General features: G+C 41.5%; 1 non-coding gene across 1 annotated transcript; it reads right to left on the bottom strand.

Moving 5' to 3' along the window:
• Positions 1 to 27,077: 27,077 nt before the first annotated feature.
• Positions 27,078 to 27,152, bottom strand: Trnat-ugu. The gene has a single exon. It is a non-coding gene; the product is annotated as a tRNA-Thr (tRNA).
• Between the last annotated feature and the right edge of the window lie 44,937 nt (positions 27,153 to 72,089).

Below are 72,089 nucleotides of genomic sequence, written 5' to 3'. Positions count from 1 at the left end.
AATTTGCAGTAGTGTTTTTTGGACCATATCATCAACTGCACTGCACTTAAAAAGGGAAGCTATTGACATTTTTACTGTCATTGTCAGGAGAGCCAGATCTAATTCATCTCTTCTGTGATCAAATGTGTTTTACTCAATGTATTGTCATTTATAACTACAGAATATTACTGTCTGATTTCAAAATCCACTTCATTTTTCTGAAATATTAAGTTCAAATGTAACAACGATGATTTTAACAGCAGCCGCTGCAGCTATAGTGTTTTCTTAACTTTAAGGATCTGTAATAGTATTCGTTTTGGATGGATCGCTCTGCTACTTATTTGAGTAAAATTTATTTGCATAAACTCATTTTTGTAATGTTTCAGGAATATACTTTCTTTATTGAAATGAGCAGTATTAACTTTACTAGAACTGTGGAAAGCCTTGAAGTACTGAAAGGTTATCAATAAATATCTTGTCAATCTCATTCTGGTCACTAAAGCTACTTTTAAGAGTTTGAAAAACTGAGTTGAATGACTGTTGCAAGTTGAATGAACAGATTTAACTTCCAAAATTCGTTCGTTCAGAACATCCGACCGTATGTTGTAAGAAGAAGCACTAAGTTCGAGAGGAATTTCTCAAGGTGAATTTGGTCAGAGTTCCCGTTCGTGTGGTGGATATTTAGTGTGCATCAGAAGAAGGTCGATAGCCAAATTATATTCCGATCATGTACACACGCTGTCATGATTAGTTATAGGATGTATTTTAGTGACCTATAGCGTTTAAAATGTAAATATTTTTGTTATATCGTTCGTCTTTAGGTTTTTAGACCCTACGTTAGACAGACAAAACTATAGCAAGGTAGCGCTGTCTCACAGATGCGAACTATCTCTCTAAAACACTAACGTGAAGAGAACACTAAATTTTGGTATGGAAAATAGGAGTATGGGGTAATTATAAAGTGACTGACGTAGTGTTTCAGCTGAGAATGAGTATCAGCGAAACTGTTTGGTAGATACTTAAAACAGATCGATGTCTGGGATACTTATATTGCCGGGAGACTTTAGGCTATGGGGATGGGATGATTTTCGCCAAATCTGAACACAGTGTGGCCCTTTGGAAAGCACGGTTTACACTTTTCTGGAGCTGACCCTTGTTCCGTGCACAGTTTCTATCACCTTACTGCGAATTTTCTGGGCTTGTTATACCAATTTCTCTTAAAGGATTTTTTTCCAGGTGGCGGTACTTATTGGGGTACTGATTAACTGTTTCTTCCCATACAGTGATACAGATAGAACACGTAGCCGATGCCCTGCCTGATGAAGTCGTAGACCCTTAGGTTGTCGAACGCGGTAAGGAAGTAATTGCATGACTTCTCTGAGTTAAGAGGTGTCTTGTAAGTTTGGGAACACAAATATGAACACACAAGTAACGCTATGTAGGGCCAAATTCTGCATCCAGACCAGCCGAAGCGACTCATTTATATCATGAATTGGGATCATTTGGATACTAAACAACTTTTCAGAATCAAAAGTGCCCAAGTCTTTGTGAGATGCAACAGGAGGGTAATAATCTCTCATTTGTGATTACACTATAGACCTAAATGAGTAGTTAATACTCGAACTTGGCAATTTAGGAAGTCAACGGAGACTTGTGACTTCTTGCTCATGCTTATCACATAAATCTTGGACATCTACATCTATGCTGTTTAGTGGCATTTTCTTGTTACATGATACAATCGGCAATGTCTGCGGCATTGTGGCTAGAATGTCTGCTACATGGACCTTGTTAGTTACCTTTGTCCATTATAAATGGCTGGTGAAAGCCTGAGACTCTACAATCTACAAAAAATGATCTTCTTTGTTACAAAATAAAGTTTACTGCTTCCAGTCACGATTTTCGTATATTTTGTTTCCTGCACGATGCGGTTCGGGAAATAACTCCGATTACAAAGTACATTTCTTGTGTGTTATGGAATTTATAAGTGATGTTTTCTATGTGCGAATTATTCATCCTGCTCGTCAAAGAGCAGAAAAAAATGAAAAACGTAACGGCGAAAAAATGTGCTTGTGCGGGAGAAGTAGGCAAGTGCTTCATTGTTTACTAGCGAGAAATGACCACAAATATAATTTTTTTAAAGACAAGTGTTAAAAAATTAAGTTATTCGGAGGTACCTAACGTGCAAGAGAGTATTTAATTATAGGTAGAATTTGGTAAGTCATGTTCCAGAGGTGGACAGCAGCACTAACAAAGGGACTTGTGGATAGGTACGGCCATGATACTAGATAAGAAAGTCCATATACTGTGATTATAACTTTTTGCGTTATGTGTAATACTAGGTGCTAGAGTGCGAGCACTGATGAATTATTTACATCATGTGGTAGTCACTTAAGTTGTCTTATAGCAGTCGTCCTACCTGGGCATCAAATTTCAAGGAAAACTGTTTGAAATCCACAATGCCACTGTTTGTCTTCATGAGTAAATTTGTCCTGTGACTGTGAACTGCGTTAAAGGAGACTCGTCAGACAATAAATCTTGTTTTCATTTTCTAGCAATCCTTTTTTTGTGGTCCTTGCAGCGCTATTGTGTTTTTTAAGGATTCTTCTGGTTTTCCAAGATGTTACAAAATTTAAACCGTATTACATTTTTACTCTTTGTGCAATTCCGAGTGCAATGTTGTATTGACAAGACGCATATTATGCTAAAATGTACTAGAAATGTCAGTCTATATTTCTGCATTAATACGAGGGTTGGTCGGAAAGTAAGGAACGATAGGTCGCGAAATGGAAACCACATTTAACTAAACCTTCCAGGTACTTCTCTACATAGTCGCCTATCCGACTTTGACATTTGTTGGAGCGTTATACCAAATTTCTAACTCCATCGTGATAGAAGGCAGCCGCCTGTGCTTTCCGATAATTTTGTACGCTGGTCTATAGCGCATAACCTGCGCCCAAGTGTTGTCTTCGTATTCAGTGTTTCATGTAAACAGAGATGATACTCAGGACGATCCAATTAGGGCTGTGTTGTGGGTGATCGAACACTTCCCTTCGTAAAGGCTGCAGGAGCGTCTCCACTGCCCCTGCAGAGTGCTTCTGAGAACTGCCATGAAGAAGGAAGTGCGTGGCAATTACGTTGGATGGGTGCATTCATTAAGGCGAAGCCTCTCAAAGGGCCCTCCCACTTAGCGGGAGACATCGTTGTTCTAGGAACCTTTATTCGCTTACAGTGCGCCCACAACTGAAAAGAGCGTTTTGATGCGATCGACGGGCATACTAGAGACACTGCCCAAAACGTCTGTCAAAAGCCTGGTCGGATATCAACAGTGGTTTCCATTTTGCGGCCGATCGTTCCTCACTTTCCGAGTAGCCCTCGTAAGTCAGACAGTGCGTTTGGTTCCCTTTCCTTATTGTGTCTACGAAGTAAAACTTCACGTTTAGATGTATATGCTGTCATGACAAATGATACAGAAGCATTAGGCAGTCCTAGTAGATTTTCCTCTGTTTCTATGGGTGAAGCAAAAACATGGGCACCAGAAATTTTCTCTCTTTGAAAATCTGAAAGATTGGAATAATTATCATCTTCTCATACATTCGTAGGAGACACAGGAATACATGCTATTTCATGGAATTTACTGATATCCTATCCTGCAATGTACTGAACATTTTCGCAACGACGAATATACACAATAGCGTTTATATAGGAACTAAACCGTGACACCAGTTGTTGTTAGATTAAAACAATTACATTCATTAATAATGAAACAATCTAGCTTCAACAATATCATCTGGCACAACTGTAAATCAGTGAAAGTGACGAGTGACGTGAGAAACAGCGTAACGATAGCTTCGAAGCGTTCCGCCTGCAACACACACATTGCACACTGTCTGGACATACAGAGAAAGACTTGCAAGTCCTACACAAGACTTAGCAACTAGAGGCGTAATACCATCTCACAATCTAATTACATCCTAAACGTAAAGAAAGATAATCAATGAAGTGAAATAAAAAGCAGGAAACGTTCTTCATTAGTTCATGTATGTGATATTAAGGCTCATGTACATGATCTAGATATCCTCATTAAGTTTTTACATGATTTTTCGAAATTGGCTGGTTGGTTGGTTTTTGGGGGAAGGGGCCAAACAGCGAGGTTATCAGTCCCATCGGATTAGGGGAGGATGGGGAACCATCCCGGCATTTGCCTGACGCGATTTAGGGAAATCACGGAAAACCTAAATCAGGGTGGCCGGGCACGGATTTTAACCGCCATCCTCCCTAATACGAGTCCAGTGTGCTAACCAATGCACCATCCCGTTCCATATTTTTCGAAATAATTCTAGACAAAACCCGCTATGGTTCCCGTTAATATTCCATGATCGACGATTCCTCCTTATCTTGTATTAGTAATATTTGCAAAAACTAATACATCAATTACATTGTTTTAGTTTTGTGAGGAATGTTAGAGTGTAGCGTACATTTGAAAAATAGGTCAGTAGAGATAGAGAACATTGGGACGATGATAAAGGAAATAAGGCATTTACTTTCACAAAACCACCTAAGTATTTGCTATAAGCGATTTTGGTAAACCTAGGAAACTCTAATTCTGGGTGACAGGAAATGAGCTGCCTTTCAGTCAACTTCGAATTCGGTGCCTTAACCATACGTCACTTTATTTTTCGGTGTTAGAATTTCGTCATTCAACACGTTGCTACATTTAGCTTTCCTTTTAAAATCAGTTTTATTAAGATATCTTAAGTTCTGCTTCCCTGAGATAGTAATCCAAAACTACTCGTGGTGCGATGGTAACAACCCTTTGCAAGAGAGACGAACTGTTGTGTATACTTATGTAATTATGTTTTGCGTATTTATGTTTTGTGTTTCTTTATTCCTATCCTGTTCCTTCATTCTTTGAATGATGGGTAGAATGCATAATCCTGTGGATGTTTTGAATTCTAAGCGAACCTGTAGATTGGGGTAACATGTTGGTCTATAGATTTCGAAACTCTCTTTGTCAGTAGTGGGTAACAGACTGTGTGCATACACAATCAGTTACCCACTACTGAGAAACAGGTACAGGTACAGGAATATATTCCTGTACATTTGGCTATCACTCAGAATGTTCATATAACATGTGATTCGAAGAAATGTTTTAAACTCAGGAGAGAAGCTCACGGTTACTTCGATAGACTGGAAGATGGAAATGAAGTCCCATTATTCTTGATAGAGCGTAGGGGAACGATGTGGGAGACCCGCACCGCCGTATTAAACAAGGTCCTAATGGAGGTGGTTTGCCGTTGCCTACCTCCGACCGCGATGGGGATGAATGATGATGATGATGAAGACGACACAACAACACCAAGTCATCGCAGGTCAGATGAAAACCCTGCCCCCGCCGGGAGTCAAACCCAGGACCCCGTGCTCGGAAAGCAACAACGCTACCACGAGACCACGAGTTGCAAACTTCGATGGATTAGTAGCGGAAAACACGTTTAATTTACTAATTCCCAAACCAAGAGAAATCACTGACACACGTTGGTAATAATCAAAATGATAAGATCACGTACTGTGTAAAGAAATAACTTGTTCATGCATTAAGTACGGATCAACAGTATGTTGTTGGTCTGATGAGCTGAGGCTTGACACGTGGAAGAAAAACAACTCACGTAATTTACAGAAATTAGGTCACGGAAGAAAAGTATGTTCTTGCGAAATGAATATAGAATGTACTAGAATGGAACCTTCATCGTGAGAGCTGAAGTCTAAGGCACAATCATGGGAAGACAAGGGAAACTACTGAACAAAGCCACGAATTCAACAAGCACTACAGATCAGTAAAATAAAATAAATACAGAGTGTCCAAGAAAAACAGTCGAATACTTTGAGAGGTGGCAGTACTCATCGAAATAGGAAATATAAGTCCAGTGAACATGGGTCCGGAAATGGATACATTCTGAGATAAGTTCAATAGACTTGGGTCCGGAAATGCATACTTTCAGCAATATACACATAATTACAGGAAGTGTTCAACGTGGCGTTCATTTGTGCCAATGCAATCCTTTGCCTTCCGGCATAAGGAATGACGCTCCGTTTGAAGTATACGCAGTTGTTGTTGTATCGCCTGGCACGCAACGAAGACGCGATCCTGTAGTGTCCGCACATCGTTGATTGTCCTGGTGCAGACCTATTTCCTCAAATGTCCCCATAACCAAGAGTCTAGGGGAATGTTGTCTGGAGAACGAGCAGGTCATGGTGTGGGGATCGTCCGATCAATCCAACGGTCCTGAAATGTCTGCGGCAGATGTTCGTGCACATTGTGACGAAAGTGTGCTGGTGCACCATCATGCATTAACCACATTTGAATTCGTTTCTGCAGTGACACAGCCTAAACCAACGTAGCCAATATGTTAATGAGGAAGTCCAGACAATGTGCCCTCGTTAACCTTTGTGGTAGCACGTATGGCCCTATTAATCTATCGCAAAGTACGCCTGCCCACACCGTGATTGAGAATTGGTATTGATTCCATCTTTGCTGTATTGCTTGGGGATTTACATCTGCCCATACATGTTGATAAGGAGGCTCACAATACCATCTATTGTCAACCCTACTTCATCGGTAAATAAGATCTTGGATGTGAACAGTGGATCTGCGGCGCATTTCTGCAACAGCCGTTGACAGAACCTTGTCTTCCATAATGATCCTGTGGCCTTAGGGCCTGAACATGCTTAGATGATATGGGTAAAGCTTTAGTTTATGAAGTATCCCTTCCTCCCCCCCCCCCCCCCTCCTCCCAAGATAAGAGAGTGAGACACTCATTCTGCTGCTGCTAATCGTCACATGCTGGTCCCAGGAGTGTCTTCCACTGAACGTAGCACAGGCTCCTCCATGTCAGGTGTGCGGACTATGTGGGACCTTCCAGTGTCAGTCTTCCGAGGTGCAAGGGTGCCTGCGTCCCTCAGACGCTGGAAAAGTCTGTGGATGTTTTTCAGCGCAGAGGGCACGGGCTCGTAAGCTACGTCCATTTGTTGAACCATATCGGAATATCAAACCCGCCACTTCGCTTGTCGAGTAACAGGCTCCCATTGTTAACAAGTGGTGGAAGAAAGAAAATGTAATTGTACTACACCATTTCTATGTACAAAGAGCGCAATAACAGTAAATATATAATTGAATCCGCGTTTGGAAGAAGGTGAAACACCATGATTCGTACGCAAGGTTGACAGTAGTGTATAATAAGCCACACAAATACGACGAAAACTAGCGTAGCCTACAACACGACTCGAACCACGCAACTGAACATAATACTCTGTGGACACATTTGACGGAGCGCCAATGCAACAACTCTGCTAATATCCGTAACCAGGGGTCGCGTAACTCTTTCTATAAACACGTGTTAGCCTCGGAACATACGTATCCGGACTCATGTTTACTAGACTTATTTTTCTTTTTCGATGAGTACTACCACCTTTCAAAGCATTCGACGCTTTTTTTGAACATCCTGTGGAAGTGACTCCACGTATACTATTAGCGTTAAACATCAAAGTGAAAGGTAACACTCACACTGAGATCCATTGAATACTGATTCCTTAAGACAAAGATCCAGTGTGTTACAGTCTCTCGTCGTAGCAGTTCGTTATGAAACAAAGCACCTTCCATGGAAAACGTGATAACGTACCTCCTTTTCTGTTTTCATCTGAATGGTTTGATGCCGCCCGCAACGAATTCCTTTCCTGTGTCAACCTCTTCGCAGAGTAGCACTTGCAACCTAGGTCCTAAATTATTTTCTGGATGTATTCCAATCTCTGTCTTCCTCTACAGTTAATTTCTACACGTGATTAATTACTTGGTAGATTACCACAAAACATTTGGAAACCAGAAAAGTTTGGAAATACACAAAGCTGAAATGAAAATATTACAATATCGCTTCTGTGAACTTAAGCACAATTCCAGTACCTGAATCCAACTTCTTAACCATACATATGCTATTACCAACAATCCGCAAAAACTAGCTGCACCAATATCACGCAAGCGTACGCTCAGTTAATATGGACCACATAGTAGGATTTCCTTCTGTTTCGTACACATAAAGATTTGTTTGCATTTCATGAAGTTAATCTCCATTTGCATTTTGTATGTGCTTCCCATGACCATTTTTCGTGCCATTTTCTATCACCGAGAAACCTCTGGGCAGCATATGTACATTTTTTCCTTTGGGTCTCCTCATTTGTAAGAGCTACAATCATATGAATTATTCTTGTATATAATAATATTTCGAGAGCATCTACCTCCGAGTCAATGTTTTGAGCAAGGTTAACAGCTTTAGGAATATTGCAATGTTTCTACTTGGAATTTACCTATTTTAGGCGGTATTTTAGACCATAAAAATCCATTCTTACCCTTGATTGTGTTTGCTGATGATACCTCCTCATCATCACCATCTTCTGACGTCGTAGCTTCAGACTCAGAACTATCTTCAGATTGTACTTCCAAATTATATTCCTCTCTTGAAAATAAGTCATTTTCACTGCAATAGTCGTTGTCTTCCTCCAAAACACTTCTCACAAAGTCCTCAAACCTTCGATCATTCACAGTTACGAATTCTATACTATAAAAGCTTATGTAATCTAGCTGATATATTTCACCTACGAAATAGTAACAGGGGTGATATATAACCCCCAGAACTATTCGATCTCAAGTAGCAGGTGAACACAGCTGACCAGCAGCACGACTAACCAGTGACAGATTTATACAAGAATGACGAAAGAATACACAAGTCTGCCGGAAAAAATAACATTGTTGCGAACTTCACAGAAGAAAGAAACTATCACTGGGATGACGCATCATTCCTGTTACCGTTGGAGGATTAATATTCTTCTTATTCTTTGATGAAAACCCAGTTACATTAGTGAAACAGAAGTAGCAATCATCAATATGATTTTGAGGCACTCGAAAGATCATTGGTATGCCAAATGGTAAGTGCTCTTCTTTCCCTTTCAGCCATTGTGTTAGTTTAGATTTGCACCTAGTGCATCTTATGCACGGTGCCCAATCTTTATCCTGATCTTCCACTTGGCATTTGAAATATAAATGATACGACGTCTTCAGTAAATTAGAAATTAGTCGTCTTTGTTTCCTTGTCTTGAATTGACCATATACATAACAAAATGAATCGGGATGGTTTGTAAATCCCCGTTTTGATTTCTGCATGTTCCGTTTTCAATCTCTGCAAAACACTTTTCTGTCGAATGAACTTAGTCAGATCAATCGCTGAAAAACAAAAGAAAAATTTAGACTTGAGATAATATAGAAGGAAGAGTAACCAAATGTATGTGATTTCAGGGTTTAAATACACAATATAAAGTACACCAATGTTACATATTACATTTAAAAAGTAGTTCACATTAAAGTTAAGCACAGAAAAGGCCACTGCACTAACATTTATCACACTCCTATCGAACACAAAAAATTATACAATAAATTCAACTATGTTACATAACTTCCAGGTCATAACTTTTCATCCTGACTTGATGGACACTTTCTGATTTCACATTTTATGTCACATTACAATAAAGAATTAAGTTTTATATGTACTTTGCCTGTACCAAAACCGCTGTTGACCAGTGTTATTAAAGGTGAAATACTAAATAAGTGCCTAGACATGCAACATTTAATAGTATGTTTCTTCAGTTTTCCGCTGTAAATTTTGATATCACAGTTTTGAGCCACATTAAATAAGTGATTGGATGCTTAATAATTCCATAATATATTGTCTAAGGTTGAAAAGAAATCTATAGTATGATATACCTGTGAAACAGATTTATTTCAAATAAGAGACTTTCGATAAAATAGTTGAAATGGCAAATTTTTTCGTTTGTTAGCTTGTTGCTATGTGTGTATTGATAAGGAAATGTTATAAAGAGAATTTTTAATGGCCTAATAGTGAAAAAAATGAGATTAAGACGTATTTAAGAATGCTGCAATCAATGTTAGATTACGTTTTATGTATATTCCGCCTTAACTACCAATATAACGTTTTTAGGGACACTTCTTTCTAACATCACGCTGGAGTTCATCTGGTAAAATGGCAACACACATAAGATGAAGTTTCCAGTAGCAAAAACGTATAATTTCAAATAAGTCTATATTACAGGCTTTTTATACATTTTTATTACTAACAGTATACATTTTCTAATATCTATTCTTGCTTTGTGCAGGGTCTATGGCTTCGCTGAAGAAAGATGATATCGTTGAGAATGCCATCTACTCACACTTTCTATGTTTTAACATTTAACTTTAATTTTTATTTATTTGATTAACTTGGATCAGAATCTTGAGGCCTTCTCTTACATCAGTACGGGGGTTCACGCTTGCAAAAGATTTTATTACAGTTTAATTAAATAATGATTCTGATTGTTATAAATGATTAGTTGTAATTACACGTGTGAGTAAAATCAGCTGTGTTTCCTGAGATAAGAACATTTATATTTTATATTGACTATTTCAATCTTGACAAGAACCAAATACTGTCACTAACTTGGGAATAATAGTAACTGAAAGGATGATTAAAGGGAAAACTAATCCAAATGATTCCATCGACCATGAAATAGTTAATGTCAGTTCAAGTACTACCTGGCCAATAATAGTAATGGAAACGCTACTACTACTAATAATAACATTAACAATAATAATAATAATAACAATAATGAAAAAATTAGGCAGTGGAACACAGTTATGAAAGTCACATGCCAGCGAAACTGTTACTCTTCACATTTAAGGAGACAGCTTTCTAACAGAGGGGTACAAAATAATAAGACAGATTCTGGGCCCAAACAGAATGGACGATAACTACAGACTAAAATTTACCCCATGGAGGACCGGGAAAAGAATAGGCCTCCGGTGTGTTCTGCCAGTTGTACAAGGCGACGAAAAGAAAAAACCACTAATAGGGCTAACCCCCCCTTTAGTGTAATTACTTGGTTCAGGACAGAACTAAAGAAGCCTCGGACAAGCGCCGTCATGGTCGGGGACGACGTTTGAACCCTGTGCCCGTCCACAATGGTAACGACACTGCTAGCCAACTGGAAAATGATTTAAAACCAAATAGAGGTGTTTTGCAGGATATGCTTCCTGCAACCACCCTAGAAGAAAAACAAAGACAGAAGTTAATCGACACCTCATGTTCTGTGATTGGAAATGGAAATGAAGTCCCATGCTTCTTTACAGAGCGTAGGGGAATGATGCGGGACACCCGCACCGCTTTACTAGGCAAGGTCCTAATAGAGGTGGTTTGCCGTCGCCTTCCTCCGAGCGTTCTGTTATTACCAAGCAACAAACCTAGGAACCAACACAACTGGATACAGATCACAAGTATACACAACATTTATTACCAGATACCCAGAATTAAAATTTTTAACAGTACAACGACTAGCTGATCAGATCCGTGTAATAATAAAAAATAACAGGATACCCCAGTCAGAATTAGAAAACATCAGACAACAAGTACAACAAATACTGGAACAAAATAATGTGCAATCAGAAGAAGACGCAAATACAGTAATGCACTCAAACATCCCAGAGCAAACAAACAAAGACCAACGCGCATCAATTAAACAATCAGAGGAAAACGAAATCGTAAGACACCCACCAGAACAAGCACAAATAGAACACGAAGTGACACACATGTTAGATATAGAAGAAAAATTTCAGCTGACATATATAGAATACAAAGACACAAATACAGACATTAGACCATTCTTGCACAGACCGCCAAATAACCCACAAGTCGAAACAACAATAAAAACTATCAACACAGTCATACACAACAAAATAAATGAAAACACAACTATGGAAGAGTTACAACTACTGGTTTATATAGGAGCACTCACTACACTAAATATACATACTAGGCAGAGATCAGAACCAACCAACACACAGAAGAAACCCACAAAACCAGCATGGCAACACAGGCTACAGATCAGAATAGAAAAACTGAGAAAAGACATTGGACAGCTAACACAATTTATAAGAAATGAAATGTTAGAAAAAAAAAGAAAAATGTTAGGCAAAATCTCACAACAAGAAGCGATGGAGCAATTAGATGAAAAGAAGCAGAAATTACAAGCATTGGCCAAACGACTTAGAAGATACAAAAAAAGTGAAAATGGAAGGAAACAAAACCAAACATTCAACACAAACCAAAAGAAATTTTACCAGACAATAGATAACACACACATTAAAATAGACAATCCACGAAGCATAACAGACATGGAACACTTCTGGAGAAACATATGGTCAAACCCGGTACAACATAACAGGCATGCACGATGGATACGAGCAGAAACAGACACATACAAGATGATACCAAAAATGCCTGAAATGATAATTTTGCAACATGACGTCACCCAAGCAATTAATTGTACTCACAGTTGGAAAGCCCCTGGAAAAGATAAAATAGCAAATTTCTGGCTAAAGAAGTTCACCTCAACACATTCACATCCAACTAAATGATTTAACAGTTACATTGCAGACCCATACACATTCCCTGATACACTTACACATGGAATAACTTATCTGAAACCTAAAGATCAATCAGTCACAGCAAACCCAGCAAAATATCGCCCCATAACATGCCTACCAACAATATACAAAATATTAACTTCAGTCATTACACAGAAATTAATGACACATACAACACAGAACAAAATTATAAATGAAGAACAAAAAGCCTGTTGCAAAGGAGCATGGGGATGTAATGAGCAACTGATAATAGATGCAGAGGTGAAATATCAAGCTAAAACTAAACAAAGGTCACTACACTACGCATACATTGATTACCAAAAAGCTTTTGATAGTGTACCCCACTCATGGTTACTACAAATATTGGAAATATACAAAGTAGATCCTAAATTGATACAGTTCCTAAACATAGTAATGAAAAACTGGAAAACCACACTTAATATCCAAACAAATTCTAATAATATCACATCACAGCCAATACAGATTAAGCGTGGAATATAATAAGGAGACTCATTAAGTCCTTTCTGGTTCTGCCTTGCTCTGAACCCACTATCCAACATGCTAAATAATACAAATTATGGATACAATATTACTGGAACATACCCACACAAAATCACACATTTGCTATACATGGATGATCTAAAACTACTGGCAGCAACAAATCAACAACTCAACCAATTACTAAAGATAACAGAAGTATTCAGCAATGATATAAATATGGCTTTTGGAACATACAAATGTAAGAAAAATGGCATAGTCAAGGGAAAACACACTAAACAAGAAGATTACATATTGGATAACCACAGCGACTGCATAGAAGCGATGGAAAAAACAGATGCCTATAAATATCTAGGATACAGACAAAAAATAGGAATAGATAATACAAATATTAAAGAAGAACTAAAAGAAAAATATAGACAAAGACTAACAAAAATACAGAAAACAGAATTGACAGCAAGAAACAAGACAAAATCTATAAATACTTATGCTACAGTAAGATTGGCCTACTCATTTGGAGTAGTGAAATGGAGTAACACAGACCTAGAAGCACTCAATACACTTACACGACCACAATGCCACAAATATAGAATACATCACATACATTCAGCAACAGAAAGATTCACATTAAGCAGAAAGGAAGGAGGAAGGGGATTTATCGACATAAAAAACCTACATTATGGACAGGTAGACAATTTAAGAAAATTCTTTCTAGAACGAGCAGAAACTAGCAAAATACACAAAGCAATCACTCATATAAATACATCGGCTACACCACTGCAATTTCATAACCACTTCTACAACCTTCTAGATCACATAACATCAACAGATACGAAGAAAGTAAATTGGAAAAAGAAAACACTACATGGCAAGCACCTATATCATGTAACACAGCCACACATCGATCAAGACGCATCCAACACATGGCTAAGAAAAGGCAATACACAAAGCAATCACTCATATAAATACATCGGCTACACCACTGCAATTTCATAACCACTTCTACAACCTTCTAGATCACATAACATCAACAGATACGAAGAAAGTAAATTGGAAAAAGAAAACACTACATGGCAAGCACCCATATCATGTAACACAGCCACACATCGATCAAGACGCATCCAACACATGGCTAAGAAAAGGCAATATATACAGCGAGACGGAAGGATTCATGATTGCAATACAGGATCAAACAATAAACACCAGATATTACAGCAAGCATATTATTAAAGATCCCAATACCACAACAGATAAATGCAGACTTCGCAAACAACAAATAGAAACAGTAGATCACATCACAAGGGGATGTACAATATTAGCAAATACAGAATACCCCAGAAGACATGACAATGTAGCAAAAATAATACATCAACAGCTTGCCTTACAACATAAACTTATAAAAGAACACGTTCCCACATACAAGTATGCACCACAAAATGTACTGGAGAATGATGAATACAAATTATACTGGAACAGAACCATTAAAATAGATAAAACAACACCACATAACAAACCTGACATCATACTCACCAATAAAAAGAAGAAATTAACACAGCTAATCGAAATATCCATACCCAATACAACAAATATAGAAAAGAAAACAGGAGAAAAAATTGAAAAATACATCCAACTGGCTGAGGAAGTCAAGGACATGTGGCATCAGGATAAAGTTGACATTATACTAATTATACTATCAACTACAGGAGTCATACCACACAATATCCACCAGTACATCAATGCAATACAGCTACATCCGAACTTATACATACAACTACAGAAATCCGTAATTATTGATACATGTTAAATCACTCGAAAGTTCCTAAATGCAATATAACATATACCGTACAGCTAAAAGGAAGTCACGCTTGATCAAGGTCCGCGTCACTTCCATTTTTGACAAGACATAACGTCTGAGAAATGAAAGAAATAATAATGAAAAAATTAGGCAGTGCAACACAGTTATGAAAGGCACATGCCAGCGAAACTCTTACACTTCACATTTAAGGAGACAGCTTTCTAACAGAGGGGTACAAAATAAGACAGATTCTGGGCACAAACAGAATGGACGATAACTACAGACTAAAATTTCGGAAAAAACAGAAAAAAGTATCCAACTGTGGTGTCACCGCCAGACACCACACTTGCTAGGTGGTAGCCTTTAAATCGGCCGCGGTCCGGTAGTATACGTCGGACCCGCGTGTCGCCACTATCAGTGATTGCAGACCGAGCGCCGCCACACGGAAGGTCTAGAGAGACTTCCTAGCACTCGCCCCAGTTGTACAGCCGACTTTGCTAGCGATGGTTCACTGACAAATTACGCTCTCAATTGCCGAGACTTTAGTTAGCATAGCCTTCAGCTACGTCATTTGCTACGACCTAGCAAGGCGCCATTATCATTTGCTATTTATCTTGTGATGCATGTACCGTCAGACCGACGTTCACCAATTATGGATTAAAGTTAAGTATTCCAGAAGCTACGTACCTTTTTGGCTAGTATAATTACTTTACCTGTTCCAGACCTCACGCCAGCCTGCGTGAGCTTAAACGCGTGCCTTTCGGCTACCTCCTAGTGACTTGGCTCTCTTGCCAAGTCACAACACCAACATCGCCCCAGACTACCGAAAAACATTATTAAAATTTCACGGAATTAACTACAGACTCCCAGCAACAAAACGTAAGCACAAAATTTTAACATACACGGAACGACTGAAAACTTTATCCTCGAATCAACTAGTCAAAAAATATCTAGAATCTGTCCAAGTAATTTCCTTGCAATTTTTAGACATAAACTGACACAGATAAAAAATTTACAGGCAGAAACTAAAGTCAGGAACGAAACTATTAAGTAAACAGGAACAAAATGGACAGAAAAAGGAAATAGATTTCTCATTAAAAAAACTAAGACTTACAAGAAAACAAGAAAATGAATCACAAACCGAAAATAAATTCTTCATTTCTGTGGTCACAGTGGCCATTGTTGCTTTATAATTCTTAAGGGTATTATTGTTCTGTCGTTGCAACTGCAAAAATGCGAGATTTTTTTTCACCAGACCCGTTTCGCTTTATTGAGGTAAATCATCGTAAGTGGTCTGCAATTAAGTTATTTGGATTTTGTTTTGCCTTTGGATTGAAAAACAGTTCGTTAAGAATAAGTTGATTTGTACTTACGGTGATTCTCGGTTGATTTGTCGCTTACATTGGGAAATGCCGTCTGCTACCACGTCGTTGTTTTCCCGTTTTAGACATTAATAATTTTGGTCTCATTTTTAGATGTTCTGCAGCATATGCATTTCTTATGCTTTTCACAACACACCTTTATGCACACCGCTGTATTCTGTTTATTTTCTGTACTTCTGAGTGTGTATTGTGGTTTGTGTTCCCAACATAACCATCCCTCTTCTTTGCTTTAGACCAACAACTGGTTTTTAATTAGATTATTGTATGACTGTAATTCTATTTAATTATGTTTCTGTGTATTTATGTTCTGTGTAAGAGTAGAGAAGGAATAGCGATTGAGGAATTTTTTTTTGTGTAGGGGAGGGAGAAACCATAACGAATAGACATAAGTATATAGTAGTGTGATGGAGTGTGAGTTAGAGGGGAAGGTGAAGAGCGAGAAGTGAAATGAAACTGTGAGTGGGATTGGGGGGGGAGGGGGCTGTGGTAGAGTAGGAGGGGGTGAACGCTGGAAAAGGCTGTTCTTTTTCGTGTAATTTCATCAATTATTCTATTTTCCAAGAAAACTTCCACATACAAAAAGCATTAACACAAAATAAACAGTTGCTCAATGGCCAAATAAATATTGGAAACCAAACTCTAAATAGAATATTTGACGAAATTATACTAAAAAGAAATGAGCTTTCTCCATCCTTCACCCCTCCCACTCTCCCAAAAACCCCTCACCCCCCCCCCCCCCCCCACTCACAGATTCATTTCACTTCTCGCTCCTCACCTTCTCCTCCTCCTCACACTCCATCACACTGCTGTATAATTATGTCCACTCATCGTTGTTTCTCCCTCCCCTACACCAAAACAAAAAAATTCCCTCCATCGCTATTCCTTTTCTACTTTTACACAGTGCATAAATACACACAAGCATCATTAAATAGAATTACACACATACAATAATCTAATTAAAAAGAACTTGTAGGCCAAAGATAAAGTAGTAGAAAGGTTATTTTGGCAACACAAACCACGACACACACTTAGAGGTACAAAAACAAACAGAATACGGTGGTGGGCATAAATGTGTGTTGTGAAGAACATAAGAAATGCATAGTGCTGCAGAACATCTAAAAGTTAGACCAAAACTATCAGTGTCTAACGCAGAAAAACAACGATGAGCTAGCAGACGGCATTTCCCGATGTAAGCGAGAAATCAACAGAAAATCACCGTAAGTACAAGTCAACTTGGTTTTAACGAACTGTTTTTCGATCTAAAAGCAAATCAGAATGTAAATAACTTAATTACAGATAAGCTAATGCAAATATGAGGAGAGGTACAAATGTGAGAGATTTTGGAACATTGCGAAAGGAAACTGCACGTATACTGACTCATCTGTAAGTTCTTCTGATGTACGAAACACTTAAGGAAAGAGAAGTGTAATCACTTGTAATGCCATTTACAGTCCGTTCAGATTCAAGTTCAAGTCCCATTATATTTTAGGAGACAAGTCATTAGTCGCTTTTTCGTGCTACAAGTGCGATGCAGTTTTCAGATATTGTGACAGAGATCGTTTCAGAGTCGGATTCCAGATGTAGAACAGGATTTAGAGAAATCAGCCGTATGATGAGGTGTAGAACAACACTTTATTGTTATTAATATTGCAATATGAATTTATTAACCATAACCACACTTCTTCATCCTCGTATTTAACTACCTCTTCCGCTCTCTCGTAAAGAGCAAGTTTGCACCTCAGTTGATGAGTCCTCATGGAATTGTATCGAATCAAAGTAATTAAGATTAAAGGTTATTGGGTGATATATAAGATAAGTAAAATTAATTTATATACCTTCGCATGTTGCGTCAATCATTGAAACAGATCAGCTCGTTTTCCTTCTCTTTCGTGGGAAGTATATATATATATATATATATATATATATATATATATATATATATAGTAGGTGTAGGATAGAGCCTCAACATAAAATCTAATTTGTCTTCGATACATAATTTTAGCATTTTATTCACCGTTATAGTTTGTGAACATATCAATATATACTGCGTAATATGTAGCACATAAATAAAGACTTCTAATATGGTTCCTACATTCGTAAAAAGGAAGACAGAAAATTAACGTTAAAATACCGTCGATTAGACTGTTAGAGACGGAGCACAATCTTGGTTTGGACGAGCATGGAGACAGAGATGAGTCTTTCGTAACAACCACTTAGGGAAATCCTAGAAAACCTATATATAGCCGTATAGTGGGGTAAACCGCATTACTCCTGAAATCTAGTCTTAGTTCCCAGAAATCGATTTTAATTTTGCCGTAGTTATCTAAACAATTTTAATGCTTAATTGTTTACCTAATTAGATGCATACATTTTGCAAACCTAACGAGAAACAGATTGCAAATGACGCAAAGCTTGTCATCGTGTGTATGTTCTGACGAAAAAGAATAGGATAAGGGAAGTCTTGCTTTATTCGCACGATGCGGTAGTTATTTTGGTTCAATTTGTTATGTAGCAGGGATAGAGTTGTAAAACTACTGTAGGCTACTGTGAGTTACTATAAGTAAGCGTAGATTTCGGCATTTTTCCTAGTAGCTTTGGTCAGTTAAGATCGTACCCGCGTTACCAGTACGTTGGTTATATTGCATACTATCGGGCGTTACCTCGTAACGAGCGCTTTCTTTAGGTATGCGGTCTGTTTTTTACTACTTTCCCTAAAAACCGGAAGAGGTGAACCGTCTGGAAACAGAGTGATAACGTAACCTACGGGACATTTTTGTTCTACATCGTTATCCTGCTGTCTCTTACCTACGAATAAACAGTATTTATAGCAAAACTGGAAATGTCAGTATTTAATTCAGGTTTCATTCAAAATTGTTGATTTTTAACCTGAAACAATGATATGTTGCTGGAAAAATAAAGAAAACAATACAAATTTATCACATAGAGCTAGAAAACACAATTTCGTCATCAAAAACGTAAAGTTAAAAAAAACACAAATATATCAAACAATGCTTTAATATTTGTCAATAGTATATAAAAAATATTTTGTATTTTATACATTTCATATTTATCACTAATAACGAGAAACTCTTCCCTTTGATCATGATGAAGGACGTTCTGTTGAGTACAAAATAACAACAAAAATTATGTTTTCTATGTTTGTGCATGTAGACTGCACTTGCATCACAAGTAATTACTTTAGTTATATAAAGGCGCAGAAGTTACGCGATCTACTAATTTTTGTTACTTATAAAATACAATTTAAATTGTGTAAGGACATAAAATACACAATGGACTAACACTGAATGGTGCGTGATTTTAAATGTGTGCGAAGCAAACAACCAAACGAACTGAAAAAGGAAAAGAAATTGTAGGCTCTCAATTTGTCTCTTACACATTCATTTATATTTCTTTTCCTACCAAATCTACTAATACTACAAGTAATCCTACCACTTCGTAAATCATTTATGTAGTGCTCCAAAACTGCCGAAGCGTATAGATTTGTAGAGTGAAATTCTAATTAAATGTTTTGTTCATAGGAAAATTTCTTGAACGAACGATTTACTTCAGAAATGTTTCCTGTATCTCGTAAAAAGTCAACAAATTCTGATACAGCCATCGCAAAACTGGGGTGGAAAGCTAGGCTACAAATACTCGTCGAAACAGATAAATAGATGAGGCTGTGTTAGTTGGAAAAATTTGGGGATTGGAGGCGTCTGGTAGCTGTTTACGGTTTCATCCTAACAATAACTTGAAGCAGTTTATGGAACCCACGGGAAGTCTAAATCAGCACGACCGGGTAGTTACCTGAACCACGCCCACATCGAATATCAATCCGCTGAAACTCGTGATAAGTTCTTAACTCTTACCTGAAGTAGGAGGCTGCGGCAATATTTGCGGCAGGGGAGGGACATCGTTAGAAACAAATCGTTTTACAAGATGAACTTCCAAAAAATTACATCGAGGCCTTATGTTCAGTCTCTGAAAATTTTCTCAGTCGCTTCACAATGACATACGGAAAAAGTGAGTTCATATAGAAAATTGATCTAAAGTTGTACGGATATTAATACCAATATTAGAGGTGGTCGAAGTCTCTCTTCTCCGAGACTACGTAACTTTGGCATGTCATCTAGGTGCCTTTTCCCAATATTTGTGGGGAATACGGACCGCACTGTAGAGCTTCGCAAATTAATTACTCGATGGTAGAGTTCTGCGGAGCCGGTATTCTTCGGTCGTCCGATCGATGGCCCGTCGGTTCCATCAAAGCGCGCTATTCAGCGCCACAGATTGGTTCTGCACTCGTAAACAGGCAGGCGCACTTTCACAACCGAATAGCTCTCTGCACCGTGAACACAGAATTTTCACTTTCTCTTGACCATTGCTTGTACTGATGCACTTTACCGCAGCAAAATGCTGGTTTGTACGCACGTGCACTTTAACTACTTTTTCAAACGTTGCTTGTGAGAACTAAAGTAGTAAATTCGAGACAGTTATCCGAGAGGTAATTTATTAGAACATCATGGTCTGAAACAGTATTAGGAAAAAAATTCTTGTAATTACAATATTATAAAAAATATCAGTTTACACACATTCATCTAGAACTATCATTGCAGTATTACAATAGAGAGTCAAATCTTTCATCAGAATCGTCAGATTACGGTCTTTGAGGTTTACTGTTTTACACTAAATTCCATAACTGATAGTCAAAGCTGAACGCCTAGTCAGTTGGTATTGATAAATAGTTACTGTATTTACATAAAATGCTTCGAACTGAAACTATTATAGTAATACTTGTTCCTGCCTCCTGCTATTTCACATAAACTCAGGTAAACCTAAGCGAACCCAAACATCATTGACTTTAAACACTCAAAAAATATTTTCAGTTGTTTGAAGTATTTTTATTCTTTTATCGATTATTTTCTACTTAGTGGGCTGTACAGCCTAAATAAATCTGAATAAGGGCATTATTTCACCAGGATGTGCTGTAAATATTTTATTGGCACTACTAGTTTCGGTCAATCATGCACATGTTACAGAAACATGAAAAAATATATGTACTGTGATATGTGGTAAATATTGCAAGATGACGATCGTTGAGAACCGTTCTGTCCACAAACACGCTAGGCATGCAATTTTTTAATGTAACGACAACTATTTATCCACGTTTGTTTCTACAGATGCACTTGAGGATGTTCAATGTCTGAAAATAGTAGAGCTAGTAAAATCCTTTAAACATATCCTGTGGAGTACCGTCCTTCTTTAAATTCTTTATTTTCATACTGGCTTGTCACACCAATTTTAATAACACTCGCCTGGGTCCATGGAGTATAGGTCGTCATAATCAACTGTCATATGAAGGACGTGAGTTCGGAAATTGTTACCTCAGTAGGATGAAAACTGGTCCATTTAGACTCGTGAGGGCAACTTAAGAGCTAGTTGAAAGGGAAGCAACGCTTCTGGTTATTAAAGTCGCTACTAGCACTCGGTAGAAAGGCGTCATGACCTCATAGCTCTCTAGCAGTGCTATTCAATGATTCCATGGACGGAGAATACAGCGCTGCGTTGCTGCGAGCGCGAGGGAAAATGGGAGTTACGTAACTGCCTCAAACATGCTAGGTGTAAAAGTGTAGTGGAGCGATGTAGTGTAGCTGGATTTGTCTCCTATAGCCTGTCACCGAAAATGAGCGTATGAGCATGCAGCAGTTCTGCGTATTTTATCCGACTGTCCCTGATGATGCTATCTGCATCTAGATATGATGGTTCATATGGCTCTGAGCACCGTAGCGGTCGCGCGGTTCCACACTGTAGCGCCTAGAACCGCTCGGCCACTCTAGCCGGCTCTAGATAAGAGCTCGAAGCTGTCGGAATTGCGAGAATTTTCATGTAGCTGTGATGTAAATAAACAAATTTTATTCCCTGACCAGCTCCCTTCCACGTCGTCCTGTTTGCAGTTATATTGTAATCACACACTTGTGTAGCACTCGTTAGTTATTACTGCGCTTCTCTGTACTCATTGCCTTCCTGCCCTTGTCGCTATGCAACACTGCACTTTATCCGCAACCATGGAGGGTGAAAGCATTGGTTAAAAAAGAAAGCCATCCTACTAGGATGGGAGTAGCTACGGAAGTTGGTTTAGCTTTACGTCTGTATGACAATGTCTAAGTACTGACAGTTCAATCGCGGTATTTACTTTAACTTGTAGTCCAACTTAAAGTAGTTGGCATTCGACAGCTACAGAACGGAACTGCTTTAGCCACCAGTACTCTAATGGGAGACTAACGTTGTTGGTTCCCACCGTTTCGTCGCTTTCGCTGCACATGTCAGTTCTCAGATAGATTTGAAAATAAAACGGAGCTTTGGACCTATTACAACTTAAAAAGTGATTATTACTATACTTACAAGGGAACCGCCTCATTGCACCCCCATCAGATTTAGTTATAAGTTGGCACAGTGGATAAGCCTTGATAAACTGAACACAGATCAATTGAGAAAACAGGAAGAAGTTGTGTGGAACTGTGAAAAAATAAGCAAAATATACAAACTGAGTAGTCCATGGGCCATATAGGCAACATCATGGAGACCAGCCGGTTGGGGGCGCCGTGGTCCCGTGGTAGCGTGAGCAACTGCTGAAGGAGAGGTCCTTGGTTCAAGTCTTCCCTCGAGTGAAAATTCTACTTTCTTTATTTTTGCATAGTTATTATCTGTCCCTTCGTTCATTGACGTCTCTGTTCACTGTAATAAGTTTAGTGTCTGTGTTTTGTGACCGCATCGCAAAACCGTGCAATTAGTACACGAAAGGACGTGCCTCTCCAATGGGAACCGAAAACATTTGATCGCAAGGTCATAGGTCAAACGATTCCTCCACAGGAAAACACATCTGATATATTCTATACGACACTGGTGACGGCATGTGCGTCACATGACAGGAATATGTTGTCGACCCACCTAACTTGTACACTTGGCGCATGGGTAAAAAGATTCTTCTACCTTGCCCGATTTAGGTTTTCTTGTGAATGTGATAATCACTCCCAAAAAAGTGATGAAAAAATAAGAGTTTGTCACATAAACTGAAAATAAAAAATTAAACTTTTCACTCGATGGAAGATTTGAACCAAGGACCTTATGTTCCACAGCTGCTCGCAGCCGCTCACGTTACCACGAGACCACGGCGCTCCTGCGCGTCTAGTGTCCTTGATGTTGCCTATCTTCCCATGAACTACTCAATTTGTATATTTTGATTATTTTTTCACAGTTCCACACAACTTCTTCCTGTTTTCTCAATTGATCTGTGTTCAGTTTTTCAAGGCGTATCCACTGTGCCAACTTATAACTAAATCTGAGGGGGGTGCGATGGGGAGGTTCCCTGTAAGTATCGCCAAGCTGCCTTTGAGACCCGAAGATGGCATGATGTTGCACCGAAATTGATTGTCTTCAATACAAAATATTGACATAGCTTTCTATTTTGCTCTAATTAAAATTTAGAACAGAATTTTGATATTCTTAGTAATAACATTGAGATACATACCATATGTGAAATTCCGATTTTTATATCCTTTTTGCAGGAGAGAGACACTTTAAAGAGATTTTCTATCGCTGCAGTGCACTTTAGGCTGCCTGCAGACAGTACATATAACTATAGCCCGACACTTTTAGCCCTTAAACAGCTGACACCAACTAATTCAAATCTGACGAAAGTTCCGTTTATTTATTTTGGGAATAATTAAGATCCATCAGATTTCAGTAATGCAGCTGACCTTCCCACTCGAAAAATAGCTGGAAGCTATATGGCAGAAACATCAGTGTGAGAAATGGAATTTCGATGGCTGTACCCCCATAAAATTAATGCAATTGAAATGTGATAGTTTTTTCTCATGTGAACACTTCACTTGGCAACAGTTTCAAAATTTTAGTGTAGTAAGTTCTGCATTAGCTAATATCTATTTTGTCCGAAGTTACTTCATCTGTCATTTCGACAAATTATCAGTTCTCATGAACATAGCTTATTTGCAGTAAACAGGGTGTCTCAGGAGGAATTGTCAATATTCAAGAAATGACGGGCACGATCATTCGAAGCAAAAAATTCTAGTAAACATCGGCTCTAAAATATATATCTATGACCGTTTGTTCAGCAGAAGAGATATGTTCACACTAGCGAAGATGAAGAAGTGTTCGTAGCTTTAAGGTTACAGGACATTTTTTTCTTGTTTTGCTCCATATTACCACCTCTCCAAATATAGAAAGCAACCACTGTAGAAGAAATCTTTTTTCACAGTATATATGATAGAGAAATGCTCATAGCTCTTAAGCTATCCATTTTAAACGAAATACTTACTAGACATTTTGCTGCGAATTTTCGTTTCTGTTATGTCCCAGGACACGCTGTGTAAGTGATTAAATAAATATTGGTACTGAGATAAATAAATGATAGTCTTTCGTGTAGAAGGAGTTGCAAATGACACACCTATTCAGCTTCCTTTCACGATTATCTTTGCTCTTCGTCATATATTTTATTCCAAATGTTCAAATGTGTGTGAAATCTTATGGGACTTAACTGCTAAGGTCATCAGTCCCTAAGCTTACACACTACTTAACCTAAATTATCCTAAGGACAAACACACACACCCACGCCCGAGGGTGGACTCGAACCTCCGCCGGAATGTTTTATTGCGACAGAAAATTAAGAGCTTACTTGTGGTGCAAGAAAATGTACTTAATCAAAGGTCAGAGAAGAACCGCTGAAATGTTAAGGTTGTAGAACTTACTGTTCCACTTCGTTAACGTAGCTTCAAGCAGCATGACTTCAATGGATGTTACACGAACGCTAAGACGCCGTAGCATCCAGTATCAAGTGGTGACTGCTAGGTGCGTACTAGGATCTTCCCTATAAAATACATAGACCGTAATCATCATCCATAGCCCTTACGCACTGAACTACTTTCCATTTTCCTCAGAATTTTTCCCCCGTCAAAGATATTTCTTTTATTAAGGAGTTATGAATAACAGTGAATTTTGAAAGTAAAGACTTAACACTTTACTAATAACTAGACAGACTCTGTAATCTGTACTTTAAATGATATAACTATTATAAAACAGGGTTTTAGAATTCTGTAACTACTTCACAACAGCCAGTCTCTCCAATAATAGCTCACTATAGCCTTGTCAGTGGACACTCACGGAAAACATTCTGGAAGATCAAAACGTTAGGTAATTACAAGTTATCTCGTTATGGTAAAAGCAAATAGATTTTTAACTATGTGACAAATGTAGCTCTTCAATAATCCTTGTGAAAGAAATCTGCAGTTTCATAGATTCATTAGAATTCGAGTGTAATGTACAAATGTAGTAACCCTTGGACTAGCTTGTCACTCTCGTGAAGTTGATTGTATACAAATAAAAGAAGTTGGAACATCAGTGGTTGCTATATAAGTGCGATCTTCTACGGGTCGCAACCGTCAGTGATAGTAGACCGAGCGCACCACACGGCAGGTCTAGAGAGACGTCCTGGCACTCGCCCAGTTGTACAGCCGACTTAGCCAGAGATGGATCACTGACAACAACGCTCTCATTTGCCGAGACGATAGTTAGCATAGCCTTCAGCTACGTCATTTGCTACGACCTAGCAAGGCGCCATAGCATTTGATATTGAGATTATAACACGTACCGTCAAGAGCGATGTACACCAATTGTGAATTACAGTTAAGTATTATATCAACTACGTACTTTATTTGCTACTATTAATTCCCTTAACTGTTCCAGACCTCGCGCCAGTCAGCGTGTAATTAAACGCGTGCATTTCGGCCTCCTCTAAGCAACACAGTGTTGGCTCTTCTGCCAACACTTCACATTGCTAAGTGTTTGTGTCGATTGAGAATGTCACTCAAAGTCGTTTGAAATAACTGAGAACATTTATTCATCCTGGTTTTATAGGAGTTCAGACGCTGACCAAATACTACACAACAATGTCGTTATGTACGTTTGTGACCACGTAGTTTGAACACTACTTACGAGAAAAAAGCTCGAAATTAACAAAACATGAAGGAAATTATCTGCTTCACAGGTTATTTCTCAGTATTTCTTATGTGTGTGGTCTCAAGTCTATTGGCTTAATTAGCCTCTTTATTCGTGCTTGCAGCATATACCGGTATGCTGCAGCGCGTAATGAGGCTTGCTTTGTTCAACGTAGGTGCACTTTTCTTAGCGAGAAGAATGAAAGAATCGCGATGCCACTCGTTTTGTCTCTTATACGTTTGAAGCTGCACGCAGTTCTTCTTTCTAAGATGTGTATTAAGGACTCATTCAGGTACCCATATACTCATTCGGGCATGTGAGCGCATAAAATTTCCATTTTCAGATTGATTGGATTTTCGTGTTTTTTCCAAGTTTCCTCTCTTTTGAACTGGATTTAACGCCGGTTCTTCTGCTTGAAGCAAACTCAGGGCTCGAACGAGATCAGCTTAGGAAGCCCCTAAATCCTATCCATTTTATTGGAGGAATAAATTATGTGTAATGCACTGTAACCGACGTAATTAAAATAAGGAAGATTTGGGTGTCCTAACACGTCGACGACGTCGTTACATAAAGAGCACAAGCTAGGATTTTGGAAGGATCGGGAAGGAAACCGGCCCTGAAACAAACCATACCGGCATTTGCTTCATGCGATTTGGGGAAACCACGGAAAACCTAACTCTGGAAGTCTGGACGAGGATTTTAACCTCCGTGCTCCCGAATGAGAGTTCTGTGTTATACGAGTGCGCCACTGCGCTCGCTTCATCCATGTGCAATCTCCACGCTTCAGTGTGGAACAACGGGGTGCAGTCTATAAGCCACTGCATTTGAAATGATAATTAAATGGACACCCTAGCTGCAAATAGGCGTTGATGTACTTCATTGGGGACATGTTGAAAATGCGTGCCCCGACCGGGACTCGAACCCGGGATCTCCTGCTTACATGGCAGACGCTCTATCCCTCTGAGCCACCGCGGGCACAGAGGATAGTGCGTCTGCAGGGACTTATCCCATGCACGCTCCCCGTAAGATCCACATTCCCAACATGTCCACATCACTACATTCGTAGTGCGCCTAATAGATGTTTGCCCATCATACTCATTACTCGTGGCAGATTAATCTACCAAGTCCCGTACGAGTTCGGGCATAGCGTGTGCGTTCGCACAAGACGGTCAATGGCCGGGAAGCCAAATTTTAACTATATATGACGGTAGTATCTGTTCCCGAAAGAACAGTTACCGTGGATGACCATGCAGCTTTACTAGAAATGAAATGATAATGAAATGGACACCCTAGCTGCAAACAGGCGTTGATGTACTTCATTGAGGACATGTTGAAAATGTGTGCCCCGACCGGGACTCGAACCCGGGATCTCCTGCTTACATGGCAGCCGCCATTACACGAGTAATGAGTATGATGAGCAAACATCTATTAGGCGCACTACGAATGTAGTGGTGTGGACATGTTGGGAATGTGGATCTCACGGGGAGCGTGCATGGGATAAGTCCCTGCAGACTCAATATCCTCCGTGCCCGCGATGGCTCAGATGGATCAGCCGGCACGGTAGCTCAGCGTGTTCGGTCAGACAGCCGGTTGGCCTCTCTAATAAAAAACTGAGTGGAAGGATCAACCACCGAACTTGAACAGGATGTCTTGCGACGTCCGCAACGACCAAACACAAAAAAAAGAAAAAAAAAAGATGGATAGAGCGTCTGCCATGTAAGCAGGAGATCCCGGGTTCGAGTCCCGGTGGGGGCACACATTTTCAACATGTCCCCAATGAAGTACATCAACGCCTGTTTGCAGCTAGGGTGTCCATTTAATTATCATTTCATTTCTAGTAAAGCTGCATGGTCATCCACGGTAACTGTTCTTTCGGGAACAGATACTACCGTCATACACTCCTGGAAATTGAAATAAGAACACCGTGAATTCATTGTCCCAGGAAGGGGAAACTTTATTGACACATTCCTGGGGTCAGATACATCACATGATCACACTGACAGAACCACAGGCACATAGACACAGGCAACAGAGCATGCACAATGTCGGCACTAGTACAGTGTATATCCACCTTTCGCAGCAATGCAGGCTGCTATTCTTCCATGGAGACGACCGTAGAGATGCTGGATGTAGTCCTGTGGAACGGCTTGCCATGCCATTTCCACCTGGCGCCTCAGTTGGACCAGCGTTCGTGCTGGACGTGCAGACCGCGTGAGACGACGCTTCATCCAGTCCCAAACATGCTCAATGGGGGACAGATCCGGAGATCTTGCTGGCCAGGGTAGTTGACTTACACCTTCTAGAGCACGTTGGGTGGCACGGTATACACGCGGACGTGCATTGTCCTGTTGGAACAGCAAGTTCCCTTGCCGGTCTAGGAATGGTAGAACGATGGGTTCGATGACGGTTTGGATGTACCGTGCACTATTCAGTGTCCCCTCGACGATCACCAGTGGTGTACGGCCAGTGTAGGAGATCGCTCCCCACACCATGATGCCGTGTGTTGGCCCTGTGTGCCTCGGTCGTATGCAGTCCTGATTGTGGCGCTCACCTGCACGGCGCCAAACACGCATACGACCATCATTGGCACCAAGGCAGAAGCGACTCTCATCGCTGAAGACGACACTTCTCCATTCGTCCCTCCATTCACGCCTGTCGCGACACCACTGGAGGCGGGCTGCACGATGTTGGGGCGTGAGCGGAAGACGGCCTAACGGTGTGCGGGACCGTAGCCCAGCTTCATGGAGATGGTTGCGAATGGTCCTCGCCGATACCCCAGGAGCAACAGTGTCCCTAATTTGCTGGGAAGTGGCGGTGCGGTCCCCTACGGCACTGCGTAGGATCCTACGGTCTTGGCGTGCATCCGTGCGTCGCTGCGGTCCGGTCCCAGGTCGACGGGCACGTGCACCTTCCGCCGACCACTGGCGACAACATCGATGTACTGTGGAGACCTCACGCCCCACGTGTTGAGCAATTCGGCGGTACGTCCACCCGGCCTCCCGCATGCCCACTATACGCCCTCGCTCAAAGTCCGTCAACTGCACATACGGTTCACGTCCACGCTGTCGCGGCATGCTACCAGTGTTAAAGACTGCGATGGAGCTCCGTATGCCACGGCAAACTGGCTGACACTGACGGCGGCGGCACACAAATGCTGCGCAGCTAGCGCCATTCGACGGCCAACACCGCGGTTCCTGGTGTGTCCGCTGTGCCGTGCGTGTGATCATTGCTTGTACAGCCCTCTCGCAGTGTCCGGAGCAAGTATGGTGGGTCTGGCACACCGGTGTCAATGTGTTCTTTTTTCCATTTCCAGGAGTGTATATAGCCACTGCATTTGTTTTCGGAAGAAGTGACGTTGACATCTATGTCACACTGATGTAAGATTTCTTTACATTCCTTACATCAAGAAAGGTTGAATCCTCTGATAGGTTATTAAACGGATCCCGGCTCCGTATGCATGCAATCTGTCTTTAACTCAACTAATGCGCCTTCTGCGACTACGTTGCGGTTCCTTCCTTCTTCCAAGGTTTTCTATTATCAAGACATTATTGGTATGTTTTGATGCATTGAATGATAAACCAAAAATCTAGTAATATGTGTACAGTAGTAGAAACCTGCGATTTTGTTCACAGGTAGAACTCGAGTCCAAAAATCTTACTAGGTTCAAATGGCTCTGAGCACTATGGGACTCAACTGCTGAGGTCATTAGTCCCCTAGAACTTAGAACTAGTTAAACCTAACTAACCGAAGGACATCACAAACATCCATGCCCGACGCAGGATTTGAACCTGCGACTGTAGCGGTCTGGCGGTTCCAGACTGCAGCGCCTTTAACCGCACGGCCACTTCGGCCGGCTCTTACTAGGTGCTGTGAGTTTTTGATGCCTTTACTCTTAAATTTTATCTTGCAAGTTAAGAGAACATGATCATCACTTCTTCAATTGATATCAGAGGCAGTGTTCTTGATGAATGAATAGATAAGTTAATCTATTTATTTAGAAGTCTCCGTTGTCCCAGGATAGCGCCGCTCCTTCATGAATTCGATGCCATGGTATTGATTCATGCCTCGAGTACACGTGTATATTTCAAATTTCCATGTACCAATTCTTCCTTATGTGTGATGATTTTAAATTTAATAACAAAGAAAATATTCTGAAAACTTAGTATTAATGTGTAAACCACTTGAATATAACACTGCTTGAATGACAGAAAGGATGCTATTTTGTTTCAGTGGGAGTAGGAACGCAGTGAGCTGATTATTTACTCGTTATATGCGATCTGACGCGCTCCCGGAGTATATGATGCTACCTAGGTCCTCAGGTATACTGCCGCAAGCAATCGTCGGAGGTCCACGATATTTCGGTGAAGAACTGTTCCGCCTTCATCACGTGGTACTGATGGAATGATGGGTTTATGTTGCCTCCCGGAATATATACCTGCGGGTCCAGAATCCTGGCCTCGCTGCTTCAGCACAGTTCTCAGCGGTGGGAGGACGAGTGTGAATACGGGGGGGGTGGGGGGGGGGGGGAACCTCACTTGTATGCCGGCTGCCGTCTGTATCGCATTTCACGCGCGGATGGTGGGCTGCAGTAATGGGCTGTGGCGCTCGTGTTCTCTGTAGCGATCTTCAATAGTACGCATTGTTTGACCGATATTCGTTTTCCCTCATTTACTTGGGCCTTGGTTCCCCTCTGCTTTATTGAGATGCGGATAGCCTTTGACCGCCCGTAACAGAATTCGTATTTTGGCTGCAGGGCGAAACACCGGCGTTAATTTGTGTTTTAGCAGTAAACTACCAATTTTGGATGATACATTACCACCAGTATGAGAGTGATCTTCTTATATCCTACTACTTCTCGGTTTTCGTCTTGCTTGGCGTAATTAAGAGTCTTACGTTGTAGGGCCGTCCTAATCTGTTGGCTGGTGTATCTGTTTTCGCGGAAGACAGACTCCAGATGTTACAGCTCTGCCTTCAGACTTTTTTCATCTAAAATGGTGTATGACCTGTGTGCGGGGGAGTTCAGCTCGCTATTCTTTTGCTAGGGATGGTGGCAGCTGGACGCATTTGGCTATAAATCTGTATGAGTTGGCTTGTGGTAAACACTGTGGGCAAGCGAGCCGTTGAGTCTACGCTGAAGTAGAAAATCTAGGAACGGAAGTTTGCCACCCTCTTCTGTTTCCACGGTAAATTTGATATTTTAATGGGTGAAGTTCAAATGCTCTAAAATATCGCGTAACTTTTTGGGCCATGAGGCCAAATGACAAACGTATCGTCGATATAACAGAAGAAACAAACGAGTCTTATTTCTGCGGTTTTCAGTGATCGCTCTCCGAAGTGCTTCACAAACGTATTAGCTACAACCGGCGAGGAGAGCTGCCCATTGCTACGCCATCGGTCTGCTCATTGTACTGTTCATTGAAAACAAAGTAAGTTGATTTTAGGACATGTCTGAAAAGCTGTGTCAGCTACGGGTCGAATATGTCGCTGATTAATTTTATGGGGTCTTCTAAGGGAAGCCGAGTTAAAAGTGAGACATCAAAGACCACCATGATGTCAGACTCCTGCAGCCTCAGCTCCTTCAGCCGACTTACGAAACCTCCCGAGTTCTATATGTGGTGTGTACACTTTCCTACACAAGAGCTCAGTATACCAGCCAGGTGCTTCGCCAAGAGGAATGTTGCTGCCCCAGTACTACTCACTATTGTACGCATGCCTTCCTTGTATGTTTTTGGCAGGCCATACAGAAGAGGTGGCACAGGAGTCCTCTGGCAAAGTGATTTGGCGACGTCGTCCTCTAGCGTCCCGTTTCTTAACAGAGCGGAGGTACTTTGCTGTACTTCCTTGGTTGTGCCTGCTGGTTTTTCTGGTATGCTTGATAATATAGGGGTACCAGCATTTTTTGCTTTAAGTCCTTCCGTTGGAGGAGAACCGTGGCGTTGCCCTTATCGGCTGGAAGCACACCATTTTGTTTGTCTTCTCTGAGGTTACTAAGTGCTTTCCTTCCTGCTCCGGAAATGTTACTTCGTGGTGGAGCCGAGTTGTTGAGAATTCGGCAGGTTTCGTGAGGAATTTCCTCTACTGTAACACTGGTACTCCTCTGATGGTTTGTTGCGCGGCGCTCAAAATCCAAACGGTGGGATGAGATATACGTCTCGGCGCAACGTGCAGCCCTTTCTCCCTTACTGCCATCTCTGCGTCTTCCAGTGGTTTTCCCGTTAGACTGATTAAATTGCGTTTGTTGGCTGCATCTTCTTGAGACTGCTTAACTGGAAATCGAGAAAAATTGGCAATTTGCCTCTCGGCTGATTTCTTGCGCGTCTAAATCGACTGGACCCAGATGACTCCATCGAACCATTCCCACGAATCTGCAGACAGCATAGAAGACATCCGCAGATGAAGTTTTAAGAGCTCTCTGTCGTTAAAATCGAGCTGTAGTCGAGTGAAGTGGGCCTTTCCCCTGACTGGGGCCAGGTTGGCTCTCCTTTAGATGCGGTTAGTTGCTGTGGTGCTGATGTGATGCACCACTTTGGCGAATGTAGGTATTGCACCTTCATTCCGACATGTTAGCAAAAAGGAGAGGCAGCTGAACAGACGTCCTTTCTGCTTTCGAAGCTTGTCTAACTTCAACCGCCATTTCGTTGACTGTGGACCCAGGGTGCTGCACCGGAGTTGGAGACGGGGTTGCATCGAGTGTGCGTTCATGCTGCGGGTGTACAGCGCGTCATTGGCGTAAAGCGAAAACTCGACGCGCCCCACCTGTGGTATGTCGGCAGTGTACAGTACATACACCATGGCGCCGAGTACCGACCCCTGTGGCGCCTCAACACATATCTGTCGGTCTGCGGACGTACCATCGTCTGCCCAGACGTGGAACGTTCACTCCGCTAGGTAGGATCTGAGGAGGACTGCGTGCGACGTCGGCATGGCGTGTCCAAAGAGTTTGTACAGGCGACCTGCCTTGGATCTTTGGCGGTCTTCGGAATGGCCAAAAATTCCGCTTGTTTCCACGTTTCCGGGTAGCTGCCTGTGCGAAGTGTCTCGTTGAACATGTCACCTATATGCTAGTGTGCTCCTGGTGGGAGGTTCTACAGCGGCTGGTTGTTTATTCCATAGCTGCCTCTGTTTTCCTGGTGTTCAGGGAACAAAGTTGCACCGCGAATTCTTCCTGTTCAATCGGCTCGATTACGTCTTCTTCATTCCTAGCTGCTAGGAATGTAGGGAGCTGCTCGTCGACCTGACGGCTGTGTGTCTCGTCCACGACGTCGGCCACTAGCGTGAAGTTTGCGGCGAATGTGTTGGCAGCACGCTGGCTTAGGCATTTTGCTCACTGAAGTATTCGTTGCCAACTTGTAGTGGTGGTATGAGCTGCAGCCATCGCAAGGGGCTCTTCACGATTTTCCAGGCACGGCTGTCGTCTGGGTTGAGCGTGGACGCTAAGTCTGCCCATTCCCTGTTTCTATGTTTCTCGACAGCTACCTTCATTTCCCATCGCATGCGATTGTCGTGGCGTTTGGTGTCACATAGGTGAGTGAACTGCCTGCCACAGAATAGACGGTTCTTCTCAGTGACAGCTACCAGAATGCGTATCGGTAATGCAGCAAGAACTCTCGTGTTCGCTCCGGTCGTCTCGAGATGGCTGCATTTGCTACTCGTAGTATCCTTTGGTTGAGGAAAGCTACGGCTGCATCGACCCCGCCCACTTGGGGGTTAGCTGCGTCTTCTAGAGACTCTAGTATTTCCGTTGGTAACGCTAGTAGCCCAAGTTCTTGTAACTCGTACACTGGTCTGAAAGGGAGGTGCCGATCACATCCATCTCATAGATGACTGGGACATGGTCAAATGATAAGACGTTCCACGCTTCGGCATACGTCAATTGTCCAGTGCCCTTCAGGAGCGCGAAGTTGATCACGTCCGGTCAGCTTTGTGGAGGGAAGTGGCTGGGGTGAAACGGCCCCAAGCAGACTGGGCCGTTCCGATGGACAGAGAGGGAGAGTCGGCGTCTATTGGCGTAGGTGAGGCGAGAGTTCCATTCTGGGCTTTTTGCGTTGAAATTCCACAAAATAGAAAGTTGTTCCTCGAGTGATGGCAGAGAATTGAAATCTACCTCATGTATTGGTCTGTCGGGCTGCCGACATACCGGCACAACGGGAATCTTCCTGGCGGTGTTGTTGAGGGCCATACCCGTGGCCTCCCACATGGCGAGCTCTGGCAGGTGGACTCGGTGATGTCGCAGCGACCCCTTGACGGTAGCATCAGTAGTTCACTGCTCTCACGCTCACCCAGGCTGTAAGGAATGTTTCCTGCACCAGACAGATGTCAACATCCACGTCCACAAAAATTGGCGAAATTCGCTCAGCTGGGGACACAGTTTTTTCACACTGAACATGCATATCGTCACGCTATGGACATGGGCATTATCCATAATGTTCCTGGATTTTGAAGGCGTTGGCCTGGAGGGCCGTCGTCGCTGCTTCGACGAGTGCCGGAATTTGGCACATGAGCTGGCTCAGTGGTCGCAGGAGCGTATTGAGATCGCTGGCGTCCGTTCCGGCGGTGCGACGTTCTTTTTCACTGGGGTGCAGTCGACTGGCTGCTTCGTGTGCTCTGCACACTGCTATTTGGTTCCTTGCACCATCTGACTTCCGCCCCCTCCTCCTACGGCCTGTGGCCCAGCTGACGGTGCAGGCGTGTTGGTCATGGATGGCGCATTCCCCCTTGCGGCGTGCACAAATCTGCGTCCCTGCTGGACAAGTCTGGTGGTTGTCTTGCGGCGAAAGGCATTTCGGCCCCTGTACAGGGTTATTACAAATGATTCAAGCGATTTCACAGCTCCACAATAACTTTATTAATTGAGATATTTTCACAATGCTTTGCACACACATACAAAAACTGAAAAAGTTTTTTTAGGCATTCACAAATGTTCGATATGTGCCCCTTTAGTGATTCGGCAGACATCAAGCCGATAATCAAGTTCCTCCCACACTCGGCGCAGCATGTCCCCATCAATGAGTTCGAAAGCATCGTTGATGCGAGCTCGTAGTTCTGGCACGTTTCTTGGTAGAGGAGGTTTAAACACTGAATCTTTCACATAACCACACAGAAAGAAATCGCATGGGGTTAAGTCGGGAGAGCGTGGAGGCCATGACATGAATTGCTGATCATTATCTCCAACACGACCGATCCATCGGTTTTCCAGTCTCCTGTTTAAGAAATGCTGAACATCATGATTGAAGTGCGGTGGAGCACCATCCTGTTGAAAGATTAAGTTGGCGCTGTCCGTCTCCAGTTGTGGCATGAGCCAATTTTCCAGCATGTCCAGATACACGTGTCCTGTAACGTTTTTTTCGTAGAAGAAAAAGGGGCTGTAAACTTTAAACCGTGAGATTGCACAAAACACGTTAACTTTTGGTGAATTGCGAATTTGCTGCACGCATGCGTGAGGATTCTCTACCGCCCAGATTCGCACATTGTGTCTGTTCACTTCACCCTTAAGAAAAAATGTTGCTTCATCACTGAAAACAAGTTTCGCACTGAACGCATCCTCTTCCATGAGCTGTTGCAACCGCGTCGAAAATTCAAAGCGTTTGACTTTGTCATCGGGTGTCAGGGCTTGTAGCAATTGTAAACGGTAAGGCTTCTGCTTTAGCCTTTTCCGTAAGATTTTCCAAACCGTCGGCTGTGGTACGTTTAGCTCCCTGCTTGCTTAATTCGTCGACTTCCGCGGGCTACGCGTGAAACTTGCCCGCACGCGTTCAACCGTTCCTTCGCTCACTGCAGGCCGGCCCGTTGATTTCCCCTTACAGAGGCATCCAGAAGCTTTAAACTGCGCATACCATCGCCGAATGGAGTTAGCAGTTGGTGGATCTTTGTTGAACTTCGTCCTGAAGTGTCGTTCCACTGTTATGACTGACTGATGTGAGTGCATTTCAAACACGACATACGCTTTCTCAGCTCCTGTCGCCATTTTGTCTCACTGCGCTCTCGAGTGCTCTGGCGGCAGAAACCTGAAGTGCGGCTTCAGCCGAACAAAACTTTATGAGTTTTTCTACGTATCTGTAGTGTGTCGTGACCATATGTCAATGAATGGAGCTACAGTTAATTTATGAAATCGCTTCAATCATTTGTAATAGCCCTGTAGTTAGGACATGTGGTTCTTCACAGTTGCAGCAAGTCGTCTGGTCTTCTTTCTCCTTGTTGCACTCCCTGATTTGGTGCGGTCCGGCGCACTTCGCGTACGGGCTGGCGTGTTACGGTAACGTGCAAACATCATCCATGCCTTGATAGGAGTATCACTGGGCTCTCCTACCTTTTGCACGAAGGGACTCAACCTTCACCGAAAAGTCTCCACCTCGAAAATTGTTCGAGTTTCGATGTTGTAGACCAGGACAACCAGGAACAGAGGCATGTTCTTGTGTGTTCCAGACGACTTGACTTCGACGGTAGATCGGGAAGGGAAGCCCTGAGCTGCGAGCTGCTGCTTTAGGAACTCCGGTACCTTCTTGATTGGAAAGTGCAAAAAGGCCACCTTCAGCTTCTTCTGCGGCTCAGCATTGTGGGTGAGGCAATGCCGTTTCCCTTCTTCCACAAGTTTCATGAGCTTTCGGTAATCAGTGATACTCTCCAGTTGGACCTGGTACAGGTCGGGGCCTCCCTTGCAAACACCACGGGGGTTTGGCGACGGAGTGTATCTTCTTATGGAAGGGCGCATAGCCTTCTGAGCCGGCCGGAGTGGCCGTGCGGTTATAGGCGCTACAGTCTGGAACCGCGTGACCGCTACGGTCGCAGGTTCGAATCCTGCCTCAGGCATGGATGTGTGTGATGTCCTTAGGTTAGTTAGGTTTAAGTAGTTCTAAGTTCTAGGGGACTGATGACCTCAGAAATTAAGTCCCATAGTGCTCAGAGCCATAGCCTTCTGACCACAAGATGGTGATCGCTGGTGGGCGAGGCGGTGTCTTTAACTGTGGCAGAGTCGTCCCGTCGTCTTCAGCTGCCTCCGTCATGTTACCATACCCTTTCGCAGTCTTCACACCAGCCGGTCACACTCGCTGGAGCTCAATGGCTGTGGCACTATCCTTTCGAACTGGAACTATGAAGGCGTCTTCATCGGATTGACGCTGGGATGTGCCACCTCTCTTTTTAACCCTCTTCTTCTAGCCGGTCGCTGTGGCCGAGCGCTTCTAATCGCTTCAGTCCGCATTTACGCTGCTGCTACGGTCGCAGGATCCAATCCTGCCTCGGGCATGGATGTGTGTGATGTCCTTAGGTTAGTTAGGTTTAAGTAGTTCTAAGTCTAGAGGACTGATGACCTCAGATGTTAAGTCCCATAGTGCTTAAAACCATTTGAACCATTTAGCCCTCTTCTTCTGCTGCTTCGGCCTGCCGGGCTGGGTGGGGGAGGATTCCTCTATGGCTGCGGCATTGCGCTTCCGCGAGGTTTGGGACACCTCCATGTCCTCGCCCGCAGTGGGCGGGTTCATTCCACCTTTCTTCAGAGAGACTGCCCCTGCCGCACCGGCTAAGATTGTGGCTATTGCGGCTGTACCATATGATAATGGTGAAACGATTCTTCTCCGAAAAATCGTGGACCTTCGACAGTTGCATCCAGCAGTACACCAAGTAACCTTGGAAGTATTTTCACGTTGACTGCTGCGAGGCCGCTGGCAGCTGCAGCACATCCATACATCTGACATAGTGGCCTGGCCTAGTGATGGAACATGGCTATGTGTGCGGCAATCAATGCGTGAACAAACTGTAATCTAGAGAACATGTGTATTGGCTGTCATTTCATTTGTATACGAGACAACAATATCTGTTACGCAATTATCTGCTGAATTAATATAATTACAATAATACACTCTGTAGTCCTTTTTGTATCATTAGCAGCCCATGAACTGAGGACTATGTCGATAAGCTAGATTATTCACATTGATGCCAAATACAAAGCATGTCGTTTTCACATTGTATATGAGGTGTATTTAGCAAACAGTGGTGCATGATTTAACCACAAAGAGAGCAACGTTGAACCTACCATATAAAATGGAAAATATTGTTTACAATACGACGTACATGAAGTGTTAAAAAATAGGGGAAGAATTAATCTTGAACCCGCACTTCCTACCCACATTGTGCGATTGGTATCACTAAACTATGAGCGGATAGAGTAGAGTGATACTTCTAGCGGAAGACAAAACTTCCTTCAAGCACTGATTCATCTTATAGGGTTGCCAGATAGTGCATATGTCCCGATTTAGAATTCTGAGAGGCGGCCAGTGTAACTGCCTTCTTAAGCGACTGACTCGGACTTGGTTTCCGTGATGGCCAGGCGGTGGCCAGGTTTTATGTTATCGGAGATTTGTAGTTTCTTATATTTACTGTGGGTGGAGTTTGGAACTCAAATATCAGTCGCACAAAGCAGCTCAGTTCAACTCTGGAATATTCTCGAGAAAACCGACTTTGAAGTTTTGAGAGGGTTTTTCAACGGGCAGCATGGCTCTGTGTAAAATGCTTGCCAGCCTTGTGGGTGGTATGTGTTCGTTTCCCAGCTGTGGTAAATTCTTAACCGAATCTGCATGTTCTACTACCATTTCTGGGATGAGTATAGTGCATAAATATAAGAAAGTATAATTTGCAATGTCTTTTTTAAATTTACTTTATATTTTTTAAAAATCTTTTATAAAAATTAAAGGGGCACTAAGTCAGAATTTATATTTTCAATGGAAACTGGATTTTTGTAAGCGATGTGTAATCATAAATAAGAAGACACCCATTTTTCATAAAAATGACAAATAGATATTTGTTAAGCTTCATATATTTCATAAATTGTATCTATAAATAACGTAGGTAGTCGAGTCAAGGGAAAAATGGAAAAGATAGTGACTGAACGAGACTCGATCCGGCGAACCAGCCATATCAGTCTTGAACGCAGTTGACAAATACATCTTTATGTATTTTACGCTTCACGGAAATGCTCATGGAATATCCACCTATGTTTAAAAATTTGCATCAGCTAAGAATGGGATCCAGGTCACCCACTTTACAAACACTTTACCACAGGACCAATCTGCCTGTCGAAAAATCTAACTTAATTTAGCGTCCTAAAGGAAGTCGGAAAATTTCAAAGTCGATTTTCTCGTAAGCTTTTGAGAGTTGCATCTAACAACTTTGCGCGACTGATATTTGACCTCTAAACTTAACGTACAACAAATATAAAAAATTACAAAGTTCCAGTAGCCGTTTGGTCTCTTTTTCAGTTCGTGCCTCAGCAATGCGCGTATGTGCAGTATTTACCAAGTAGTTCACTTACATTTGATAATATTGATTTTTAAGCTACTGTGAAATATTTACAGATTTGCAGGATTCCGGACGTCGCAATTTTATTTTTTATTAACGGATTTGCTGGAATAATTATAATGTTTTCCCACGTTCACTTCCCCTTACTGTTCCATTTCACTTGTAACTTAGCTTAATGCTGTGTTATCCTTTTGTTTCTTTTCTATCCCGTCTCCCACTACCTTCTTTACTCCACCTTCATCTTCTGTTTCTACATTCTTTCAATTAGCCCTTCCTCTTTACTGGCGCTTTCCCTTTGTATATTTCCCCTCTTTTTCTACTCCGCATGCATTTCCACATCGAAGAGAAAAGCTACTACTGAATCTTTAATAACCTCGCTCTGGTGTCTCACGTAGTGTATCTTGGTAGTCCTCATAAAACACTCACTTGCAATAGTTCCCAGTTACAGGAGTCAAGGCGATTTTCAGCGTCTTACAAACAGCAACTAATTCGTCCTGTGCTCGAGAACAGCGTTCGCAGCTGGGTTGCTCTGAGGCTGCTTTATGGCTGGCGTAATTTTTTTCAGAGCAGCTAACAATTAAGATGAAACTAAATTTAATGAGTCGTTTATAATTTTCTGCGCCTGTCATTTTTTAAAAAATGTAAGGTCATCGAAGTTATGTTCATAACAAACTCGAAAATAGGGGATATCTACGACAAATGTTGATAGGGGAAACTAAATTCAACACAGTGTGATCGTGCAGAACATATATTATGCCACAGCTGTCAAATTCGTAAGAGCTACATTTACATTGTTATCGTACAGTTTAAAAAATTCCTCTAGTCAACGAGCGGAAAAAAGGTAGAAATATTGCACTGATTACGTAAAAACCCAATGATGTGACAACCTGCACAAAGTAAAAGCTCTGGATCGTGACTTACATAGTCAGTCACGTAGCCGTGCGGTATCAGTGAGAAATCAGCTTAGATGTTGTCCATTAGCGAGGCATGCGAACAACTATGTAAAACCCGGTGTACAAAGGCAGCCCAGTAAAAGGTAACGTTGCTACTGAGAAAAACCAGTGTGGCAGTTTAAAATTATAATTACGCTTCTGGGATATGCACAGTCACTAAGGGCGTTATCAGTCCCAGTACTCTTGATCTTTCATTATCCAGCAGTTTACTTGGGTGATTAACCATCGACTGACGTCTGCTAGCAGTACTACGAGGCAGCTTCAAATCTACCGTATATCGAACAATGCAGACTTGCTTCCACTTGTGAAGAGCCATTGCTCTGCTTGGCACGCTATTGATGCTCCGTTCCACTGTTCATTATGTTTGATTAGGAGACTTGTTACCTCTGAGTGCAAGAGAGACTGGTATCGCCTGCAGTGTAGGTCATCAACATTCAGTCGTTCAGTCGGTATGTATGGGATCAGCGTATGCGTATAATCGCCGTAACGTGGACTTGCCGGCACGGTATCCTGCGCATCTCGAAACCTCCCCCTTGCTAATCAGCCTACTAGATTTCGATATAATCCGGCGTGATCGCGCATGCTTTACTAAATTTTACAGTAAGTAAGTCTGTCGTTACCGAAGGAAAATAGTATCAGTTAGTAGAAGGAAAGCGTGCAACAGTCTTGTCTCATGGAAAAATCTATTCTAAACTTAATCTAAGTAGTGATCATAATTCTGAAATGGGTGGAAATTCAGTGCAATCGCTCACGAACCACACAGGATGGAAAACGGTACCACGTAATATTAAAAAATAAATTCTGATAATACACGAAATTCTGATTAGGAAAAAAGGAGGTAATTAAACGGTCGCCAATTAATTAGGGCAATGAGTCTTCAGAGTCTTAAGAAAGGTAATGGCAAAGAAAATCAAGCAAATAATCACTGCCGTGCAACAGAATGTTGTTATGCTTTTCCAAAACACAGTTCACGTGAAAATAAGTGAATCAGAAAACAATGAGTTTGTAGTTGCTTATTCTGAAATACTGAATTGTGAAAGAAAAGTGAAGTTGCTGGTTAAATAAATGACTGGCTGTAACTGAAACATTGTTGTGTAAAAAACGACTTTCAGTAACCTCCGTGTAACGTAAATTTAGAAAAAAACTAAGCAATTTACTTTTGATTATTGAAAGATTGAATTGAATTTACTTTATGCAACTGAGCAGCTGATTTTGCTTTTAATATAACAACAACAAAATGCATACCAAGCCAGCAGAAGTCACTGGCTAAGCTAAATACAGAATAAATGAAATTGCGCGACCCTAATTTGTGTTCCATCTTTAGTTATTAGTTTTGCCAGTGAAATTTTACGTTACTTTAAGCGAGTGAAGCTAATAATCGACTTTGAAAATTAGTTAAGCCTGTGTTATGGACTAATGAGGCAGCAAAATTTTGACTGAAACAGGTCATAGCATACAAACAAAACTGGCTGTAAATAGTTAATCAATTTTCATATTGTTGTAACAGTCGGTGATTGCACGGAAAGGAATTGGACTATGCTTGATAACAATGTCTTAGGACAATGACAACACAGGTGCACTACATGTTTTGACTATTGCAGGCTATTATTGAAGAAAACTGTTAAATTTTGTAAAAGAAATGTCACTGGGTAGTGCCTGTACAACATTAGTTAACAGTCTAATGATGTTGTAGCTCTGCTGACGACGTAGAAGGTAGCCGACAACAATACTGACCTGCTACTGTTGCTGCTTCTAGTTGAGTACCACGAGTCATCTCCAGATCCACGGATAGTTACAGGACATGCAACAGTTACAATTGCAACTTCCTCCGCCGGTCCACTCCTCCAGAGCTCTCAATACTCGCAGGTTAACAAAGTAGGTGCGCCTACACTGGTGCGATCATAGCTGACACCGCGTCTGCGGGTGCGCCGAACGAACACTTCTGCACTCCTTCGTGATTTGAGCTGCTCTGCTCCCTCTCCGCTCGCAGCGCGACAGAGATTCTCCATACGCAAATATAAACAACGGCAGATCTACTGCCATTTCGTTGGTGTTATCAATACGTTTAAACAACGTTCCCTTGGCTATTACTCAACAATTTACAGTAATTACTTTATAATGGCAATCAGTTACATACATTCACAAATAAATAAACTGTTAAATCCATTACATATTAAATATAATTTCTGTAATAAAGTGTACAAATTCAGTATTAGCAATACAGTACAAGTTATCAACAGATATTAAATGGCGAACAATTTTGGATGGTGCAGAATGGATTTTATTAGCATTTTCGGTGTTACCTGTGCCCCACATTCCATGAGCGCTTTCCTGAAGGGAAACAGAGTCAGGGAATGTCCGAAATAATACAAAAGGGAATGCAAATGCGTAAATGCATTCAGTTCTGTCCACATAAATTTTGTTAATCACTCACTAAGCTTCACATTAATTATCATAATTATATGTCGGCACGTAATTAGGTTGACAACACTGTATCATTATAACTCACATCACCATATTTTACCATAACATATTTTAAACAACAAAATTGCATCTTTCAAAAAATCATTACGTGTGAAATGAAAATTTTATGTCAGTACTGTAGAAGAAAACGTAAGTAACATAGTTAAAGGTACACGAAAGGATAAGAAACAAGGTAAGAAATCGCTACTTACAAGATTTACCTTGCATAATATTTCATAAACATCTTAATCTTTAACTGATTGCTTTTCTTATTATGAGAGTTCATGTGTTTCAAGCAGGCGTCTATATAAAATTTACGTATTTACAACAAAGCTTTACACTAGTTGAGCTGAAAAGCAAAACGTCGCTTTCCGCACGCGTATTTACAAAGGACACGGCAGCGTTCTTAGAACCGACAGCCGTTCAGTCAAGATATGGCATTCTTGCGTGTGCTACAGCAGCACGCTTCTTCTCTCCATTTATTTGTGCAGTGGGATTCCAGAACGTCCACCTGGCTTGCATTCTTTGAAAACTCACTCCTGAGTAATCACAAGGAGTTCTTTTACCCCTACCACAGTGTATAAAGGAACACTGTCCATATTAACGCGCATACACAGTCCAGAAACTTATGCATTGTCTGAGTGCATCGGGATTCACTTAAATAATAAATGGTATATAATAATTTTTACAACGTATTATTTACAAAATTACAAATGGTACATATACCAGAGTGAGGTTTATATACATTGGTCATGGTCTGGGTTTTTCTTTTATTTGTTACTTACAGTGTTACGCTGTCAAAACATAAATTACATTGTTACATACACCTAACAGCTTGCCAGAATTAGCAAAAACTAACGAGTAAGCGTTAGTGTGAGGTGTACTAACAACCTTAATTAATCCATTATAAGTGATTTAAAATTATGAAATCTCATTATCAATCTGGCTCGTATTCTCGTTCGCTTTAACGAGAACGAGGTCGCCTATTACAAATATAGAAAACAGCACTTTCGCGTCATGACGCCGTATTCGCGCTTCGCCTTTCTTTCTCCTGATGTCTCGTAAAAGTTCTTTCTTCACCTCAATGCCAATAATATCTCTTGGAGGGAAATCAATTACCTCTCCCACCAAACAATTAGCCTTATGGTCTAATAGGATTTCCTCCGGAATGAATCCTGTAGATTCGTGCGTCAAAGCATTCATAATCTTTTCAAAAGCCTTTATATATTTGCTCCAAGCCCTGTATTGTGATGACCATACGTTGGAAAAAGTCGTCCCAGCTTACGCATGTATCGCTCCGCTGGACTTCAGGCCGGGCAGTAGGCCACGATGTGTATCAGTTCAACCCCGTTCCTTTCCATACCTTTATTCCATAATTTGCAAGTAAATTGTGCCCATTATCGGACAAAATCGCTTTTGATTTACCAATGTGAACGACGTAGTCGTTTCCAAGTTTGTTATAAATCTCTTTGGCTGTTGCCTTTCTTATCGGATATAACTTAATAAACTTCGAAGAGACTTCCAGGACTACTAATATGTAGGCGAAATTACTTGAGGTCTTTGGCAAGGGGCCATAGAAGTCCGTGCACACTAACTCTAGTACATTATCAGGTATTGTGCTCTGCATAGGACTAGATTTTGTGCTGTTGATCACTTTCACCCTCTGACACCTATCGCAAGTCTTTCTCTTTAACATGTTGTTAAAATACACAACTTCAGCTATTCTCTCTGTACATTTCTTTGGTCAGCGATGACCATAGGCTAAGTAATAATAGTCTACTACTTCTGTGCTGTACTTGGTGGGCTAAAACACCCGCCAAGTGTCGCTATCCTCATCTTTGCGTATATACATGATGTTGTTGTACATCTCGTATTATTTTCTCAACTTTCCTGCGGCTTTATTCCTTTCGTCATACTTGGTCTTCACTATTTTCAATCATTCGTCCTTGCTTTGATGACGACGCACCTTTTTACAAATACTCTCTATCTTCTTTCTTCCTTCTACGTCTTGAATGTGGTAAAATTTCATTACTCCTTCAGATTCGTTTTTGCGTAACAAGTTATCAGACACATCAAGGTCATTCTTTAAAAATCCGTCCGGTTCCAACAGCGATAGGAGTTTATCTGGTGGTTTTTATATTTTCTGTTCTTGGACATTTATGATTTCTGTCTTCCTGTTCTGCGGTTGTTGAAGCCGTTTTTACCCCAACAATGTAACTTTTTCATCAATTTCCTCGATTAACCAACCTTGTATTACCAATAGTTCGCTAACTGTCAAGTCAGGCCAATTTTCTTCGGAAAGATTGTTATCATATTCCAAATTGCTTGGAGAAATGTGCTCTGTTTCTAATTCATCTCCAGAGCTCACGCGACACATACCGCTTACGTGTGACTGTATGACGTCAGCCTTAACCTCGTAGATGCCGTTATCTACGTGCCTTTCAATTATTCGTACCCTGTCATCATCGGCAAATTCGTCTTTTCCCCCTTCAGAAATTTGGCCTCGGCTTTCCTTAGAACCAGCGTCATTGGAGTGAGCTACTTTTATTACTACAACATTTGGTCAGGCCTACCTCTTCGGGATAGAGCTTTCCGTTTCTTCATTACCGCTAATTTTTTGTGGGTTCAGAAGGGTTAAATGTTGTCCGCTTTCCCCAATAGCGCACCTCCCATATCATCCTCTGTACTTCTCCAGTCGTATATCCGACCGAACTGACATAGCCACACCTCGTCTTCCGCGATGCCCTGTGCGATAAAGGAAGTTTTATACGATATCAGGTTTTTTAATTACACCGGCGAATCAGTGTATTGGAGCCTGCTGTATCATTCTTGCTGTAACAGCAGCCGCCTCTTCCTTGATGACCGATACTCTAGTTTCATCGTTATTACAGACAGTGATCGCTTTGTCGACTGGCGTTTCAAATACGTTTATTGTTACCTCGAATGCTTTACTCGCTCTGAATACTTGCACATTCTTCCGTCGCCATGGTTATTGTTATTATGGTTGTTGCCGTTGTGGTACTTGTTGTCGTCTACATTTTCTAAGAGTTCAGTAATTGTTCTGTAACTACTGACTATGTACCTTATAACCCTTCCTCTATTATTGTAATTTAGTTTGCTTTTACCTAAGTAACAGAAAGCCTGTATCTATGTTGGCACGTATAACCCTCTTACTGAAATTTAGCTTAGTTTCCAGATAAAGTACACAATAGGAGGATAGGCCTGTTAATAGGAAAAGCTAACCAACAGTTACCCTTTTTACAGGACTTGACCGCATGTTATGTCTAATGGATAGGTAAATCCGGCTATTGACTCCTTTTCCTAAGATGTTTCCCAACAGTTAGATAGAAACGCAGTATGAATAATATTATACTAAAGCTAGGACAACTCAGTTCCAAGTTCATTTAGTGGTTTAAAACATTTACCAATGGTCGTCAACCTATCCAGGCAATGTAACAGTGAAGTATTGGAATAGCAGAAGTATGAATTTGGCCTATTTTCTTACTACAGTTTAAGTTGCTTCATCAAATAAATATTACTCCACGTAAAAAATGTTGGACTACACCCTTATACATTATGTTTTTAAAGGAGAAGAAGCCCAATAGATAACTTAAACGAAGTTAAAAAATATTTGGCACGGGTGGGGGTGGGGGGGACCTTTAGAAAAGCATTTACCATAATGAACAAACATAAATATCAAAATACTTATATCCTAAAACATACACTTTTTATGCCCAAAATTTCACTTCAAGAAAACCTATTTCTTACTGAATTTTACTTTCAAAAGCTATTATTCTTTGAAATAACTCTGTATAGTCATTTAACAGATTCTAGTAACTTGGCTGTACTCTGAATTTTACGTAAGCAAAATTTTACTATATCACTTTGCAATAGTTAAGAAAACACAAAAATAATTAAATGGTGCCTCTTTATATTAACTTGGCACTTCATAAGTCTGTACAACAGGATAGTCGGATTAATCAAACACCAGGAAGGAACCCTACATAGGTGTATGATTAGTATGAAATAATAGGGTGAACCAGTTTCTTTAAAGTTCAAGAATAATTATTAAAACACAGTTTAAATTAATGCTTCACGCTGTACAAAAGCAAAAATATTAAAAAATCTTATCTGGTGGCTGTTAGCCTGGGTGTGGCCAACAATTATGACGGCTACACTACCCACAGTACGGACTGCAAGTATCTTTTTGTATGGGCTCATTTTCTCTTCTTGGCGTCGTTCAGTTTTACATAAAGTAGCCCAACAACTCGCAGGTATGCCGTAAGCCGTTTGCAGTCTTCATCCGAGGACATTTTGTCCAAATTTGCAGGCAAAGCTTCTCTTGCTCCACAAAGGTGTTGCCTCAATCACTGCTGCCTGCAGACTGTGTGACCTACTTCCCGCGCTTGCTGTAGGTAGCGCGCCAATTCGCCCTTGTCACCTTTTCCACTCCACAGAACCACTTTCGTTTCAAACAAAAGCACATTGACAGTGTTCCTAATCGTGAACATTTCTTAAATTGTCAAATTTACATCAACATGAACAATTTATACTCACAAATATTTTTAAATGCAAAATGTCATCAGAAAATTATTTCACATAATAAAAAATACACATAGTATTTTACACACATTACTCGTATACAATGCAAAGAACTTCAAACTCCAGCATAGCACACTTTACTGTATATCTACAGAAAACATACTATTAGTATGCGAAAATTTTAAAGCATAAGTTATAAAATTTTGAATGAACTATATACAAGTAATGTTATAACCTCTTGGAATCATCTGGGAACTTCTTCCCTAACTCCCAGACAATCTCCACTTCACTCCGTCAATCACACAAATATTCTAATTTGCGAATCCAATTATCGGCAAGTTCTTTCATCGAGCCGCGCGAATTTGCGCCGTAGGATTTTGACACTAAGAAATCGCGCCATACACTGGCCTACTTCTGCTCTGACCAATATTCTTTCAAGAACGCAGTCTTAAATTCTTGAAAACTCAAGTTCAAAACATCAAGGTTTAAGCCCTATCGCTTTTCCTCGCCCGATAGCACGTCGATTACTGCGTTAATTTTTCTCTTACTGTCTTCGATTCAGGCAATACCCTTTCGCAATTTTTAATGAAGTCCGTAGCGTGCAATCCACCTTGTTTTGTGAGGGGATCGAAACACTCAATTTCGCCGAGATTTCAATAATATGTGCATGGCATTACACACAGTGCAGCTTTTTGTTCAATCTCTTTTTTAGTTTGGTTACTTTTGTAACTACTTGGTCGCAACTAACCCTTCAACTTGCCTCTTTTTCTTATCACACGTAGTCAGCTGTTTCTTCACTCTAGCATCTTCGTCTGATACTAAAGTTAGCAAATTCGTAAGCTATTCCCTATCGTCTTTTCGCACTAATTCTGCGTTTTCAGTTACTTTTTTTCAATTATGGGATCATCAAAAAATGGCTCTGAGCACTATGGGACTTAACTGCTGAGGTCATCAGTCCCCTAGAACTTAGAACTACTTAAACCTAACTAACCTAAGGACATCACATACATCCATGCCCGAGCAGGATTCGAACCTGCGACCGTAGTGGTCATGCGGTTCCAGACTGAAGCGCCTAGAACCATTTGGCCACCAGCGGCCGGCAATGGGATCAACAGTTCCTGATTAAGATTTCGGATTTTGGTATTCATTATAATTATTTCTGTCTTGATTTCATGTACTTTCGTGTTAAAAACTCCAATATTATTGTTCACAATCTTGACTGCTGTCTCATGATATTCCAGTTTACTTAAGTGTACATCGGTTTTACTGTTAAATGATCTGGGTTGAACTTCCCCCGATAATCCAATTTCGTAACTGTGCATCAGTTTACTGTCAAGTGCGGCTGGTCCCGGCGGAGGTACGAGTCCTCCGTCGGGCATGGGTGTGTGTGGGTGTGTCCTTAGGATAATTTAGGTTAAGTAGTGGGTAAGTTTAGGGACTGATGACCTTAGCAGTTAAGTACCATAAGATTTCACACAAATATTTACTGTTAAGTGATTTGGGTTGAGATTTCTGCTGATAATCCAAGTTACTGAACTGTGCATCAGTTTTACTGTTAACTGATTTTGATTGAGCTCTTATTGATTCAGGCTAGGCATTAGTTTTAATGATCAACATTCTCAAAAATAGTTTATATTTCCAGATATTATTGGTTTTGACCCTGACTCTCGTTCTTTCTTAATGGTTTCCGCACCTCCACTGTCAATGGATTCGGTTTTGATTTTTATTCCGAATTCCGTAGCATCTGCAAATTCCAGCAATTCCGTTTTTGTCAGTTCCTGTGTTCCAGAGGTAGCGTCTGTGATGCTAGGCGCTGGTTCCTGCCAGCGTTCCCCTTGATTAGACCGATTGTTCGCCTTTACGTACAATCAGATTATAAGTTGCATTTATGTCCATCATGTTGCCTGTATTACTGATTAATGCCAATTGAGAAATTTTGTGGCTTATTGCCACCATTTACTCTTGCCGTGCATGAGCGACTTTAATCGTAGCAAAAGAGTTTAGTTCACAAAGAATCTGTACAATTGCAAATTAATAGTGCTCTGTCACTAGCGTCGCCACGCGGTACTTCCCCCTTCATAATCAGCCCACTGGGTTTCGATAGAATTGACCGTGAATGCGTATGCATATTGAAATTTTATAGCGGATAAGGCTATCGTTACCAAACGAAAATAATACCGCTTGGTAGGAGGAAAGTGTACAACAGACCCGTCTGAAGGAAGAGTCTATTCAAACCCCACTCCAAATACTGACGATAATTTTGAAATGTGTGGAAACTTAGTGCGATCGCTTACGAACCACATAGTGGGGAAAGGGATACCACATAATACTTTAACATAAAAATGCTGATAATATAAGAAATACTCATTAGCAAAAAAGGGATAATTAAACGGTCGCTAACCCATTAGGGCAATGAATCTACTGATTCTTTAGAAAGGTAATGGCAAAGAAAACTAAGCAAATAATCACTGCCGTGGAAGCAGAAGGTTGTCACGCTCTTCCACAACACAACAGTTCAGCAGAAAATAAATGAAACAGAAAGCACTGAGCTTATAGTTACTTATTCTGAAATACTAAATTTTGAAAGTAAACTTAATGGAAGTTGCTGGTGTGGTGTCACCGCCAGACACCACACTTGCTAGGTGGTAGCCTTTAAATCGGCCGCGATCCGTTAGTATACGTCGGACCCGCGTGTCGCCACTATAAGTGATTGCAGACCGAGCGCCGCCACACGGCGGGTCTAGTGAGACTTCCTAGCACTCGCCCCAGTTGTACAGCCGACTTTGCTAGCGATGGTTCACTGACAAATGACGCTCTCATTTGCCGAGACGATAGTTAGCATAGCTTTCAGCTACGTCATTTGCTACGACCTAGCAAGGCGCCATTATCAATTGCTATTTATCTTGTGATTCATGTACCGTCAGACTGATGTTCACCAATTATGGATTAAAGTTAAGTATTCCAGATGCTACGTACCTTTTTTGCTAGTCTCTATTCCTCTAACTGTTCCAGACCTCATGCCAGCCTGCGTGAGCTTAAACGCATGCCTTTCGGCTACCTCCTAGTGGCTTGGCTGTCTTGCCAAGTCACAACAGCTGGTTAAATAAATGATTGGCTGTAACTGAAACTTCGTTATTTAACAAATGACTTTCAGTAACCTCAGTGAAACGTAATGCAAAATTTCGAAAAAGGCAACCAATTTAGTTTTGTTTATTGAAAGATTGATTGAATTTACTTGAAGCAAATGGGCAACTGATTTTACTTTTAACATAACAACAGTAAAATACACGTTCAAAATTTCAAATGTGTGTGAATACCTAACGGGTCATCGGTCCCTAGTCTTTCACACTACTTAAACTAACTACAACTAACTTACGCTAAGAACAACACACACACACCCATGCCCAAGGGAGGGCTAGAACCTCCGGCGGAAGGGGCCGCGCAGTCCGTTACATGGCGCCCTAAACCACGCGGCCACTCCACGCGGCCAGTAAAATATATTCACTATGTGATCAAAAGTATCCGGCAACACCCAAAAACATACGTTTTTCGTATTAGGTGCATTGTGCTGCCACCTACAGCCAGGTACTCCATATCAGCGACCTCAGTAGTCACTAGCCATCGTGAGAGAGCAGAATGGGGCGCTCCGCGCAACTCACTGAGTTCGAACGTGGTCAGGTGATTGTTTGTCACTTGTGTCATACGCGAGATTTCCACACTCCTAAACATTCCTAGGTCCTCTGTACAGGCCGACAATGTCTGTTGATTAACAGAGACCGCCGATAGTTGAAGAGGGTCGTAATGTGCAATAGGCAGACATCTATCCAGACCATCACACAGGAATTCCAAACTGCATCATGATCCACTGCAAGTACTATGACAGTTACGCAGGAGGTGAGAAAACTTGGATTTCATGGTCGAGCGGCTGCTCATAAGCCACACATCACGCCCGTAAATACCAAATGACGCCTCGCTCACTGTAAGGAGCGTAAACATTGGACGACTGAACAGTGGAAAAACGTTGTCTGGCGTGACGAATCACGGTACATAATGTGGCGATCCGACGGTAGGCTGTGAGTATGGCGAATGCCCAGCGAACGTCAACAGCCAGCGTGTGTAGTGCCAACAGTAAAATTCGGAGGCGGTGGTGTTATGGTGTGGTCGTGTTTTTCATGGAGGGAGCTTGCATCCCTTGTTGTTTTGCGTGGTACTATCACAGCACAGACCTAAATTGATGTTTTAAGGACCTTCTTGCTTCCCACTATTAAAGAGTCATTCGGGGATGACGATTGCATCTTTCATTACGATCGATCACCTGCTCATAATGCACGGCCTGTGGTGGAGTGCTTTTACGACAATAATATCCCTGTAATGGCCTTTACAGAGTCCTGACCTGAATCCTATAGAACACCTTTGGGATGTTTTGGAACGCCGACTTGGTGCCAGGCCTCAACGACTGACATCGCTACCTCTCATCAGTGTAGCACTTCGTGAAGAATGGTTTGCCATTCCCAAGAAACCCTCCAGCACCAGATTGAACTTAAGCCTGGGAGAGTGGAAGCTGTCATCAAGGCTAAGGGTGGGCTAACACCGTACTGAATTCCAGCATTACCGATGGAGAGTGCCACGAACTTGTAATTCATCTTCAACCAGGAGTCCGGATACATTTGATCACATAGTGTACCAAGCTAGCAGAAGTCACTCGCTAAGCTAAATACAGGAATAAATGAAATTCTTCACTCTTAAATTTGTGCTGTATCTTAAGTCATTAGTTTTTCCAGTGAAACTTTCCGTTATTTGAAGTGAGTGAAGCTATTATTCGACTTTGCAAATTAGTTAAGCCTCTGTAACGGAATACAAGAATGAACAGTTACTGAGGCAGCAAAATTTGGACTGAAACTGGTCATCAGCAAGCAAACAAAACTGCCAGTAAATTGTTACTCATTTTTTGTATTTTTATGACACCAAGTGATTACATGGGAACGAAAGAGACTATGCTTGGTAATAATGTCTGATGACAATGACAACACAGGTGCCCTACAAGTTTTAATTATTGCAGATTATTACTGAAGTAAATTACTAAAGTGTGAAAGAAATGCCACTGGGTAATGCCTGTACAACATTTGTTAACAGTCTTACGATGTTGTAACTGTGCGTTAGACGAAGAATGAAGCCGACGAGAATACTGAGCTGCTACTGGTTGAGTACCAGGAGTCGTCTCCAGAGCCGCAGATATTTACAGGATAGGCACTAGTTAAAATTTCAGCTTCTTCCATCTGTTCTCTCCTTCCGTGCTCTCAATACTAGCAGGTTAAGACGTAGGTACGCCCACACCGGTGCGATCATAGCTACACATCGCATCTCTGGGAGCACCCAACAAACCCTTCCGCACTCTTTCATGATTCAAGGTGCTCTGCTTCCGTTCTCCTTGCAGCTCGACAGAGTCTCTCTATACGCAAAGGTAAATAACGACACAGCCACTGACATTTGGTCGTTGCTACCTATACATTTAAGCGAAGTTCCCTTGGCTCTTACCCAGCAATTTACAATATTTACATCAAAATGACAATCAGTTATGTAAGTTCATAAATAAATAAGTTTTTACATCCATTACATATTAAATATAATTTCTGTAATAAGACATAGATTCCAAATTAGCAATACAGTACAAGTTATCTACGGATATTAAACGCCGAATAATTCGGAATGATGCAAAAGTTAACTGTTCATTATTTCAAAAGTAATCGCCATAACTATGAACATACGCTGGAGTGCTAAAGAAACTGGTATAGGCATGTGTATTCAAATACAGAGATATATGAACAGGCAGAATACGGTGCAGCGATCGGCAACGTCTATATAAGACAAAAAGTATCTGGCGCAGGTGTTAGATCGGGTACTGCTGCTACTATGGCAGGTTATTAAGTTTTAAGTGAATTTGAACATGGTGCTGTAGTCGGCGCACGAGCGATGGGACAGAAGGTGTCGGAGGTAGCGATGAAGTGGGGATTTTCCCGTGCGACTATTTCACGACAATACCGTGAGTATCAAGAATCTCGTGAAACATCAAATCTCCGACATTACTGCGGCTGGAAAAATATCCTGGAAGAACGGGACTAACGGCGATTGAAGAGAATCATTCAACGTGACAGAGGTGCAACCCTTCCGCAAATTGCTGCCGATTTGAGTGCTCTGCTATCAACAAGTGTCAACGTGCGAACCATTCAACGAAACATCATCGATACGAGCTTTCGGAGCCGATGGCCACCTCATGTATTCTTGATGACTGCACGACACCAAGCTTTACGCCTCGCCTGGGCCTGTCAACACTGACATTGGACTGTTGATGACTGGAAGCATGTTGCCTGGTCGTAAGAGTCTCGTTTCAAATCTTATCGAGCGGATGGACGTGTACGGGTATGTAGACAACCTCATTAAACCATGGTCCCTGCATGTCAGCAGGGTATCGTACAAGCTGGTGAAGGCTCTGCAGTGGTGTAGGGCGTGTGCAGTTGGAGTGGTATGAGACCCCTGATAACGTCTTGATATTACTCTGACAGGAGAGCAGTACGTAAACATCCTACCTGATCACCTGCATCCATTCATGTCCATTGTGCATTCCGACGGACTTTGGCAATTCCAGCACTACAATGCGACACCCCACACGTCCATAATTGCTACAGAACGGCTCCAGGAACACTCTTCTGTTTTTAGATACTTCCGCTGGCCACCATGCTCCCTAGACATGAACATTATTGAGCATATCTGGGCTGCCTTGCAACGTGCTGTCCAGAAGAGATCTACACCCCGTCACACTCTTACGGATTTATGGACAGCTCTGCAATATCCATGGTGTCAATTCCCTCCGGCATTACTTCAGACATTAGTCGAGTCCATGTCATGTTGTGCTGCGGCACTTCTGCGTACTCACGGTTTGGTGCATGTGTACTAGTTGGTTTGACTCTTCAGTGTATTTATACCACTGCGAGACAAGACGGTTAGTACTTTAATGGAAAAATATTTGCGGTTGCCTTCGGAACGATAATTGTACCCAGGTATGCACCTCTTCGTTCGATGCAAATCATAGTCCACGAATGTCTTTCCCCACGGGAAAAAAATATGGAAATCACGTGTGGAGGGATCAGTACTGTATGGAGGGTGTGTAGAGGTTCCCCAGCGAAACTTCTGCAGCTCTGTCGAAACAACCTTGGTTACATGTGGACGGGAATTATCCTGCAACACAATGATTCCTTTGTATTTGGACAAGATGGCGAGCTTCAATTTTGTTAAGTGTTCACGTCCCGCCGTACGTTAATTTTGGCGCCCTGTTTCAGAAAGTAAATGAGTAAGGTTCCCGTGTGGTCAAAGAAAAAAGTCGTCATGACTCCCCTGTTGTCTCGACTTGCGCTGCAGAAGTTCCACTGGTGAGCCCTTACAGTCTCGCAGTCCTGATCTCTCGCCATGCATTTCCATATATCTGGACCCCTGAAGAAGGACTTTCGTGCCCACTGATTTGCTTCAGATGAAGAGGTGCACGCCTGGGTGCAGCCACCGTTCCGTAGTCAACCGCAAACGTTTTTCCATGAAGGAACTGGCCATCTTGTCTCACAGTGGGGGACAGGTGTAGAGAAATATGCCTATTACTTTTAAGATAATGAACGGTTTACGTTTCGTTTTCATTTGACTGACGACCCGTCCTCCTTTGGCAGCGTTTCACGTTTGCCGTTTTACTTGCAATAAGTGAGGGAGAGTTTTTGCTATTTTGCACATAATTTTCTGAACATTCCTGAATCTCTGAAGCAGATAATATTCTCGAATATGTCCGCTGATTTGAAAATTCCTGGCAGGTTAATGCTGTGCAGTCATGGACTGTGCGGCTCGTCCCGGCGGAGGTTCGAGTCCTCCCTCGGGCATGGGCGTGTGTGTTTCTCCTTAGGATACTTTAGGTTAAGTAGTGTGTAAGCTTAGGGATTGATGACCTTAGAAGTTAAGTCCCATAAGATTTCACACACATTCGAACATTTTGTTAAAGCTATGTGTCGCACCGGGACTCGAAACTGGGGTATTTGCTTTTCCTCAAAGGTCTCCTCCAACTGAGTTGTCCAAGCACGACTAACGAACCGTCATCACAGCTGTTTTTCTTCCAGTACTTCTTCCCGGTCGTGCACATAGTTTTAATCTGCCAGGAAGTTTCAAGTCAACGCACTCTCCACTGCAGAATGGAGTGAAATATTCATTCTGGAAATAATCCCTAGGCAGTGGCTAAGCTGTTTCTCTGTAATATCCCCCCTCCCAGGATGTTTCAAATTCTACTTAACTATTACATACAGTTGGACAAAAGTCTGAAACTCATTGCAAAAACAACCCTGAAGAAGATAATATGAGTACTAATAGGAAACGTGGTATTGTTATAATATTTTAAGCACATTAGCAAGGTGGATCCATCAGTTACAGTTCATCCATCATTATCATCCGAATTGTAGGAGGAGCCTCCTTCACTTTGGTTAAGTTCTATACTAGTCTTCACTATTGTTGTTATTTAGGAGTTAAATGGTGATGTGATTTCATGCTTCTTCGTTGTTTGTCTCTACAGCGTGTGGTCAAGTGCTCCTTTACTTTTGTCCAAGTGTTCTGGCAATAAATTGCAGTATTTAGTTCACCTTCCCCACAACAGAATCTGTGTCTAAATAAAAGCCGCGGAACATTACGCGAAATCAGAAGCGAGAACTGAAAATGTGTACCTGGCTGGGTTCCGAACCCGGGATCTTCTGCTTACTAGAGAGATGCGTCAACTACTGCGCCATCCGGGGCACGGCGTTACCGTAACCTCGAATACTATCTCGACACGCCACACGGCCTATTCACAATACCACTGAGCGCCACCTGTTCGCAGTCCCTGTCCATTTTACTCCCGTTCTCTACTCCCCTTAGAGTACTCACATGGGCGACCTCATAATTTTCATTAATTAGGGTCAGTTGGCACTTTTTACACCTTACTGATATCTTGCCTAATGTAACATTGCACTACGTATCTATTTTTATCCCCCAGTGCCATCATCTGCTTGGGGAGGGAACCATTTGATGGAACTTGCTACTACGGTCATTGAGGCAAATCACTGTGCGTGTCATGCGAATGATTCAGATTTTGCATATTCCTCTATGACATATCCTACGCCAGAATCAACTTGCAGATATTTGAAATTTCCTAATCCGATGACTTCTTCATCAGACAGGTAACGAAGCCCTCAGACTAGAAGAGGCTGTTGCATGGCATGACCGTATAAGTCGTTTACATCCAGGTACACAATTTTTAGGATTTTTGTTATGGATGTCACTAAATGTAAAACCGAGGATTCCAAATTATTGGTCAAGAAATATGCTCTATCACAACAATGTAAAATATGTTATGTCACGCAATCGTTTTGAAGTGCTTTTACGTATGTGGCATTTTTCAGATAACTGCCAGTGCACACTGGGAAACCGCTTATTCAAATTTCAACCTCTTATTGATAAATTACTGCAGAGAAAATGGTTCAAATGGCTCTGAGCACTATGGGACTTAACATCTATGGTCATCAGTCCCCTAGAACTTAGAACTACTTAAACCTAACTAACCTAAGGACAGCACACAACACCCAGCCATCACGAGGCAGAGAAAATCCCTGACCCCGCCGGGAAACGAACCCGGGAACTCGGGCGTGGGAAGCGAGAACACTACCGCACGACCACGAGATGCGGGCTACTGCAGAGATTTCAAAGTGCAATTGTGCTGTAGAAAGAAGTTTGCATTGACGAAACACTTGTGCCGTTCCGAGGAAGTTTAAGTTTCATTCAGTGTATAAAGAATAAGCGCCATAAATTCGGAAATAAATTGTTCAGACTTTGTCTAAAGGATAGTTACACCTGGAATATGAATGTTTATTTAGTGAAGAATGCGAATCCTGCTGTTCGTCTTGCCACTTCTGTTGTTATGAGCTTTATGAGTGAATTACTACATGAAGGCAGACTCTTATATACAAACCGTTTTTATCCGCAGCTCGTGGACGTGCGGTAGCGTTCTCGCTTCCCGCGCCCGGGTTCGATTCTCGGCGGGGTCAGGGATTTTCTCTGTCTCGTGATGACTGGGTGTTGTGTGATGCCCTTAGGTTAGTTAGTTTTGAGTAGTTCTAAGTTCTAGGGGACTGATGACCTTAGATGCTAAGTCCCATAGTGCTCAGAACCATTTGAACCAAACCATTTTTACACCAGTGTTCATCTAACACACCAGCTTCTTGAACGATCAACACATTTAGTTGTTACTCTAAGATCAAACAGAAAATTGAATCCTCAAGATGTACAGGCAAAACTGAAGAAAGAGGGACACAAAACAAAGGAAAGTGCCACAGGTGTAGTAGTACTGAAATGGGAAGATAAGAGGGATGTTGTGATGCTGAATACTGCTCATGGAGAAGAAGAAGCAGAAGTTCAAACCGGGAAGGGCACGAAGAAAAAACCAGCAATGACAATTGACTATAATCAGTCAAAGTCTTTTGTAGATCCTTCTGGCATTATCTAAGGCGGGGTGTGAAATGGTACAGGAAGCTTGCAATTTAATTGTTGACAGGGGCAGCACTGGTAAATGCTCATGTGATTTACCGACACATCAACAACAAGAAGATATTAATCACAGAATTCACAGACGCAGTGACTTTGAGACTACTCCATAAAGAAGATGCCGACGAACCTGGGACATATCTCATCAAAGCCACCGCATTACCTGCAGATTGTGCACTTGTGAACATGAGAGCAGCCAGACATAGGTGTACAGTGTGCTACGAAAAAATGAAGAATGAATTTGGACTAGAGCAAGCTGTCAAGAAACGCAAACAAACTGCATGGAAATGAAAGAATTGTGACTCATATTTTTGCCTACAGTGTTTTTCCATAAAGCACAGTGCATACAGGTGTTAGAGAAACAAAGTGGAATGACACAAATTTTTCAGTTTTATTGTTGTTGCAATTACAGTTGAAGAAGGTAAGCCAAACTGTATGTAATTTGCAGTCTACTGTGTAAGTAATATGTCAAAAATAATAAATAAATAAGTAATAAGTCCAATACGATTGAGCCATGTGATTTATATACAGCTCACGAATTCAATCGTCAATAACTACTGCTGAGCTCTTGAAAACCGTAAGCCACGAACATGATTTGTTACTGGGGCCATGACCTACTATAACACCGAGTCACAGCACGCTCCTGTGAGTTACAACTGCACCACTGATCTTTAAATGGAAAAATGTCCGTGAGCTGTATTTACTTCACGTGGCCCGAAGAGAACACCTTCTGTGAGTTATATTTAACTCACTTGGCAGTCAGTGTGCTAGAAAGCACAGTGCCACCCGCATGGAGGACACAGAAATGGGAATTTGTGGCGTAGAGAAGCAACTGAAAGTGTTGAAAAGAAAACTCCGTAACATTTAGCGCGATAAGGAACTTGTATCGAAAAGACAGACTGGACGCCATGGTAAGAGTGTTCATTACTATCGATAAAAATATTATGTCTGTCGATGTCAAAACTCACTCTGACTGAAGTTATTTGGCATGAATAGCAGCCCCAGATGAACTTCTCTTACTTATCGAAAGTCTTTACGGGCCACTGTCCGTCATAATATTTGTAGAATCATTCAGGCAAAGTCTACGCTCAGTAGCGCTGAAATATGATAATCATGCAGTATTGGCTGGAAAAGACTTTGGTCTTCACAGTATAGACTGCGACGTCTATAGATTCACTGCAAGTGGTACGAACATACAGTCTTGTGAAGTAACTTTTGAGAACGTTTCCCGAAAAAAGTCGAATAACTAGGTAGAAAACCCACACACAAAGGAAATAATTTAGACTTTGTTGTTACAAACAAGCCTGACCTCACCGACAGTGTCGGCATAGAGATAGGGGTGAGTGATCATGATGTCAACATAGCGACAATAGCTAGAAAACTTAATAAATCCGTCAAGAAGACCAGGAGAATATTTATGGTAGAAAATGCAGGTGAACAGTTGTTACCATTCCACTTACACAGAATGGACATCATTTAGGTCCAATACGACGATCTTACAGGAATTCGGGGCAAAGTTTAAACTGATTGCAAGTCGAGCTCTGTAGGTATATGTTCCAAGTAAGTGGATTAAGGATGGGAATGACCCTCCGTGGTTTAATAAACAAATTCGGAAAACAGAGATTGTTGCATACTAAGTTCAAAAAAGATCGCGCAAGTATTGACAGGCAAAAATTAATAGAAATTCAGGCGTCAGTAAGAAGATAATTGCGTGATGCTGTCGTACCTGAGTGAAAGAACTTTCAGAGAAGCCGAGAAAATGTTGGTCATACGTAGAATCACTAAATAGATGGAAGGCCTCTCTTCTGTCACTCGTCGAGCTGACTGGAGTGCCTGTACACATCAGGAAAAAGAAAGCTGAGGTTTTAAATTTCAATTTCAAGAAATTATTCACGCAGGAGGACTGTACATACATACCGTCGTTTGACTGTCGTTCAGACACCCGCATGGAGGACACAGAAATGGGAATTTGTGGCGTAGAGAAGCAACTGAAAGTGTTGAAAACAAATAAGTCGCCAGGGCCAGATGGAATCCCCATTCCGTTTTAGAGAAAGTGCTTTATGGCTTTGATCCCATACTTAGCTTGCAATTTATCACGAATCCAAGCGACTGGAAAAAAGCGCAGGTGACTACTGTATTTAAGAAAGGTAAAATAACGGAATCGCGTAATTACAGACCAATAACCTTAACATCGGTTTGCTGCCGAATTATTGAATATATTCTGTGTTCGGATATAATAATTTTTTTTTTGATACAGGAAACCTTATGTCTACAAACCAGCACTGATTTAGAAGGCATCGCTCGTGCGAAACTTGGCTTGATCCTTTCTCACATTATATCGTAGAAACCATAGACGGAAGGGAACAGGTAGATTCCATATCCCTCTCTACTGTAGAGTGTTGACGAAGGTCCGAGAATACTGTTCAGGTTCCGATACATGCAGGTGGCTCGAAGACATTTTAAGCAGGAGAATCCACAATGTTGTCCTGTAAGGTGGAGTGTTCCATCAGAGACAAGGGTATCGTCAGAAGTGCCCAGGTAATTGTAATAGGACTGCTCTTATTTTCTGTGCACATCAATGGTCTAATGGACAGGGTGAGCAACAGTTCACTTCTAATTGCTGATGACACGATGGTGCACGGGGACGTGTCGTCGTTGAGTGTCTATAGGAGTATACAAGATTTCTAGCTGATGTAACGAATGACAGCTTTTTCTAAATTTAGAAAAATGCAACTTAATACAGATGAGGAGGAAAAACAATCCTGTAACGTTCGAAAACAGCATTCGTATGGTGCTGCTTCACACAGTTATATCGATTAAATACATAGTTGTAACACTGCAAATCAGTATGAAATTGAATGAGCGTGTCAGATTGGTAGCAGAGAAAGCGAATACGCGACTCCGTTAATTGGGAGAATTTTGAGATAGTGTAGCTGAACCATAAAGGAGGCGGCCTATAGAACGCTAGTTCGTCCTATTCTGGATGATGATAATGTTTGGTTTGTGGGGCGCTCAACTGCGTGGTTATCAGCGCCCGTACAATTACCCAATCTTTGCTCAGTCCAATTTCGCCACTTTCCTGGATGATGATGAAATGATGAGGACAACACAAACACCCAGTCATCTCGAGGCAGGTGAAAATCCCTGACCCCGCTGGGAATCGAACCCGAGACCCCGTGCTCGGGAAGCGAGAACGCTACCGCGAGACCACGAGCGGCGGACTCCTATTCTGGAGTACTGTTCGAGTGTTGGGATCTGCACCAGGTCGGATTAAAGGAAAACATTGAAGAAATTCGGAGGCGTGCTGCTACATTTGTTACTGATAGGGTCGACCAACACGCAAGTGATACGGAAATGCTTCGTGGACTCCAACGGAAATCCCTAGACGGCAGATTGAGCTCTTTAAGGAACTACCGCAGAAATTTAAAGAATCACATTTTCACCCCAATGCAGAACAATCCTACTGCCGCCCTAACGCATGGCTTCCTCCAACTCGTGGTGGTTGTGGCCTACATATCAAGAGTGCCCTACGTTTTAGATGACAATGTTTTATATTTAGACAAGAGGGCAGCAGCTAATTCACCTTCAAATTTTCCCTATGTTTTAACTGACGATGACACAAATTTAGAGAGCCTCTTGAAGTTCAGGGTAATGTCCCACTTGTTCCCTAATATGTTACGAGAAATTTTTTTGTCTGATATTAGGATGGCTTCCTCATACATGTGTTTGTAAGTGATCAACTAATCACTGTTGCATGAGTAATTATTCTAGCCTCCCTCTCGTGTTACTCGTGCTTCAATAGACGTGTTTAGAGCCTCTGCCCATTTTACGGTACCTTAAAGAATTTAAGCAGTGTTGCTGTGCAGGTGACCATGAGTGAGGTTGGGATGGAGGAAGCGAGTGTAATTAAGTAAGGCTTATTGTTACTTGTTTTATGACATTTTAGTCATTTTAGCCACATTCGTTCCTACAAATTTTTATAAGGATGCAGATTACCTCGCCGTTGAGCACCCATAAATAGCAACAACACGACACACACAAGCGCGCTCTCACACACAGACACACACACACACATACATACACACACACACACACACACACACACACACACACACACACACACAGGCGCGCGCGCGCGCGCACGCCCGCGCACACGCACGCACATACACACACACATTCACACACATACATCCAAGGAAGCACAGTGAGCACAGTATATTTTCATGCTCTGGGTCGTTGATGTCGGTACTAGTGTCGAATATTTCCCGGATATACCTAGAGTCTCGACCTACGTAGTCTTGAAGGATGCTGTCAGCTACTGCCAAATACAGATTCCAGCACAAGATCTCAGCCATTTTTTACCTTGGATTAAGCAGTTTACTCCACCAACGGAGAAAGGGAAAAAACCACTACACCGGTCACTGAAATGAGAGACAACACAGAAGCAAACAATCACATCATCATTTAATTCCAAAATAATAACCATACTGATGAATGGTACAGAAACAACATGAAGGAGTCCGATACTAACTTAGTGATGTGCATCCTGCTTTTTTTTATTTTTTTTTTTTTTTTTTGCATGGAGGACTCAAGGATGTACATGAGGTAGAAACATCCATGCAAATATGTATCAAAATGGTGTCAAATGGCTCTGAGCACTATGGGACTTAACATCTATGGTCATCAGTCCCCTAGAACTTAGAACTACTTAAACCTAACTAACCTAAGGACATCACACAACACCCAGTCATCACGAGCAGAAATATGCATCAAAGTGTTTTGGTGGCACCGGAAATTGTTCAAGATACGGCTGTGGTTAAGTAACAAGGCAATTCTTCAGGTGAGCTTAAGTCTCCAAATGAATCAATGTAGTATATATTATTCCAGTTTTCTAACATTTGCAATCCCTTGAGTTCTAGATACTCCTGCAACATCTAAATTTACAAACCCTTATTCTGTAGATTTACACATTTTATGAATGCTTGGCCTCTCTTCTTTTGGACATGTCCAAAAAACAGAGAAAACGCATGCACGTAACTGATTCATCTCTATGTGCAAGTAATCCACAACCCTCACTGCGGATGCACATTTACTTGCGACCCCCAGTGTGAATCTAACCTTAGCTAGTATAGAGGGCATGGACGAGAACTGCAGATAAATGGCGCTATGTGGTTGTGTGGGTCAGCTGCGGATTGTAGTACTGAGGTAGTTGGTACATGTGCGATAAACTCTGTGTCCGGGCCAGTGGCCAGTTCTGCTTCGAGTGCCGAGCGGGAAGATTCTTGTTTATACCACTTGCCGCAGCGTCGCTTGTGTGAAGTTTTCCTCGTTAGTGTTGTTCTGTCTGCCGAGTGAATCTTAGCGCTTCCGCTCCGCATTACTGTGTGTTTGTGTTCGTTCACTTGCAGCAGCGTCGGCCGCTCCGCTGTGGTTACCATGGTTTCCACGTGTATTCCACGAAAAGGTACTGTGAGCTTCACTTTCGATAAAACAACATGACATATGCAGCCCGGGTCTCTAGAAATCCACGATTGGCCTGTAGATACCATTCATGTGAACTCTGATCAGGTGCACACCGCTTATTTTAACGCAGAAGAGTACGTGTTTTACTTGAAGTTTATGGATTCCCTTCACGTTGATAGATAATTGTCGCAACATAGTTCTCGAATCCCGTTCAAGCATCGCGGTAATTCTGTTAGTATGATGTCACTCGAAGATGCTGAAATTGACTATATCAATGTTCGATTGTTCAACCTCCCGCCGGGGGTTGATGACAACTTCCTAAAGGACATATTGACTCCTTATGGTAACGTAAAAAAAAGTCCGTCGTGAACGTTGGTCTACTCAACACAGATTACGGTGTTATAATGGAATTAGTTCCGTGGAAATGCATGTTAAACGCAATATTCCATCACCTTTACTAGTGTGTGGTTATCGCGTTCGTGTCGTGTATACTGGTCAAGAGGGAACCTGCTTCCTATGTAATAAAAGTGGACACGTTCGGTCTAATTGTCAGCGGAGGATCTACGGTCGAAAACCCATACCGTTATGTGGTTGCTGGGACCCTTCGTTCATTATGTTGTAGAAGGCGAGCGGGAAGATCACATAAACTCCATGCAGTATATGTTCACTGCCTTTTGGACGTGCTTGCGGATGCGCCGATATCGAGATCTCTTCGTCGACATGTTGAATCTTGTTTTCCGTCTGCAAGGTGCTGCTTAATTTAATTTTCCTGGTAAGTGTTTTTTTTTTTGTTATGTATGTTCCCATCTGAATGCTTCGGATTATACTCTCCTGGTTTCCCTGTTCGTTTTGTTTTGTGTTTTGACTCAGCATCGCTCCAGTTCTATTTTAAAATGTGTATAGATGAAGTATACATACACATGAGCGTATACAATCCTTGCAGTAAAACTGGAATTTTTCCTAGTTTGCTATTTGGAATGTAATCTGGTTTCGTTTTTCTTTTTACTTTTAGATTTTATAACAAACTATAAAAATTAAAAAACACAAAATAATAAAAAATTAAAAAATTACTAAAAACTACATAAAAATATTTGTTGATACGTGTTATTTGAGCTTGGTGGTGGTTTGTCGGCTACGTTCTCGGTTTTCTTTCCTTTCTTCTTTCATTTATTATCCTGTTATCAGAATTAATATTTCTCCCACTTGCAACTTATATTACATGATGATTTGATTATGGTCTACTGAAGTGTCATGATAGTACCAAGTCATTCTGGTAATAAAAAATTTAAAAAAGTAGTTAATCCAACTGCCTCGTAACAGGAGACCCCGGGTTCGAGTCCTGGTCAAGCATATATTTTCACTGATCGTCGCTGATTTCGCATAAAGGCGATGCAGTTGACATCACTAGTTTCTTCCCATTTCTTTCCTTTCTATCCTCTCCACCTTCAATAACATAATAATTACATCCTACCTTATGTATAATGTTATCCATTAACACTCCACAAAATCTTGGAATATGGAGTTTTTTGACTAATTTAAGTATATTGGTATTTGTAAATTTTATTAAGAACATTCTGAGCACTTTCCCATGTGGGTTTAAATGTAGTCCTTCCTTGATAGCGACTGTTTCCATCATTCTGCTGTGTTTTTTCACATCATCAAGATATTCATCAGTGCTTTGTTCATTTTTCACTGTTCAGACGGCTGATGCTCGTCCGGCAGGTGATTCATTGCAGGAACTAGGAATGGAATAATTTCACCTGATGTCTTAGGTATTGGTAGAATCCGAGGTGCTTTATCCAGTCCTCTTGTTCTGGTCCTTGCACGTTCTTCTTCTCGACACTTTTAGCTGCTAGTAGCGATGACAGGATGCAAATTTTTAAACATCCCACAGGTTTTCTTCGTAAGTGGATAATGAGCGGTGCTGACCACTTGTTACAAATTTATCTCACCATCCAATTTAAGTTTGGTGTGCACTGCTTTAGCAACTGTAAATGCAGAAATACATTTCTCTATTGAATTTTCTTTCCTGGACGTATTTGCTCGGCTTTATCAGCTAAAATTAGATCTGGAACATGATACTGTGCTGAACTTTTATTTGCAGCATATGTAGTATCATGATTTTTCAAGCCTTATCTCTCAGATTAATTCCGTTGCATCCACATTCTAGCTACTTCTCCAGCTTTGTTCTTGGCCTGCGTTACTTATATGAGTGAATGTGTAATTCTACCGGTAGATTGTTGCAAATACTGCCATTACCATGTACAATGCACATACTAGCTATCACGATATGCTACTTCATGGTTAGAGCGTTTGCATGCTTTATTATATACCATATTTTTGGCATCTAGACAGCTGTTGAGTGAGGAAAGGTAGCTGAGCCATTTAACGAAGAGCTTATTCCCCAATTGCATTATGATATTCTCTATGTGAAACACATGTAGTTCACTGCTTCTCTGTAATTCTTCTTTGTAAAGACTGCCCGCTATTTCACTAACACTATCCTCCTTTAAGATGTAAGCTCTAGGATTTGTTCGTTGCACTTTGTAAACCGTAAATATCTTCGTTGATCAGTTTGGCTGGTATGATTTCTTAGATTGTAGTGAGGTATGTGCAGCATACTCTGTCCATGATGAGAAAGGTATATAATAATATTTGGAGACATGTGTTCGGAAGAAGAAAGTATTGCTGCTATGTAGCAGTCATGGCAGAAATGCAAGCCCTCAACTGCAGGAGAAGTGGGGGAGAAGTATAAGGTCACCAGCAGTTTTGAGCTGAGAGGCCTACGTCATGTCTTAATTCTCAAAAATAATCGAAGCAGTCATGAAAGAGAGACTGACAAGTTTCATGGGACATGGGCAGCCTGGATAGGGACACGGTATACAGAATACCTACGTAAGATAGCTGAGTAAGATACATGAGTAAGTTACCTTACTTAGCTGGCGTCATCAATGTCAGCAAGGCAACGTTGTTCCAATCGCATGACTGGCCTGGTCTTAGTTCTATATGGCGTTTCACTGTGTAGCTGGAGATAGTGCTGATGTCTACTGGCCAGGAGCACATTGCCCTGGTGCCACTGGGGACTGTCAGGAGATGGAGCTACACTAGGTATGCTCTGCACCTCAGCAAGTTTGGGAAGGAGAGACTGGTAAAGTTGATTTGTAAGAGTATAGTGGGTGCATACAAAGCCACGCCTTCTTAAATACCTGTTGTCATGGGTAGAAGAACTAGGCCTTTTTCATGATAAACCATGATAACAGGCTTCTTTGTCTTAACAGTATCTCCACCAGCTTAGAGATTTCGTCGTAGCGTATAGGCTACACACTGTGATGAAAAATAGATAATTCTGAACACATTTCTGTGATGCTTGCTCTCTCCATTGTGGTACATTGGAGAGAGCAAGCATCACGGAAATTTGCTCAGAATTATTTATTTTTCATCACAGTATGCAGTCAATAAAAATTAAAGTACACCACACTGACACTAGCTTTTTCATATTAACTGAAGTTCTGGGAAAGAGTCTCAGAACCAAAAACTAATATAACAATATGTTCAGACATGTGTGTTGATACAGGTGTTCAGGAGCATAATTAGTAACAATGTCCTAAGCAATTCGAACACTTACAGTGTGGCAGAAATGGTAACCACTTCTATAAGGATTTCAGACATTTGGGTTTCGATTTTGGGCCATATACTTACGTATATTGACAAGGAGAGTAGTGAAGTACTTAGAAGACATCTTGATATTTTGGAACATTCATGTCATATATTGAAACTATAGGCAGCCTCAGTGAAACCTGCAAAGCTGTAGGTCTACAAAAGAATTTTCTCGTATCATACGATATATACATTTTCTAGGGAATTCGCAAATGAAACCTGGAAATTAGCAAATTTTGTCAATCATTAGTTCTCTGGTATTTCGGAAAGCTGCAGCAGAATATTCCTAACACACATGTACCAATCATAATGCCTTCAAAACAACGACAATGAAGTTGTTTCACAACAGTGCTTGCAATTAGAAAGACATTATAGCAATTAAAAAATAAGAAGTCAGTCGGCTTAGATAACGTTCCTGTCTCTGTTCTGAAGACATACTCAGATAGCATAAGAGTCCCGTTTACAAATATAATAAATTAATCCTTATGTTTAGGCGTTTTTCTGGAGTACCCAAAGCATGCAAGAGTGGTGGGCCTCGGCTAAAGAAAGGGAATGCAGAATGCACTGAAAACTATACGCCACATTTACTGCCGTCTCAATTCTAAAAAATAATTGAAGCAGTCATGAAAGACAGACTGACAAGTTACATGAGTGAATACAAGGTCTTTAGCAAAGCAGAATTTGGCTTCAGTACTGAAAGAAGTACAATGTTGGCCACTGCAGAATTCACAAAGGTGGTACTTGAAGCTGTTGATAGGGATGATTGTGTTACAGGCATTTTCTCAGAATTGTCCAAGGCTTTTGACATTGTTGACCATAAAATACCACTGAGCTAGCTGGAAGCGCTAAGTATAAGAGAAACAGCGAGTGAATGGTCTCAGTCTTGCATTGTATTAACTCGACAACTACTATATCATTGTGAGTTGATCCTTGAATGAAAAAAATGCAGTGTTGTTATTTTGAAACATCTACTAAATGGCTTAAATTAAATTTCTGCTTGTGTGGATCTACCATTTTAATACCTTTTTATGTGGTATTTAGAAGCTGATTATCTCAAAAATCATTTGGTTACATTTCCACTGTTTGCAGTCTGCTTATAATGCCAGTTATTCGCGAAAGAATTTTAGTGCATTCGTATGACTCATGAAGATTAAAACACATTACACATCTAGATTTTCATCATTGTGTTCAAATATTCCATGGTACTTGCGTTCATCTGGGAGAATGTTAAGTAGTGGTGTATTCCACATCGATCCACCACCGTCTTCAAATACCGTTATAAATTGGGCCACCATGATCAGTTTGAAGGTTTATGGGACATTGGTTCAAACCCCTCTGCAACAGTTGTTCAGACCCTCATGTAAATCCCCAGGTAAGGCCCAGGCAAATTATGGGTACCTATCAATCACCACTAAAATCTATCTGAAATCTTTATTTCCTCCTGAAATTTGTCTAGAGCCTACAATAGCCACCTGCCATAAATCATCCAAACCTCAACTTATTTCGCACCTGTGCGAGAGGGTTTTGTGTACAGGTCGGTGGAGTTCTTGAACTATAGCTTCCACAGTTATTATTCAATAATCCATCTTTCTCAAAGCTCTGAAATGATTCTTATGACTCCATATATGTGAGTCACATTCCCAGTACACTGGACTCGCATTCGGGAGGACGACGGTTCAATCCTGTCTCCGGCCATCCTGATTTAGGTTTTCCGTGATTTCCCTAAATCGTTTCAGGCAAATGCCGGGATGGTTCCTTTGAAAGGGCACGGCCGATTTCCTTCCCAATCCTTCCCTAACCCGAGCATGCGCTCCGTCTCTAATGACCTCGTTGTCGACGGGACGTTAAACACTAACCACCACCACCACCATTCCCAGTAGTGTGAATGAGGTAAGCGGTCATAAACGTCATATTATTTCTTTAAGATCGTCATAATACATACACTGACGGGAAAAAATTGCAGCTCCAAGAAGAAGTTGTGAGACGTAAACGAAAGTAGGTAGTACAATGTTGGCTACTGCAGAATTCACAAAAGTGGTACTTGAAGTAGTAGCGTCACTATGAGAATGCATATCGCGTTTGCTTTAAATACACGCTGCAACGATCGTGACCGTTAGTTACCTTTGGGACTGTGGACTGGATGTGGTGAGTTGATGGTAGTCAAGAATGCCTTTACAGTGACAAACACACCATTACCATCACCTCACGGAATTCAACCTACGTCATGTAATAGGGTTACGAGAAGCCGGATGTTCTATCTGCGGTATTGCAGAAAGACTTCGCAGGAATATATAGCCACTGTACATGGCTGCTGGCAGTGGTGGTTACGAGAATGTACTGTCACAAGAAGAATGGGCTCTGGACGGCCACCTGGCGCTAGCAAGAGGGAAGAGCATCGTGTTCGGCTATGGGTCTGGCGCATCGTACAGTATTTGCTGCAGGAATCTGAGCAGCAGTTGCCACCACAGTGACACAACGAGGTGTTACAAATCCGTTACTTCATGGACAGCCAGAGCCAGACTTCCTGTACCGCTCAGTCGACTGAACCCTAATCATCGCCATTTTCTACTTCAGTGGTGTGAAGTAGGAGCTCATTGGAGAACAAGATGTTGTGTTTACTGATGGTTCTGTGCTGAGGCCACTGGTGGCTGCGTGTTTGTTAGAAGGAGATCAATTGAGGGCCAGTAACCAACCTGCCTGCGTGCGAGACGCATTGTATCTACACCTGGAGTTGCAGTCTGTCGTGAGAGTTCGTATGACAGCAGGCGCACTCTGATGGCTATTCTAGGCACCTTGACTGCAAAACTGTACCTGAGTCTGGCGATCTGAATTGTTGTGCTGCCATTCATGAACAGAATTCCAGGGGGTGTTTTCAAACAAGATAACACTCATTTACATACCGCTCTTGTAACCGAACATGCTCTTCAGTGTGTCGACATATTACCTTCACCTGTCTCCAATAGATCACTTATGGGACATCGTTGGACAGCAACTCCACGTCATCTGCAAACAGCATTAACCGTCTCTATATTGACTGACCAAAACCAACACTCACTGAAATTCATCCAACAACCTGACATCCGACACCTGTAAAACGCAATGCAAGTATGTTTGGATGCTTCCATCAAGAATTCTGGTGATTACACCTGTTATTAATGTGCCGGCATTCCACATTCGGAATGGCTTATCTGGTGCTTACATTAACTTGCAGTCTTGCAATGTTAATCAGTTAATTATGTTACCTGGACAAATGTATTCCCGAAACGTTGTTGCTACACATTAATTATTTTTTGGTGTTGCGACTTCTTCTCCTTCAGTTTATATTACAGAGGTCGGGTATTCATTTTTTTTGTCCAGAATGTCGAGACCCTTTTTACAAATGTGTCGACCGGCTAACATGAACTTAATGAAACCTCTGTATTTCCAACTATTCGGGCTTTCTGTTTATCCATCTGGGATGTTGGTTTTCCTGTGTACATTAGATGCATGTATAATTCAGTATAGCCGGCCGAAGTGGCCGAGCGGTAAAAGGCGCTACAGTCTGGAACCGCACGACCGCTACGGTCGCAGGTTCGAATCCTGCCTCGGGCATGGATGTGTGTGATGTCCTTAGGTTAGTTACGTTTAAGTAGTTCTAAGTTCTAGGGGACTTATGACCACAGCAGTTGAGTTCCGTAGTACTCAGAGAAATTTGAACCATTTATAATTCAGTATACATTTGTATGTCTTTCAGAAAACAGTTTTCAAAATTTCAAGTTTTCTCCCAAATCCTCTATTCTCAACCGGTATGTTATTCTTGATTAAACATACAGGTTGAGTACACAGCATATAGAGTTGGTTCTTGCTCGCCCCATGTATTCCATCTATCACAGTACCTCTGTGATGGTTAATGAAATAGCTAGTAGTATATCCTCCTCCTGCTCCTCTTCCACCTCCTTCTCCTCGTGCTTCTCCTCTTCTGTGTCTATCTGCCTTATCAGATGTCTACAGTAGCCATTTAAATATCGTCGGTGAAGAAACAATACCACGCAAGTAGCAAAATAAGAATTGTACTCGAGAGACAAAAAACCGTCTAAAATGCCCAATACATTTCGCAGCGGGGCTAAATTTGCATCGTAGCACTACAAGGAAGTATTGGATCAAATAAAAATGTGAAACAAAAAAAATACGCTTTAGAAAGCTTAATTACGGCAGATATGCGGAATTGTCTTGGTATTTATGCCATGATCTGTTACTTACGCGATGTTTGTCTGTCAGTCTCCCGGCACGACTGGACACATTTACGTTAGTATTTGGTGCTGAGAAAGCTGGTAAGAACACGTTTTGGAGCATTAATCATTTTTTATTGAAAGATTTCACAGAAACATTTTAAATAAATATGCTGTTTACATAGTTCCGATAATGTCTGCACATTTCTTCAAGAAAAATCCTATTCGTCACTCAAAGCAGCAACAGAGAATTACACTGCACTGATACTCGTCACACAGTTACTTCCGCTATAATAATAACTACGACAATCTTTAGGAAGAACAGATTTAAGTTTTTGTAAATGATTCCATTTGGATTTCTTTATTTTCAATCTTTTCTTGTATAGTTTCGGGAAGCAAACGTCTCCAAGAATTTTCCTCGGAACCCTCGGTAATTCTTGTCACACCTCGTTGTACGAGCACTTGTAGCAAATAATACCATTTGGGCGGTACTGTAGCGCCCTCAAATCGGTAACTGTAGGCTCATTTTTACAGCTCTTCCGAGCCTAATTGAGTCGTACAGCCACAAACTTTTCTCTGCGTAGTTGATGAAAAAGGAATAATGTAGGTAATGGACTTAGTATGGTTGTGGCTTTTTTCTCGCTTCTTTAGATATCGTAGGGTATTGGGTAGGAAGTGTAACTTCACGTCCTTTAAGCTTGCATTCAATGGAACTGTGAACTGAGTCACATTCCATCTGAGTAT

The sequence above is a fragment of the Schistocerca piceifrons genome, chromosome X (genome assembly GCF_021461385.2).
Source record: "Schistocerca piceifrons isolate TAMUIC-IGC-003096 chromosome X, iqSchPice1.1, whole genome shotgun sequence".
In the NCBI taxonomy this organism is placed as follows: domain Eukaryota; kingdom Metazoa; phylum Arthropoda; class Insecta; order Orthoptera; family Acrididae; genus Schistocerca; species Schistocerca piceifrons.
The sequence above is the reverse complement of the archived record's forward strand: the minus strand, read 5'-3'. Positions and strand labels throughout refer to the sequence as shown.